The following is a 58,552-nucleotide window of genomic DNA, read 5'->3' as shown; positions in this document are numbered from 1 at the left end:
AAAGTGATGAAGCACTGGAACTGGGGCCTAGGCAGGCTGGGGCACCTCAGTCCTCAGAGACATCCAAAATGGCCAAGTCCCTGAATGACCCGACCTAGCTTTGAAGTTGGCCCTGCTTTGAGCAGGGAGTTGGGCTCTATGACCTCCAGAGGTCCCGCCCGACCTCAATTACTCTACAGTTCTAGGAAGCTGGATCCCAATTGCTGAACAAAGCCAGGGCCACTGCTTCATTTCAGAAAGGAACTGAGAGCGAAGATACAAAGAGCCTCCAGGGAGGATGACCAAATAAATCAAACTATACCTGGGTCTCACAGTGACAGCAAATACCCACTGAAAGCAATTTTCTCTGTGGTTCCCCACTGGCCTCCCCTTTAGAAAGGGCAGGGGAGAGACGAGTTGTGCGGCTCAGTGCTGCTGGTTTACTCTAAGGCTGATACTCCTAAGACATGTTTTTAAAAAATCACCTTTTGCAGGGCTCATTGTAAAACTTCAGAAACATTCACTGTCCCCGGGAACCCAGTTGTGTTAAAGGAGGACAAATGCACCACCCACAGATACGCTCTCCGAGAGGGCAGCAGAATGCGCAAATGCACAGCCAAACCCTTCCTTTGAAGCACACTGAAAATCACAGGCCATCGCTGTTTGCAGGTACTCTTGTCTGCTTCCAGCTCTACTGACACATTTATTTTTGCCATGTAACACTCCTGATTTCTGCTAAAAATAAGTTACTGGTCTGCGGAACAGCAGACTTACATTGCTGTCATTGCTTCTATAATGCTTTCAGGAAAGGAAAGAAGATTGTTTAGTCTTGTCCTATGCTTTCTGTTTATTCAGCACATGACATGTTTTTCTCCCCTATTTTCCTCTTTGTTAGGCTTTTCCTTCTGCTTTTTTTTCTTTTCTGCTCCAGGTTGGTATGGCAGCATGCCAGGTGGAAGTGTTTGATCTGCCCACACGATTTTGAGACAGGTTTTATGAGTGACTGCTCTTTTCAGCAGGCAGAGGACCAAAATGGCATTTCTGAAACGCTGTGTGCAAAGATATCGTAAAAACGTTAAGCAGTCAGGGGATATAAAATCAATTGAAGTATTACCCTGTGTTCTTGAACTGTTTTTCAGCAAAACTGAACCAATAAAATATTTACATGTTAAGCACAAGAACTTATTTAAACTAGAAGGTTATTACAAACACCTGATCTCAAATGAAAATGGATGTTGATGATGTGTAATGGAGTTTCTCTGGAAATGTGTGTAGAAAGCTTTAGGGTAACTGCTGCAGCACTTTAGCTGCAGCGCTAATGCATAGCTGCCTGTCGGTTCTGCAGTGCAGAATTACCCACTGTCGGCAACAGGCACAGGAGACAAGAACTGATGTCTTTTGTTACACTCAGGTGATAATCCTTCCATCTACACAAACACAGACTTCACCTATCTTGAGGTAATCGTTTTTCCATCAATCCTTAATGTAAAATGTTAAACATGAAACAACATGGTTTTACTCATTAAAATAATTTTTGTTCTTTAAAATCAGTAAAAATGGACTGTGCTCAAAGTGCACAAAAAAGATCTGGGCAGCAGCAAGACGTAGAAAAGGAAAAACTAACTTTCCAGCCAGATTGCAACATCCCACTTCTGGCACACCAGCAAACTCGCATCAGCTTGAGGACCAAAATGCCAGCCAAGCTTTAGTATTTTGTCTTTCGTTTGTGGGATTTATACAGGGCTGCTAAGGCCAAATTCTCTTCTCGCTCAGTACTTTAAAATTCCAATTCTGTCTTTTGTTCAATGAGATATGTGGTGAGACAGGGAGCCACAGATCCCAATACCAGCTCTAAAAGGATCTCCTCTCCTAGCCTTAAATCAGGAAGAAAAAGGGATGAATAAAACAAACAGGGAGCTGTAACACCAACCTTTCAATTTCACAGCCTGCTAGGGGGAATTGAACTAACGATCACAAGATGTTCTGAAGTCCAAAAGTGCTAAATGCTAATTATTTTGTGGATTTTTTTTTTCTCAGTAAGCAACTCTAGACAGCAACATTCTCTTCAGAAGTCAAACATGAATCCACTCTACAAACCCCGTACTTCCCATCACAGATAGGAGGTGATCAGTGATGACTTCAACCCAATCCATTTCCATTTATCTGCCTGTACAGCTATCACTCCAATACACCCAGGCACAGGTCTGTCTTCCCACAGCCCGCAGGGCTTCTCACAGGGCTAAGAGGATGCCTCAATTGTGCCAGCTTACATAGTCTTTAAAAACATTTCTAAACTTGGGTGTGCTTTACAGTCACTCTCGCTGCAAGTAGAAAATTATGTAAATGGTTGTTGTTGCAGCACACTCTGTCAATCTACTTCTAACCATGTACAGCCGTTGAAAAGGAATGTAAATTATTCATCTTCCATGCCATGTAATCAGGTCTTTAATGTACAATGGTGTCTGTCGGATGCATTTTTTCTTTTATTTTATTCTAAAATAAGCCTCGAAGAGAAGATGATGGTGTACTGTTCTGGATAAACAAACAAATGTCACAAAAGTCACCCAGAACACCAATAAATGAATATTTTAATACTTTGTGGCTTCAGCTACTACTGCGGAAGACCTGTATTTTTAAGGATGGCATCATTTTATCTTTCTAGCTGGTTTTCACATGGAAGGTCACAGGACAGTACTTTCCACGCTCTTATATCCCAAGTAGACCTCTTGAGACTTCTGGGCACCAAGTGCAGATTTTCCTGTTTTCTCTACTGATTTCAGTATACAGATGTAAACAGAAATAAAGACGATAAAGATGCAAGTATAGTCAAAATCTATGTGTTGTTACAGCTGCTAAAGGAATGCTAATTGCAATGCTCCACAGGCTAGCCGAACATCTGCTGCCAACAACACACAGCAAAGTGGGCATCCCGGCTGCCCTGAAAATAGAAAGGCATGAGAGCACGTGCATCTATACACAGAGAGATGATCAAGGAAATCAAAACGTTGTCAAATTTATATACTTTCTGTATTCAAAAATTTACATGAAGAATAAGGCTGGATCAAAGTATCTCAAAAGCGTATGCAAAATTGAACGTTGCCTTAGAGATGTGGAATGATGACAGGATGGTATTTAACAGGGCGGGGGGGGGGGAGAAAGGAAGGAGGGGAGGCTGCTGCTCCTGGCGCATGAGTGGGAATGACAGGTGTTGCTTTTCTGGGGAAGGACTATTCTTTCTTGGTAGCCACTGCCCTCAAAACATTCCTTGCTGGCCACGGCAGCAGAAAATGTGGCTTTCTCAGAAACACAGGGCAGAGAGGCCCCTGGTTGGTTGCACTCTGCAGCAGTCTGCTTTGCCTGGAGTGATACTGGTGAAGACAGAACACGAGGGAGCAAATTAAAAACAGAAAAAACAAATGTTGCAGTACAGGTTTCAGTGGTCTCTTGCAGAGTTTCAGCTAACGTGCTTTGTGACTGTTAGAGGCACTTCATGAACATTTCAAGGGAAAAAAAAAAAACCACCGCCTTTCTTACTCTTTAACATTAATTCAGAGTAAAAGTCAATACACCCTAGAGAAATCTTTAGACATTTTCTCATTGTCAGTCCCCTTAACAGGCAGAAGTTAAATGACACCGACTCCTGATCAAAGAAGCACGGGGGGCAGGTTGCTGCAGCGGTGGCTGGAGCACGGCCACACACGGAGGACACCGGGACGAGCCACCACCGCTTTCCCGTCAGTTCGACTTCATGCCCGGCGCTAGCAGGAGGCCAGGGACGGCGCTTGTCCGGTTTTTATCTGCACATCACCAGTCATCACCTGTTACACCTGAGTAAGCGCTCCACGAGGAGCTGCCAGCCGCAGGCAAGGCAGCCCTCACCTCTGCCTCAGTCCTCGGGGTGAGGAGGCGGAGGAGAAGAGGGCCGGGCGGGCGGCCCGGCGCGGAGTGCCAAGGCGCAGCCCGCTCCCGCCGCGCCTCGCCCACCCGCCCTACCTCCCTCAGGAGTGCGGCGGGGCTCGCCCTCCCACCGGCGGTTCCCTCACGGAGGGGCACCTTCAGGCCACTCCCGCCGCGATGCGGGGACTCAGGGGCCGGGAGGGGGCTGAGGGGTGGCGGAGTGCCCCCTCACGCACTGCGCAGCCGGTGGGGGGGGTGGGGGAGGGGGGAAGCGTCCCTGCGGCTGCCACCGCGTTCGCGCCTTCCCGCCCCTGCGCAATGCGCGCGCACCCAGCACCCACCTCCTTCCCCTGCCCCCCCAGCCGCCGCCGAGCCTCCGTGTCACGTGCCCTCCTTGCCCTCCTCGGCAGCCAATAGGCGGTGCGCCGCGGGCCGCTGGGCCTTTATAAGGCGCCGCACAGCGCGGCTGTTACGGGCGTGAGGCGGTTGCGGCGGCTGTCAGGGGGCCGGGAGCGGCGGGTGTGTGGGCGTCTCGGGCCGCTCGGTCCCTTGAGGCGCTTCACTGTTCCGCCCGGGGGGCCGGGCTGAGCCATCTGGGAAGGGGCCAGGTCTGTGCCCGCGCGGCCCGGGGCGGAGGGAGGGAGGAGGGCGTCGTGCTGGAGGCGGGCGGCTGGGGAGGGGCGGCCATGTCGGGGCCGCGCGGCGCCTGAGGGGGTCGCGGTCTCTGCCGCGGCGACGCCCAGAGCTAGAAGGCGAGCCCTGCCCGCGGCGAGTGGGAGTGGCGCCTCGCCTCCGCCGGAAGGGAGAGCGGGGCCGGCGGGGGGCTCGGTGCACGGCGGGGCGGCGGGTGTGGGCGCTGGCTGCTGAGCTCTCCGCGGGCTGCTCCGGGCGCGCCGCTGTGGGGCTGGCTCGTTCCCATCGTTGGGCGGGCGGCGGCTCCGGGCTCTCGCAAGACGTGCTGAGTGTGTGCGTGTCTCCTCTCTGTTGTCCCCTCTCCGTGTCGGAGCTCTCCGTCTTCTCTAACAAACTCTGCCTTGCTTCTCCCCCGCCCCCGGGCTTCTGCTTTGTGGATGTTGGCGGCTTCTTGTTGTGACAGGAGAATGTGTGTTTGTCCTGGGCCCAGGCGGATCGGTAGGTATCTCGCACTGATACTCGCTGGAGCGCCGGGCTCGGGGGTCGGATGGGACCCGGGGAAGGGACTGCCAGGCTGGGCAGTGTGTGAGGGCTGAGACCTGGCCGGAGGGAAGGATTAACGGTTCTACTTGCGTTGAATGTTTCTTGGTCTTCCTCCCCCCCTCCCCGTCCTCTCCAACAGGCTAATTCATTCAGGTCTGTCAAGTGTCTGCAAGGCACCTGGGGTGAGTGTTTTTATCTGAAACCGTGGGGGTGTCTGGCACAGTTAAGGCAGGTATTTTGGAGGAACCTGTCTGTGCAGCATCAGTTGGCCTTAGTAGTACAGTTACACCAAGCCTTTATTAAAGCAAGGGATAATACTTTTTTCACTTTATCAGTGTGGTACTACAAAACCCATAAATGGACAATCTGGCTCATTATTTGCAATGTTATCTTTGTAGCCTGAAAAGTAGCATTTGTACCTTGTTTTGGGCTTGGACAGTTACTGATTCTACTATCTTGACAAATTGAATTGTAAAATTTTTACTTAATGATTTTTTTCTCTGCCATCTCTTGATCAACTATAATGAACTTGGGATCTTAAAGTAATCATTTAAGGGCTAGAGTAAGTGTCTGGTTAAGCTGACATGAATCTACTGTAAATGATACAGGCTGTGGAAATTGAGGCTAACTTCTTACTGTTTCCTTTTAGCTTTTGTGTAATAACTAATAAACTAATGATTAAAAGTCAACAAAATAGCCTCTGGTGGCACTGTAGAGCCACTGTAACAGCAGTACATTTGTATTTTTGCTTCATCATGGATCAACAGCAAAACTGTCAGAACAGTTGTTGTGGCACCACATATGGGTCAGCACTGAACACAAATGCTTAACAGTTAGGAAAACTTGATTCACTTGGAGTCTATCAGGAGACCAGTGCTGAATCTGAGGTGCTGCTGTAGACCAGGCAGATCTGTAGAACCTTAAGGTTCCCATTCTATAAGCAAAATGTTTGCTTTTAAATGTCATTTGAAGAATATACATAACTGTTACCAAAATAGCTCCTTATAATTAAAAGGCAGTGAATAGATTTTTAAAATCTATATTTGGAGTTACAGTTTACTTCTGTCATGCTGTATGCATGTGAAGTCTGGGCTGGAGAAATAGACATTCTGTGAAGCAAATGGCTAACGTAAATTTAGTCTGCATCTGGAAGCTCAAGCCAATACGCTGCTGCTGAGTGTCTGTACAGCTGGCTGTGGTCCACAGAACTACAACCAGAGCTCTTCCTGGTAGCTGAACAACAGAAAACTGGCCAGTTCAGTCTTCGTAGCTGTCAGTGGGAGACCTGGGATAGGTCAGTGGGCAAGAATTTTTGTCAATGCAAATCAAGACTGACAGTCACTCATTAATACTAGGAAGCCAGTGGAGTGGTAGAAGCATGAGTTCTTTGCTTTCAGCACTTATGTATCTTGTAACAGAGAAACAGGTTCTATTCCTGGTTACTTAAGGAAGACAAGCAAGCTTGGAGGGAAGAATGGGACTTGCTTCCTTCTCTTGCAACACAGAGTATGGGGTGAAGCTTCATGTATTTCCAGACACTTCTCAGCTGATCTGAGTGATCAAAATCCTGTGGCAGAAGCTATGGAAACCTTACAGAATACAATTCCTCCTATGTTGCGTGATCCTTTAGATTGAGTATTGGGGCTTGCTGCATATTTTATGGGGGTTGTGTCTCATCCGAAATACTGGTATGCTTGCTTGGCTAAAAAAAAAAATCAATTTAGTGACTGAAGTACCTTGCACAACACAGTAGTATCTGTTTTTTCAGTAAAACAATTAAATCTGAGATACAGTGGTGCTGATAGATTAGTACTTATGACTGCACTAAGCCTTGTATAAGATAATTTGTCATTATCTTTTCTAAGAAGCTTTTATGATGAAACTTGATCATAAAAGTTGGAAAGAGAAAATTGAATTCCCCTTAGCTGTGTGTACTTCACACAAAGCATAGTTCAACCTTTTTCCACTATGTGATTGTTTTCTCAAGTATGACACTGTAAAAGACTTCCTGATGATGAGGCATAGTGAATAAAGGATTTAAGAGGCACTCGCAGTAATGTTGTGACTAGTTACGTAAATGGAGACAAGGAAGGGTATGTTAGAATAATCTTCAGAGGAATGCAAAACTAAGAGAAAGGTTTTTAGATGTGGTGAAAAGTAGTATAATACTTTTCTTGGATACTAAACTAAATAGTTATCTTAACACTGAATTAGCTTTAGACTATTGTGCAGGGCTCTATTCTAGTAATGGAAGCAAACACAGCTTGCATGTAGTCTTTCAATTGAGTAGCTTTTTAAAGCAATTTATAATCCTGAACTTTGTTGGGGTAGATGAGCTGCTGATAGGAGAGGTGCATCTGCTTTCTACCTCTTGTATTTTTATCTGATAAGCTAGACAATTGCTGCATAGACTGCTGTGGCTATTTTGTATGTGTACACCACTGGTGTCTCACAAGTTTGAAGCTTTGCACATGAAAGGGGGGAGAAGAAACAAAACCTGCTACTGGCTTGTGATTGCCTAAAGAATACCTGCTGTCTATCACCTACTGCTTGCTTTTATTGTCTAAACTATCTTCATCTTAAACACAGTTGTATGTTATCTGAAAGTTGTTTCTTGAATCTTATTGTTAGATGCTTTATCTCTTTACCAGCCTTATAGAAGGAGTTTTCTTCCTTGTGTGCCACATCTGGCTCTGTTGGCTGGGAAATCAGCAGGAAAACAAATCTCCATGAGTCTTGTAGAATGTGGCATTACTGTAGAGTGCTCTGTGCTAACTGTTGTCTTGCGTTCTGTTTGAAGCTGTGTTGGTTGTCTGGATGATGTTTTTACTTTCTGCCTGCTGAGCGGGTCTAAGAGCTAAAATGTCATAAGTATAGCTCAACATAGTGTCTATAAACAAGAACCTCTTAATGCCTTTTCTTTCTCAAGACCTGTGAAGCTGAGCTCCATATAATAAGTAACTTTGTTAGGGACTGTAAATGTCTTCATACAGAGTTCTGGGAAAAATCTGTTAGCTGTCCCCCTAAGTGTAGTTGTTCTCTTGTCTTTCAGCAATTCCAGTCCGAAGCTCCAGGCTGCCATTGTTGTCTGATGCCATGCCAGCACCAGCTCATCTGTTTCCATTGATTCGTAACTGTGAGATTAGCAGAATATGCAGTACAGTGTGTTACTGCCACCATAAACATCTGTGTTGTTTATCATCTCATTTTGCTCACAGTCACTTCAGATATGCACCTCAGAAGAAATTTGCGGCACTTTATAGGCCAAAGGAGAACTTTAATCACTTTATTCACGCGAGGGATTATGCTTCTACGCCACAGAGATTTTACCTCACTCCTCCACAAGTCAACAGCATTCTGAAGGCAAATGAATACAGTTTTAAAGTCCCAGAATTTGATGGTAAAAATATAAGTTCTGTCCTTGGCTTTGATAGCAACCAGTTGCCTGCTAATGCTCCAATAGAAGACCGGAGGAGTGCTGCCACTTGCTTACAGACAAGAGGGATGCTTCTGGGTGTGTTTGATGGCCATGCAGGTTGTGCTTGTGCTCAAGCTGTCAGTGAAAGACTGTTTTACTACATTGCTGTCTCTTTGTTACCTCATGAGACTTTACTTGAAATAGAAAATGCTGTGGAAAGTGGCAGAGCTCTCTTGCCCATTTTACAGTGGCACAAGCATCCCAATGATTATTTTAGCAAAGAAGCTTCCAAGCTTTACTTCAATAGTCTAAGAACTTATTGGCAGGAGCTCATTGATCTCAACAGTGGGGAGACTACTGATGTGAAAGAAGCTTTAATTAATGCTTTTAAGAGGCTTGATAATGATATTTCTTTAGAAGCTCAAGTAGGAGATCCCAATTCTTTTCTCAACTACTTAGTACTGCGAGTAGCATTTTCTGGTGCAACTGCCTGCGTGGCCCATGTGGATGGCATTGACTTGCACATTGCAAACACAGGTGACAGTAGGGCAATGCTTGGGGTTCAGGAAGAGGATGGATCTTGGTCTGCGGTTAATCTGTCCTATGACCACAATGCACAAAATGAACATGAAGTGGAACGAGTGAAAATGGAGCATCCAAAGTCTGAAGAGAAAAGTCTTGTGAAACAAGATCGTCTCTTAGGTCTCCTGATGCCTTTCAGAGCTTTTGGTGATGTGAAGTTTAAATGGAGTATTGAACTACAGAAAAGAGTAGTGGAGTCAGGCCCAGATCAGCTGAATGACAATGAATATACAAAGTTTATTCCTCCAAACTATCACACTCCCCCATACCTCACAGCTGAGCCAGAAGTCATACATCACAAATTACGGCCACAGGATAAGTTCCTGGTTTTGGCCACAGATGGGCTGTGGGAGACAATGCACAGGCAAGATGTGGCTAGAATTGTAGGGGAGTACCTCACTGGGGTTCACCATCAACAGCCCATAGCTGTTGGTGGCTATAAGGTAACTTTGGGACAGATGCATGGTCTCTTAACAGAAAGGAGAGCAAGAATCTCTTCAGTATTTGAAGATCAGAATGCAGCGACTCACCTGATACGTCATGCAGTGGGTAACAATGAGTTTGGCACTGTGGATCATGAGCGACTGTCCAAGATGCTTAGTCTTCCAGAAGAACTGGCTCGAATGTATAGAGATGACATTACGATTATTGTTGTGCAGTTCAACTCACATGTTATAGGTGCATGTCAAAATGAGGAACTGTGAATTTAATATGGTGAACTAGTTACCAAAGTTATAACAATGGCCAGTATGAGCATCAAATAAAAAACATCCACCCAACAATAAAACCCAAAAAACCCCTCAGCAAAGAAATTGCTTGAGTGCTAGATTCAGCATATCTATTGTTCCTGCCTTCCCCCAGAGCTCAAAATACATGGGAAGTGCTATTGACCCAGTACAAACTTGAGGAGGGTGTCACAGCTTGGGAAAAGAGGTTTTTGTAATAATTTTGCACTATTGATTTCATGGATGCTGCTAGAACAAAGTCTTGAATTTGGCAGGCTTGGATGAGGGAGGGAAGGAGTATAAAGAATCAACTATCAAAGATATGGCTGTTCAAGAAACAAAGCCTGTTTATAAATATCTGTAAATAGCTACATGTTATCTTAAAGAAAAGATGAGTAAAAAAGAGTATTGTTGAATTCTTACAGGGCTAATTCTTGCAAAGTAGGTATGGTTATTTGTGAATGTATTGTCTACTGTTTCTTCTAAGCAGGTCACTTTAACCAAGTAAGTCTTCAGTGTAACAAAACTGTCTCACTTTCATATAGACAATGTCATTCACATAAGGATATTTGTCTAAGTGTTGACTTTCAGTGCAGGTCTAAGCCATAATCAATACCTGAGATTCTGTTACAGCTGAACCATATCTTATGCATGGTAACTTTTAAACTTCTTGTGCATTAATAGTTTCTTGGCTGAGGGTTTCTGCACAACTTGTAGGGCAATAATACATTACTACATGTAGTAATATACCACATAACTTTGTGGAGGATTTCAGCTTGCAGTATGAAGAAACTTTCACACTTTTCAAAAAGTCAATGTTGTTGGTCAAGACTGTGTTGGCTTTCCTAAAGGTCATGTCCTTCATGGACTCCACCCCTGTTGGGTGTTACTTATCTGGTAAATAAATTTTCATCTGAAAAGATTAAATCATTGCTAACCTCTTTGTAGCTTTGTAACTTGCACTTATTTTCACTTTGGCTATTTCAGATGGTCATGTACTGGATGTCTTGCACTTGAACTCATATTTGTAAGCTGGGTTAAAAACTACAATTTGCAAAAAATTGAAATGTGGGTTGTAAATAGTGTTTTAGTTGGGAAACTAACTGGCATGCATGTATATGTTTAATGGCTTTTTCTAGCAACTTCATTAGCAGCTCTGTATTTCTGGACAGCTGGTGTATGCATGTTCTTACAGTCTGGAATGCTATCACAGAGCAGTATCTGAAATGGTCATTCTCTAGCTTGTAATCGTTGAATTTGAGCTTAAAAGATTGGCTATAACTTGTGTGCCTAAAATTGTTGGGCCCCTAACTGCAAAAAGTAGAGACTGACAACTAATTTTATTGGTCATCATTGCATCTGTTTTAGGTATGTTGCATTGTATACAGATGTATTTTAACCTGCCCTTAGGTTAAAAACTCAAATGCTGGCTGATACTAGTGCTTGATGACTGAGAAAACACTTGTAACTTGATTCCTGTGTTCTATAGAGCAGTGATAGGTCAGCATATTTCCCTTTAGCAAGGTGTTTCAGTTAAAATATCTCTTTAGCCTTCATTGTAGTGAATTAACACTTTAAACACCTAGCTTATTTTGTTGAGTAATTGAGTAGTGTGGCACTTTCTACTAAATAAAAATACTGCCAATTAATGCTACTGTTACATAGGGTACACTTTGAACAATAAACCTGTGCGATAGTAAGTATTGGCTCCTCAAACTCACAAATGCTATGTGTACTTGGTGGCCTGCAGCTTTAATATGTCTGTTTCTTTACCCAATTTTAAATACCAGGATCAATGTTGCTGTAAGGTTCATCATACCTAAGTTCACATTCAAGATGTGCACAACCCTTCTTTATTTGAAGGGAAAAGGGAAACTCTGAAATGCTTAGACAAGTACTGGCTGTTGACATTGCTTCTGTATGTTATGTTTTGGTGACTGTGTCATTAGCTAGGTCAATAGACTTTATGTTCTATCATTCAAATACAGTATGTATCTAAGCTGTTGCAGTATTTAACTTTCTTACTTTTTTACTGTTAAAGCTCTATTACATGTATTGATGTATTTAACCTATGATTATTGATATGGATTTAGTATAAGTCATAGCTAGAAGAAATGAACGTTGGTCCCATGGATACAGCTTTTATTGAGGAAAAGCTGTTTTTTTGTAGTAAAGATGCGTATGTATGGGGTCAGACAAAATAATATTTATGTATTGCTTGGAGACTTGCTCAGTATGTATGCAGTGAACAGAAGCAGCATAACTGCCTGCTGAACAGGTGATCTGAACAAACATCTTTTAACAGATTCCAATAAAATGATCAATTATGCAGAAATACATGTGTATTGGATTGATATAGAATGCAGTAGCTATTCTGCTAGGGCTGAAGCTTATGAATTGTTTTTCAAGAATGTGTTCTGTTGTGCAGGCCCTGTTATGAATAGACCAGATGGCCAGACAAAGCGAAGTATAAATGGAAACAGACTGAGAATTGGCTTTCAGAGCTCTTAAATGCCACTGTGAGGCTTGAACCCCTGCATCAGGCGTGCCGGTGCTGCCGCCCCCTGGCAGTAAAGCTCAGCTCTGGCTGTCGGTATCACTCGGTGTGTCTCTGTCCCCATCATCTCATGATTACTTTCAGGGGCAGTGCTGCAGATAAAGCAGCATAATTTGAGATCATTAAGCTGTGGACTGTACCCTGTATAGGGGAAATACAACATTTCATAAACAAATAATCTAAAATACTTATGTGCAGATTAAAATGGTGTAAGAATGAATTGATGGTAAACTAAATAGAAGCAGCTCTTCTGCCACAGGCAGAGGACATGTTCTGCTTGTGTTGTCTACCAAAGTTGCTTCATTGCAGAAAGTACTGCTACTTTATATGCAATGGGGATGCTGTGATTTACTTTTCCAAATAAAGATTTCACAGCTGCAAATACATGGGCTCAACCCAGAAGAATGGCTGAATCTTGACAGTCAACACACACCTTCAAGTTCACCTTTAAGTCTTTAAAACTATTGTAGATGAATGTATCAGCAGAACTGATTAATGGTAATACTAGGTGAGAAGACTGGGAAATCTTAGTTTATGCTTCCAACTTAAGGCTCTGTTAACTGTTCCACTCTGTTTAAAATGGCATGTGCATTATATTTGCTTTTGATAGTATTTTACAGCTACTGTTGTGATAAATTCCATATTCTCTATTTGCCTTCTATGTGCTTTACTCTAAGTACAGAACTTCTTAAAATGTTTTCTCTTGCAACTTACCTCCTCATTGCAGGGCAGAGTGTTGCATGTAGCAGACTCTTAAAATGTGACGTGCAGCAAGGAACATAGTCTCATCGTGAAAAGTTGTTTACAACTAGATTCTTAAACTTGGGTCCCTGTACTTAGAACAACTCTGGAGTGAGAGGATGCCTGGTAACTCTTTCTGATCAGTGCTCTGCAGAATGGCTAGGCTGCTCTGCTCTTCCTCAGTGGGGAGGCATATTTGTAATGAGATTACCTGGCATAGATGGATAATTCAGGTTTCTGGTTCTAACCATCTGCGGTGTCCTAAGCTCCCTGATGCAGACAGTCCATCTGGGTTTGTGACTGCTAATAAATACATGCCATCTGATTTGCATCAGTGACCATTGTGAGCGGAGACTGCTGAAGACCTGGCCAAAATGCCATGTCTTTAATTTCATGAAGCTTATAATGAAGCAAATCCTGTGGGTAGGAAGAGAAGTAGCTTTCTTCCAGCCTGCCAAATGTCATGCTGCAGCTTGATGTCATTATCTTGCTATATGTACAATGAAGAAACTAGGTTTAACTTACCCAAATGAGCAAGTCCAAAGTGTCTGTGTCCAGAGATAACATCTATCCTGCTGAGACGTGCTTCAGGTAGGAAAGCATTCCCCAAGCACTGTTCGGTAGATGCTCGTTTCTGTTATCTTCAGAGGCTGAAGTATAGAAGTTAAGGAGGTACTTCGTTGCCGTGTATGTGGTCTTATGTTAAAATGAATGTGCTTAACATGAAGTGAGCTTTAGAATGAATGCATTCATGGTTTCTCATGCTAGGTTAACTGTTTTCTTTTTCCCTGTTTTATTTGAAAGCCCTCTATTGCCAAGTGCCTTTAGTTTCAGGACTTGCCTGTTCTTGTTTTGCTTTTTGTTCAACAGTGAATGCAGGATGTATTATGGTCTTTCCTAGAACTTGGAAGTATTTGTGTTTTTGCAGGAGAAAAGGCTTGCTAATGTGTTCTGGGTTAAATTATTTATTCAGCAGCCACAGCATATTTAATTGCTGTGCAAACAAGTAGATATTGTCCCTTTGTCAGGAACATTGTCAAATACAGTCTATGCAAACTCATTGCTAGAATATTTTTCAGTTTAGTGTTAACCTGATTTATCAAATCTTGATTAGGGAGTAATTTTTTTTAGTTTACTCTCAAAATGTGGTGTTAATGACAGGCTGTAGTTTAAGGTTAAACACTATAAATGTACTGTCATCAAATGCCTGTGCAGTGGAGGAAACACATAGGTTTACTTTACTTTTCTCCTATCCCAACCAGCTAGGTATTAAACACTACTGATGATGGACTTTCAAGTGCTGTCTTAAGGCCAAAACTTGGAACAAGTTCCTGAGTGGCCCTTACCATTGGAAGGGAAAGGGGAAGGAAAAAATAGACCAAGTATTGTAAGTAATGCATCCTTTAAATGGACAAACCAATTCGCATTCTGGTCCTTTTATTTGGTAGCCCATCCATGTGAATGCTGAAGCACAACCCGTGACAATTGTACATGCTCTTTCAGTGAAAGAAACCTCATAAGTATGTGGTTCTCCCTGATCTCTTTCATCTCGTTCCGTGTTGAGGGGTAGGAAAAAAGGTGAGAAACCATCAAAGTGTGTATTTGTTCTTAGGGTTCCTAGTTGAAGTTAATCAAACTTAAAGATTGCAGGGGATGTTTTAAGCAGCAGGCTGTTTGTTATCGTGGCGGATCTTTCTTTGAACAGCAGAATCCTTGATTTATAGACTTTTCTATTATCCTAGCTAGGAAATCCTATTTAATACAATGTGACAATGCCTATTTTTATATGGCATCATGGACAAACTGTTACATTTTCATGTTCTTTATCTGTACTTGAGGGTAGCATTTGATGTATTTCTTCACATCTTAATTGGAAAATTAATCTAGTTAGGTCTAACTGTCACATGTCACATGATGCTGAAAGACAGGAAGAATGCCTAATGGAAAACAGGGAAATCATTGACGTTAACAGGAAAGTACCCCATGAGCTGACGCAGAACTGTGCATTAAGCCCAGTTTTATTCAAAAGCTGTGTATATTAATGAAATGAGTCAGCTTCCTATGACTTTGTCAGAATTGTTGCAAGCCTATAATCATTAATGCCCACCCTAGTATTTCCTTGCCCACTGTGGTGGCTTAACAACTGGGCTAATACAAGAATACTGTTTTCCAGGATTTTAAGGATTATATGCAAGTTGATTAAAATAGCTAATGGTGCTAATGTAGTCAGTCGGTGTTCCCAGTTTTAGGCAGCTGGGAGAGGAGTGAACGGTGCAGCCTCTTCTAGAGGGGGAACAGGTAAATCTTCATTCATCTCTTTACAAAAACTGGCTGCTGTACAGAAGAGCACAGCAGTGCTTGACAGGGATTTATTACTCCTGCTAAGAAGCAAGGTGTATTAACCTACAACATGCTATATTAGTACAGCTCTACCACTCTGCTACTCTGGAGGTAGTTCAAATGTCCCTGCAAAACAGTGTTCCCTTATGTATACATAGTCACTGTGTTGTGGGCAGATGCCTTACCAGCTTTATAAGACTCCTGAACTTGGATACTCGTGTGTGTGCCTGCATACTGACTGTTGAAGCTCCTGTTACAGGTGGTGGAGCTGTATTCAGTGCATGCTGTGGCATCTCAATAGCTATTCAAGCCCACTCCACACCTACATTGAGTGTAATAGAAGCTTAGTCATCTTGTTCACGTATAGGCAGCTCTATTTAGCTGTTTTCTGGAGGCAGATCTTACTCATCCTTTACAATGCCTTCAAGGACACAGCAGTTTTTGCATCTGCCACTTCTGCGTAATGACGATATCTGGGATTTTTAATTCAGTGCTGTACCTAATGTACCTGCAGATGGGCCTGTTCTTGCCGTTTGATCCTTTAGGTATATGGAACTGCATCTCAAAGCCCAGCATCCTCCTTTGTGTTGACCTACACAGGTAGTGTGTAGGTTATGGCTGTCACAGGTGACATGTTGCTATTATCCCAAGCACTCCCTTTACTTTGCCTGTTATGGAGCCCTGATGGTGTTTAACAGTTGTGAGCAATGTGTGGTTTCCTTTGCATAATCTCTGAATTCCACACTTAAAACAGTGTTCAGCATTCCTTCTAGCTTGAATGAATAGGAATCTATAAAGCTCACAACACAGCTAATCAGAGGAATCTATGTCCTTCTATTCGTTCTACAACAAAGCTCAATTGTAAGAACAGCTCTATAGAAAAGATGATCTAGGACTTTACATAATTCCCCTTTATCTGAAAAAGAAAGAAATTCCTAAATTGTGGAGAAAATGCCTTTTTATCAAAATAGTCCAGCTTGTAAAAAAACCCTAAACCATTAATAATTAAGGAAAAACCTCTAACTTGTAGTTGGTAGTACAGAAGGGAGAAGAGCCTTCTAGCAGGTGGCTTTACAGGATGTTAATGTGGCAATGAAGGCAGAAGTCTGCCAAACTGAGTTGGTGAATCTGATCTAGAAATGTACACTGAGGTGCCATTGACTGCTCAGCAAACACTGACATGAAAGAGTCTGAGATGTCTAGCTCAATGTCAGAAAGATAGATAAGCATAAAAAAATTGTAGGTGTTTGAGACTTTAGTCTTTTGGAACTTTTTATACATTTGGGCTGTGTTTATATAACTTTGTGCCAAATTGTCTTCCAGTAAGTGAAAAGAATCTATATTCTACAGAAACAATGTGTAAGATACACACTTCTTACAGCTGAGGAGTGCTACTGACTAGTCCTGGTACTTTGGCAAATGTATGTAAAGAACTATTGTGAAAATTCAACAGACCAAAAAGTACAAGGAGGAGAGAAAGTAATACAAGATTAGGCCCCCAAAATAACAAAAGCCCTCCAGGATGGTAGCTGGCAAGCATTCAAGCTGATACTACTGCCTTTTAAAACCACTGTAACAAACAATTTTGTGATTTAAAATTGCCTGAGCTACAACACAGGTTCAAACAGTTAAAATATATCATTATTAAATTTGGTAAAAGATGCAGCTCAGACAATTTTGATGCCTTCTGTATTTGCTAACCTCTTAAAATAGAAATACCAGAGTGCTACGTGCCCTATTTCCTGATGCAGCAGCTCACAGGAGCCTTTGAAGCACGTCACAGCAGTGCGATTAAAAGCTCTGTTCTGAAGTCAGGGAGTCATGAAAGTCCCTTTGATAGGAGATCAAGTGTTCCCAGGGTACCAGCAGGAAGGGTGCTTGGTGCAGCAACTTAAAAAAAAAAATCAGCATAACACAAGATCTGTCTAACTAATGGAGAGACAGAAAACACATCATGATCTGTGAGGCAATGACTGCCATGGCAGTGAGTAGTTAGGAGACTGGTTCAGAAAAGAAACAGAACATGTAGTTTTTCAATAGTACACAAATACAATGAATGTGAATCCTAAAAAAAAATTCAGGATAAAGTAGGAAAATGTAAGGGGGAAAAAATCATGTGATAATGTGTCTTTAAAGTTGGAATTGTATATGTGAAAGAAAACTTACATGTGTGTCATAAAACACATGCAGAAGGCAGCACAATAAACTATAATGATGTCAGAGAGCTATAAAGAAAGAGATCTTGTATCAGTTATGGCTGGTGACATGGACCTGCTCAGCAAAGAAACCCCAGCAGGCTCCATGCCCAAGCTGAAGACCAAAAAAGCTGCTGCTTAAAGAATAAGCAAGCTGAACAAAGTACAGGTATTACTGGTTTGATATTTTTTAAATGATGTTTATTTTACCATTTTTGTGCAAACATGAAAACAGACACAATTCATCAAGACAAATGTATGGGTGCAGGGAATTTTAAAAAACAGGGACTATGCACATTACAGAATAGTACCTTTCTGATTTTTACATTGCCATCGCACCTCAGTGCAGAAGACAAAGTGAGTGAGGAAGGAAGGAAAAAAGGATCAGAAAGACTTAAGTAGAGGAAAAAAATGGAAATCAGAGCTGAGGAGCACCCATTCAAAAGAAGGAAGAACAGAGGTGGCACACAAGAATTCATTTAGCTGCTTTAATGTGTTGTCATAGATAACATACAATCAATAATCCATCATGTCTTTTCATATTACAGCCTGGTGAGGGGTATTTTTCTCTATTCCTTTTGCTTATGTTTTTGTCACTTCATTTTCTTTTCCTGTCAAAGTCTTCTAATTTGGATGACAGCTGTATGTTTTTTCAGAGATTTTTGGGCCCTAAGGCTATACTTGTAGATCATGAAAAGTTATATTTGGCTTACAATGTAGTTAAAAGCAACTATAAGCTGACATTTTCAAGGTTGTTAAAATGCAAAAACTGAAGTTTTGCTCTCATACATTTCCCCCAGTTGCTGCCCAAATGAATACTAATCATTGTGGCATTCCCTTGTTCAACAAGTTTTTCTAGTTCCCCATACCTCAGGTGAATGCTGGTATCCTGAAGACAAAGTACAGAGAGTTCATTTTGTCTGTCTTAAATCACCTTGACCCCAGAGAAGAGCGTGCTGCAAGCATGCACATGGGTGTCCATGTGCATTCCTTAAACAAAATGTTCTCAGGGCACTTGGAGATCCTGCCAGTTCAGAGACAACTGGGTCATCTGCTACCAAGAGGGGAGTAAATAATCAGATGACAAGAGTTGTTTGCAAAACTGGGAGCATCACATGGTGCCTGGCAGCTACAGCTTCATAGGCAAAGAACTAAAATTTTTATCATAAGATGGCTTTCAGGAGTATTTCATTTCCAGAAACATCCTCTGAGATAAATTTAGTTCCCAAAATATTTCACCGGTGGGAGTTTGGTAGAATAGCAAATAAGTTTGTATTGATGATATGATTTGGCAGAACCTGCCAGGAACATAAGTCTAACATGCATTTGGACTTTGCAATAGTGAAATGTTCAATTATTGACTGCACTAACAAAAAAAAATTGCAGTCTAGTATATTAGATTAGCAGGAAGAGTAATACATCCAGACCTGACAGCAAAGCAGGACAGGAACCTAAAACCCAGAGATAATAAACTTGACTCAGATCTTATGCATAATAATGTAATGGACAATCCTATATATACTATGATAACAAAAACATTATTGATCTGGACACAAGTTTGTAAAATGTAAAGTAAAATATCAAGTTCCAGCTTAAAAAAACCCCCCAAAACCAACCCACAAAAAAAAATCCTTTCCATTTTAAGTTCAAAGTTTTCTTGTAAAAGAGGGGTAAAAAAAAAAACTCTGAGTGATTAATAAGGACAGAGAAAATGTTTGATCAAATAGATACTAGTATTGATCTACTCCTGATTTTAAAAACCAACAGACTTACCCAAAACACAGGTCTTTACAGATACATTTGTAGGAGAAAACTAAGCAACAGCATAAGTTACAATGGCTGCAAAAGGCATCTCAGATTCAAAATGTGTATTAATTTTTATATGCTTAATTCCATTTGCAAGCATTCACACAAATGAATATTCTGAATTACTCTTCAGAGAAGCAGTGAAGAACAATAGTACAAATTCTTTAGTTGCTAGTTTTCTTTTTTCTTAAAATTTCAGTCAAATTAAACCAGTATTTTGCCACTTAAGAATTTGAATAAAACATTCTATATCTGTAAACTCCTCCCAAACACTTTACATCAGCTCTTTGCTATTCATTCCTTCATGTTCTGTAATTAGACACTTGAGTCAAAAAAAGAGAAGGTCAGAATAAGGAGGAAATTGTGGTTTGAAATTTTCTTAAGAAGTTAAGCAATTTAAAAAGTGGGCTGTGCAGTTCTTAAAAGTGAGGCAAATTCTAGATGAATTTTATCAGACTATGTTTTTGCAGAATAGTTGAGGTTGCCAGGTACCTCTGGAGATCATCTAGTCCAACTCTCCTGCTCAACCCCCCTGGTCAGTTAGAGAAATTGCTGCTGCAGCTAAACCAAATGAAACAAAGCTTCAGGCAGGTCAAGAGAAGTTTGGACAGAGCAAGCCTGACAAGCCTCAGTCCTGAGGCCTTGCAAACTCAATACAAAGCTTATGGCCCATTAGTAGCAATGGCTATGCTGTAATACAGGGCTACATGCTTACAAAGTCCATGCTGGCTGCTCCAAGTCACCTTGTCCTTCAGATGCTTGGAACTGGTCTCCAGGAATACTTGCTCCATCACCCTCCAGGGGACAGAGATGAGGCTGACCAGCCTGTAGTTCCATGTCCTTCTACTTGCCTTTTTTGAAGATAGGTGTGACATTTGCTCTGTTCTGCTGTTCAGGAACCTCTCCTATTCACCATAACCCTTCAAAGATAATCGAGCGTGGCCTCACGATGACATCAACCAGCACTCTCAGGAGACATGGATGCATCCCATGAGGCCCCAGGGTCTGTAGTATGTTCCAGGTTTTTTTAAGCATTTCTTAACTTGATCTTCCTCCACTACTTTTGCTCCAGACTTTCTCACACGTTTCAGAAGCATGGGATTCCTGAAGGCTGGTCTTGCGAGTAAAAACCAAAGAAAAGGCACTGACTACCTCAGCTTTCTCCATATCATTTGTTACCAGGTCCCCCACACCATTCAGCAGCAGGTCCACATTTTCCCTGGTCTTCCTTTTGCAGCTGATACACTTGTAGAAGTCCTTCTTGCTGCCTTCCACATCCCTTACCAGATTCAACTCCAGATGTGTTCTGCCTTTCCTAGCCCTGTCCGTGCACACTAGAACAGTGTCTCTATATTCCTTACAGGTCACCTGTCCTTGCTTCTCTCATGTATGCTTCCTTCTTATATTTGAGCTTCATCAGGATGCCCTTGCTCATACTTGCAGCCACCTGCTGCCTTTGCTTGATTCCCTGCACATCAAGATGGATCATTCTGGAGCTAGAGGAGGTGATACCTGAAAACCAACTGTCTCTCCTGGTCCCGTCTTCTCTCTAGGGATGCATTGCACAGGATTTTTCCAAGTAGATACCTTAAGAGGCCACAGTCTGCTCTCCTGAAGTCCAGGGGCTGATCCTGCTATTTACCTTGTTCCCTCCTTGTGGGATCCTCTACCATTTCACGGTCACTGCAGCCAAGGCTGCCCCTGGCTTTCACATCCCCAGGGAGTTCTTCCTTGGTTGTAGGTGTGGGGTTGGCGGAGTGCTTGCTCATTGGCTCTGTGATCAGCTTTGTTAGCAAATTCTCATCAATGCACTCCAGTAACCCCAGATCACTTGTGCTCTTCTAGGTTGACGTACTAGCCAATATCAGAGGGGCAGAGTTTTGTTAGAATGTAAAAATTCAGCATTTAATCAACTTTATTAAAACAATCTTGGCTCTTGTCAAGGTACTTGTTTCTGAATAATGCAAAGAGGAAAAAAAAAAAAGACTGTAGCCATGAGATTTTTTTCTGAAGTCTTAATCAACAGCTCAGGTCACTTTATTTTGCAGAGTGGGCAGCAAATTAAGAAAACAGAAAAGTAATCAGGATAGCAACAGACAGATAAGAAGAGAGAAACCACTTACTTTGCTCTGAATTCTGGGTACATAAAATAAATGTACAAACAGGAAGGAAAAACCACACTGCTTCTAGAGAAAGTGAGCTGAGGATTGAGCTAACACCCACTAACATGAAAGAAATCTTGAATGAAATGTCAGCTCAAGTGAATTCAAGAGAAATCATTGCTAGTTCTCGTGAGGCATCCATCAGCATTTTACTCATCTTTAACAGATAAAGATTTTGTTCCTTATTCTGCCAGGCATGACTGAGTAACCATAGGCAAGTTACCCAAGATCAAGTTTTGAAACACAGCCACTTCATTTGCAAACCTCAGGTTTTGGATTACAAGTTCAGTGCCCATACAGGCTCAGAGTGCACATACACCCTTTTGGCTCTCTGAAGGCTCAGCACATCTGAAAGTCAAACAAGAGAAGCCACAACTGAACAAGCACTTTGCACACTTGCCCCTCTTTCTCAATGTGTCAGTTATCCTACTTTTCTACAGATTTTGATAGCCATAAAATAGTAATAACGCTACTTACAAAGACACTGCTAAGTTAAACGAAGCTCTGTGAGTTCTACTGAAATTAGCGCAGTAAATTCAAAATGCAAACTGCTGTTACACATTCATACAGTAACTTTATTTTACTGTGTAAAACTTTCTACTAACCTTTGCTGTTTTCTTTCAGCATCATCCAGTAGTCCCCAGGGAACCAATTACACCTAATCACACCTTCCTGCCTGGGCAAAATGTGTTTGGCATCATAACTAATTGAGTTTAAGAAAAAACCAAACCAGGCTACAATAACACAGCGATTGGCCTGTTTGATTAATTAGGTGCTTTTATTTGATTTTATAGGCTCTTGTTGCAGGCAGTTGGTCTTTGATGCTCCTTCTCTTTGGGTTCGTTTCCAGCCAGAGAACATCTGTTCTCCATGTAATTGGGAAAAGATGGGATAATGTAATTAGGCAAACATCCCCTAGCTGGTGAATCTTCTTCCTGATGGGAGTTTAGCTAAAAGAAGCACTGTTTCTTTTATCAAGCAGTGATTATTCACTAATCTGTTTAGCCTGGGTACAGGCTAACCTCGAGCTGCAGTGGTTTTTCGTAATGAATTATTTGTAAATTGGGCTCCTCCTTGTGGGTAATGTTTGTAGCACATCGCTGGCGAAATGCACACTGATCTGTTCAGGTTGCCTAGGTTTAGAAACAGCAAATCATTAACAATTGATCTGCAAAAAAGGATTTCAGTCGTGTGTCAACACCCACTTCACACCTGAGGTTCATGTGCAAGCCCATGAGGCCGTTGATGGTTGTGTGCTCTGCAGGTGTTTTTGTAAAGAGCCAGACCAAAGGGGGTTTTGAAGCGAGATGCTCTCCTGAGGAGACCAGCAAGCCTTTTATTCAGAGCTGTGGTGTTAGAAAATAAGCAGCAGCCTAAGTTTCAATGGCTGCCAGATGCAATGGCTAATACAAGCAAGTTTGCTCGCAACCCTTCAATACATTTGGAGTGAATTTTACGTTAGCTCCTAACAGCAGCAGGCACGGCAGCAGCAAGAACCCTGAGAGGAAACGCTTCTCTGTGTCCTGAATCAAAGTGAAATGGTGATGACCCGATCTGCCCATGGTTTTATTTCATGGTGATTTTTAAGTCAAATTTTTTTTTTAGTAAAGCTAAAATAATGTGCAATATCATATCTGAATGTTATGCTGAAATGAAGGATCCTGTTGAAGTGGAAACCATTCAAGTCTGAAAAATTCAGTTTTTTACCTTAATAGAATTTTATAGATCCTTCTTATGTGCAGTTTATCTTTGATATTTTATCTTCTTATATCTATTTCCAATCATAAAACATATGTTCTCCACACAATTATGAAAAGTCAAAACAAAATTAGATCCACCTGAAATAAAAATTTAGATTTTCTGATATGCACCTTTTGGCTTTTTTTTAAAAAATTTAAAATTCTAGTATTTGCGAAAGGCAAATGCTCTTGAAAACGAAACTGACACATTGTTTATAGAAATGATGAAAATAATCTCCTCCTCTTTCATATTAACCGGGTTTTTTACAATGCCTTTGGGAAGTATTGCTTCTCTCTGTACCTAACATGTAGGTTCATTCCCTGGGCAGGAAAAGCAGCGGAGGATGGTTCTGGTCCTGGTGAAGGCATTTGTGTGGCTCCTGGCTTTGGTAAATAGCCAGCGTAACTTTCACAGTCACTTGCCAAAGAGAGCAAAAAAGCAGTTATTCAACTTCATTTCACTTTAGTGCTGGTTTTTTTTCACTTTTAAGATACGAAGATGAGAAAGAGAAGCAAAAGCATGTCTCTGTCCATTGTCTTTATTCTCTAGCAAACGTAGTCCGGAGATTTGTCACAAAACCTCTATGAAAGGGATATGTAGGTGGCTAGACAAGATCCAACACAGGGAATAACTCATGCCATCCTCCTTTGCTTTGCTCTTATTCAGATTTTCACCCTAGACAGCCAGAAGCAATGATATTTCTGAGAGGCGTGTGTCTTTCTAAGTACAGCTGTGACCAAACATGCATCTGTACCTGTGAATGTGGGCAGCCACAAATGCAAGGTCTGGACCGAAGCTCCATGCACTGTGGATTTGTGTGTACATTTGTCAGCTGCTATGAGCTTGCTTAGCAGCAGGAACATGGTCCAGTGACTTCTCCTCTCCCTTTCCCCATCCCGTAGCTTCAGCCTACAAAGTGGTGAAGTGCTATCCAAGCCTCAGATGACCAGAGACACCAAGCCAGTGAGCTTCATCTCCCATGGGGATTTACCTGAGCATGTCCTTGGGACGTGATGATGATCACAGTGCTGTTGGGATTTTCCTAACCGCAAATAGCTAGGTTTGATTCTTCATTGAGATTAGAGTTATAACAACAAGAGAGATACGCCATGAAAATAATAATTAAAAAAAACTGGCTAAGTGATCTGACTGCTACTGAGTGCAGAAAAAAAACCTACGCAGATATGGGAAGCTTTTTCTGTACAAGTCTTTAAGTAAATGAGCCAATTTGTTTGTTCTTTTTAATGAGAGAACATTCAACAGCTATGAAAGGAAATAAAAGTAAGAATTTGAAAGGAAATAAAAGTAAGAATTTGAAAGGAAAGGATTTCTTATAATTGACCTGTCAATTGTCTTGTCAGGAAGGAATGAATCAGTTATTGTCTTTGTCTTTATGTCATTGTCACAGAGATAACGAGGGCATAAAGAGGTGAAGTACTTGTAGGATTTTATAAATGTATTTGGAAATTAGAATGACTTCCATACCTTTAAGATAACAGCTATTTTGAGCACACTATGGAGTAAGTTGTTATAGTGGCAAGTTATTTTTTGACTGCACACTATGGGTTTCTTGTACCTTTCTCTAAAGCTTCTGGTGTTGGCTGTGGAGATGGTATAGAATATAGGAAGAATGGTGTAGTAAATATATAAATATGATGTATGGATTTATTGGCAATTGTATTCCTGGGTCAGTCAATAATCCAAACAAACTTTTCCTGCAGAAGTTAATGTCACTGTATTGTAATTAATGCAAATTTCTCTTCCTGAAACACTGGCAGAAAGACACCTTATAAAATTCTATATGCATACTGTTCCTTGAAGATCCTGACATTCACGAGACATTATTTCCATAAATTGTCCTGAAAATAACAGAACTGACAGTGCTAAATTCAGTCAGAGCTGCTCAGGTGAATGGCACAGTCTGTAACCCAGATCTCAGCCTAAAAAGAAGTAGCGCTGCCCCACGAGAGAGGCTGACTTTGGAAAGGGAATTTATTGAGACAGCTACAACTGGTGAGAGGCACTTTTAGTCCCTCTGGTAAATCAGATACTGATGGTTATCCTAGTGCTTTGCACTAAATGGACTTCTGACCTGAGCTATCTAAAAATTATTATGTTGCTAAATATGGTCAGTAAAAGTCAGTCTTCCTCTGGGTACCTTATGGGAATCAGGTTCACCTGTAAGGAAGCCAGATAATTTGTTTAATTTACTGATAGTGTGCTCTAGTGCCTGCCAGAATACCAGCAGAGAATCGAGTTCCTGGGAGGGGTGGGTGCTCTTCAGGTTTTATTTGGCAGGTTCCACCTTGTTCATCCAACAGCGGAGCCTGACTCTGATAGATAAGGTGGTTGTAGCCTAGGAGATTCAATTATTTCAAGAGTGAAAAAAATCTCAAATCCTCTGAATTATACACGAGTTCACAAATTTGGAAATAAGCCAGCACATCTTGAATTTTTCTAAACCTTAATTTTGACAGTGTCTATATTTCTAAAAAAACGAGGCACATATCAACAATAAGCCTAGTTTTAGAAGAGGTACTATGGATTTTCCTTAGATGTACTCTAGGTGCGAAATGTAGAGCCAGAGAGATACTGCGTAAGAAGCACTTTGTTCCCTTTACTGGGATTATTGCTGCCCTATCTGTGTACCTTCTGAATAGAGGCACAGCCTAAATTCAGCCTCTCGCTGGTGATGAAATGCTCATCATCGTTCTCTGAAACAAAAAAATGCATTTGTTTGCATGATGCCTGATGTGCAGCCCTTTGGGTATTTGGCTCCTGGAAGGAAGAGGCTGACAGGGGAACCGTGTTTGGGGCATTTGAATTCTGCTTTGAATTTTTAACAAGTGTCTGCGATGTTTGAATTTACTCCATGTGACTGCTTGAAAGCAGCATCTGACCAGCATTTCTGCTTGTTATTTCTTACATCTGTCATAACATTTGGCCCAGCTACTAGCAGGGACTATCTGGAAAAGCTTACCCAGCTCACAAGCCTGAGTGTGGATGTGCTCTGGCTGGCACAAGCCAAATGACTCATGTGTCAAGAACGTCTCTCCAGATTCGGCTCAGCTTTGTAGCTTGAGATTGCTTGGCCTTTGCTTTTCTGCTGACAGCAGAGCATTATAATAGATGGGGTTTTGTCTCCAGGCATTTTCCTCAGTTTAAACTGGAGTTCTCAAATATTTCCAGTTCACAGAGCTGCAAATACAGTATTTTGTGTCATGTAAGTTTTTCCTTACATGACACATGCTAAGCAGCCATGTCCTTCTCAAGTCCCTCCTTCCATCAATTGGCCTTTGCTCTCTTTACTTAAACAGAAAGTGCTCTTAAGAAGATAGACTCTTCTTTATGTTTAAAAACATATTTCTGGAGAGAATTACTGGAAACCTCATTACTCAATATGGAATGTAAATATTTTCATTTTTACTAGGACCAAGACCTGTGTCTTTACAGGCAAGGCCCTCATTTTGTTCTCATATTCTACCTCCTAGCAGGCAGCAGGTCTCACAGGTGCTGACAGCTGTGATAGCTCCTGTTAGTTCTTCCATCCTTCTCAGCACGTGAAAAGTTCAAAGCAAATTCTAAATTATTTTTTTCACTTATAGTAGGGAAATCATAGAATCATAAAACGGTTTGGGTTGGAAGGGACCTTAAAGACCATCTAGTTCCAACCCCCCTGGCACTCAAAGCCCCATCCAACCTGGCCTTGAACGCTTCCAGGGATGGGGCATCCACAGCTTCTCTGGGCAACCTGTGCCAGTGCCTCGACACCCTCATAGTGAAGAGTTTCTTCCTTATATCTAATCTAAATCTCCCCTCCTTCAGCTTAAAGCCATTCCCCCTTGTCCTATCACTCCATGCCCTTGTAAACAGTCCCTCTCCAGCTTTCCTGTAGGCCCCTTCAGGTACTGGAAGGCTGCTGTAAGGTCTCCCCAGAGCCTTCTCTTCTCCAGGCTGAACAATCCCAACTCCCTCAGCCTGTCCTCACAGGAGAGGTGGTCCAGCCCTCCGATCAGCTTTGTGGCCCTCCTCTGGACTCTCTCCAACAGCTCCATGTCTCTCCTGTACTGGGGCCCCCACAGCTGGATGCAGTACTCCAGGTGGGGTCTCACAAGAGCAGAGTAGAGGGGCAGGATCACCTCCCTCGACCTGCTGGTCACACTTCTGATGCAGCCCAGAACACAGCTGGCTTTCCCGCAAGCGCACACTGCCAGCTCATGTTGAGCTTTTCGTCCACCAACGCCCCCAAGTCCTTCTCCTCAGGGGTGCTCTCAATCCATTCCCCGCCCAGCCTGTATTTGTGCTGTAGTTGTGCTTGGGATTGCCCTGACCCACATGCAGGACCTTGCACTTGGCCTCGTTGAACTTCATGCAGTTCACACAGGCCCACCTCTCCAGCCTGTCAAGGTCCCCCTGGATGGCATCCCTTCCCTCCAGTGCGTTGACTGCACCACACAGCTTAGTGTCGTTGGCAAATTTGCTGAGGGTGCACTCAAATAAGGTGCACCTGATAAGTCATAACATAGGTTATGACAAAAAGCAAAGGGTGGGAGAAGGATGAAATAATTTCTTCTGTATTGCAGTACACATCTAAGCTGCTGTCAGCCTTTCTTAGTGTGCCACAGCTTGGCTTAAGCCCTGAATAAGAGAAGTCAGTTCACCACTGTAGTCTGGGTGTTACTTTGACACTTGGACATTGTTAATTGTCACTGAAGTGGATGTTCTGCAGATGCTACTAGTGATGATACCTTCATTATTTAATAAGCAGGAACATTTTCTTATGATTTATTTGAGGAGCCATTTGTTTCCAGCAGTTTTAAGATAATACTGTTAAAATGTTAAAAAGCTAACACAAAGATTGGCCTATCCCAGCATATTGACCTGTTTCTGTGAGTATTTGGCACTTTCTGAAGCCTTATGTTGTACTGAATTTCATTAATTTACATTAATTCACATTTTAGTGAATTGGGTCCATCCTTCCTGCAGAATCTCTCACCACTTGTAAACAGTCAGACCTGATCCTCTCTCACATGTCCCTGTCAGTTCAGAGCTACTGCCCTGCAGGGTCCCAGCACGGCGCAGGAGTGCTGAGCAGACACTCCACGACCCTGGGGGTAGTCTGGGGTTTAGATCTGTTTCCCAGTGCTCTCCTCATATCCCCCGTCAGCATCTGAAAGCTGTGCTGGGGAGGGTGAAGGGACAGCCCTCATCTGCTGCACTCAGTAAAACCCTCACTACTGGCTTCTGCAGATTTCTTCTGGGACTTACCTGATCTCCTGAAGTCCTGGAGAACAATGTTCTTTGTCCCTGTGTGAAGAGCTATTTCATAGCAGGGTTCTAAGAAAATAGAGGACTGAACATTTTCTGGAACATGTTGGACTTACTATCCAAATCCCAATGGACACATGGGCATATGAATCACAGAATCATACAACAGGTTGGAACTGACCTCAGAAGATCATCTGGTCCAACCTTTTGTGGGAAAGGGAGCCTGTCCAATCACATCTTGAAAACCTCCAGCGATTAGGACTCTACCACATCCCTGGGGAGGCTGTTCCAGTAAATGACTGTTCTCACTGTAAAAAAATTCTTTCTTATATCAGGATGAAACCTAACGGGCATTTTCAAGTGTGCATGTGATAGTCACTGTGCCTGCCTGGGTCAAAATGTGTGAACAGTGAGGTACAGGGGGTGACTGATGTGTCCTATCAGTCATGGTGGGGTAAGGGTCCTGCCTGGTGATCAGAAAGTCTAGGAAAAAGCTGCCTATTAAAAAACAAATTGCCCAGTTGCCTACGCACCATTTTTGCAGAGATTTTACCTGGGTTCATTACCTAAACAGGATAAAACCATCAGCAGAGCCATTAATTTCAAGTCCTGCTGGCAATGTCTCATAGTTAAAGGCAGGTTGCAGGAGTGGTAGAGCTGCCCAGAAGTTGACCAGCATAATCATTTTGCGCTAGAAAGTGCTAATTTCTCAAACTGTGCATTGGAAAAGGACAATTTCACTAAATGTAAATCCTCTTTAAAAATGCCTTAAAGTTGTTGAGGTTTCCTATTTTGACTCTTCTGAGTGAGGTTTTTAAAAAGCCTCATTTTGAAATTTAAATTAACTTTAAGTTAAATTGTGGCCAAATTGAAACAAATATTTTGATCATAAAAAGAAAAAAATGATAGGTCTGATCTGAAGTTATTCTTCTGCAGGCTTTCAGTTTTTAAGCATACTTGAGATTCTGACTTTTGTTCCTGTTTTGGATGGATGAGATATTGTTTAGAAATTTCAACTTTTTTTACAGAAGAGGAAATAATTTTCAACTTGCCTCTAACTGACCTCTTCGTTGCATGAGTTTGGACAAATCATCCAGAATGCTCATCTTACAAAATGAGATAATTATATATTATAGGATATATAGGACAAGAGGAAATGGCCTCAAGTTGTGCCAGGGGAGGTTTAGGTTGGATATTAGGAAAAATTTCTTCACTGAAAGGGTTGTCAAGCACTGGAACAGGCTGCCCAGGGAAGTGGTGGAGTCACCATCCCTGGAGGTATTTAAAAGCCGTGTAGATGTGGTGCTTAGGGACATGGTTTAGGGGTGGACTTGGCAGTGCTGGGTTAATGGTTTGACGTGATAATCTTAAAGGTCTTTTCCAACCAAAACAATTCTATTACTCTATGATTCTGTATTTTCAGCTGGAAACAGCTGATCAAATCTTGACTCATTGGTGAAGATAATGACAAAATGCCTGGCATTTTGATGGTGTCAGGATTTTACCCCTGGTCTCTAAATAAAATGCTTTCCTACACTTTTTAAATGGTTAAGATGTCTTTATATGCCTATATAATTACACATAGAAGTCAGGTTCTTTCAGTTCCTTGTTTTGTTGCTTGTTTTGTCAGCACAATAGGAAAAATAAGTTTGAGAGCATTCTTGCCCTACAGTGACAAGGTGACAACAGCACTTCTGATCCATAAGATGATGCTTTGGTGCAGCCATTTGCCGGGGGAAGCTGGGACTTTCCAAGTACTTTCCCATTTTTAACCTTTTGGCTGCATGGTTAGATGGTCCTCACTTTCTCCTCCATTATCTTTCCCTCAGTTACCCTCCCCTGGTCCAGAAATGGATGGCAAATCTCCCCAATCCTTCAAACTGCTCATCCTTCTCTCAATTTCCCTTCTCCAATCCTCAACTTTTGTCTACACAGAAGCTGAAACTGCAGTCTCTGGCAGAGATACCTAGGTATGCAAATTCACGTGTAAGCATGAACAAACCTGGGAGGTAGCCATGGTGGCTGCAGGTATCAGCAGCTGTAGAGCTGGTTGTTGGCTTCCTCCTGTTCATTGCAGGAAGCATTCAAATTATGCTCCATGTTTATTCAGCATTAGCTAATATTGTTACTGCCCAGAGACTTTTATTGAAGAAACACCTCAGGGACAAAGTTTGGGCAATGCCTAATAAAATGGGCTTGGATCCATAAAGGAGCCACTGGTTGCCATTGCAGTGTAAATACTCAATGTGATCAGAGTCCTAGACTGCAGACAGTAATCCTTCCTCAGTTTTCAAAGTGAAAATATCCAAAATCAGTACAGGGTACTGCTAGAAGCCTTGAAGAAGTGTTTTAAAAAGATGAGGATTGTACAACCTGCTTGGAATAAGTATTTCATCAGCATGCTCAGAATAGCTTTGATTGATTGTCCCTAGAAATACTTTTAGCTAAACACCGGAGCAGATGTCATGTTGGGAAGTGTCTCCTCTGGAGTGCCCTGACACCTCTAGCAGAGTTCAGCGATACAGAATGGGTTTTTATAGGAAATTATTTTGTTTTAGGTAGAAAAGCTAAAACACATATACAAGCAATCCTGATTGTCTGAGGTCTGTCCACATCATTTAAGATTGACTTTGAATAGAGTTTTTTGAAAAGAGGCCTCACTACTTTTGGAAATTTAGCAGTCCCTGGAAGGAAATCAGTGGGATTTGCAGTGTTGATTTTTACAGCTGGAAGGAGCAAAGCAGCAAAGGAACTGCAGTGCAGCTCATCTACCTTGGGTACAATTTCTGCCACAAGCTGCAGGCTCCAGTAATGAGCATCGCAGGACATGACAGACTTTAAAGGTTGCCATTCAAAATAGCACATGCCAGAAATTGTTTAAGTATAAAGTTACTGTAGTGCAGCCCCAAATGATCTGGGATAATCTGAAGTTACCACTGTCTTGTGACATGGACTTAGGTCCTTCCTCTCCCTTTTAAATGATGCTGTGCAATTTGGACACCTGTTTACTCAAAGTGGTTATCTGGTGCCTATGAAAATTATTTTCCCAGGGAAATAACTATTGTTTTTTCCTGTCCTTCACCACTAGCTCGTTGTTGGAGGTCCTCCCTCCTGTGGCATAGCTGCCAGCTTGGGGTATGGTTGTGATCACAAAACCCCCTGTGATTTCCTTTGCATTTACCAGAGCTCAGCTGGGGCCAGGAATCGAGAAGCCAGACAGGGGGGGGCAGCATCTGCTCAGCCAGCAGCGAGCGGCCAGGCTCCGGCTGCGGTGGGGGAAGCCTGCAGAAACAAAAATTCAACTGTGGTTGCTTGGGCGCAGTCACTCGGGTAGTTTTGCAAGCACAGGAAAGAAGTTTTGATTCTTTTTGTTAAGCTGCAGTAGCTTCTGCGATGGCGGCAGATCAAAGTAACGGCAGCCGCAGTGGTGAAGTTATTATATAGATATCAAAGTGCTCTGTGGAAGGAAACCTACTGCTGCATAACTGGTTTAGCATTCATGGCTAGAAAACTTATTGCTAAAAAAAGAAGCGGGGACAATAAATGGAACATCTTACTCTGGACTTTGTAGTACTACGTATTATCGGGAGCAATGATTTCAGTCCGAGCAGATCAAAAAGTGACAACTAGTCCAGTTTACTGGTAATCCAACGGTTACTTCTTCTCATATATAAATAGGCCGTTGTTTCCTGGTGATAGACAGGGTTGTTTATGTAAGGACACAAAGAACTGCAGACTGCTGTGATGATTTGAATAACAGAATGCCTGTACAGTTATTTTCTTCCGCTGCTGACTCTGGAAGCCATAAACTAAGGTTTGAATTGTAAAAAGAATTTAGTCAATTCCTGAGCCTCCTATAATAGGTACTATACAAAAGGGGACATTCTTTTTAGGCCGTGAGTACCTAAAAATTAGCATCTAACAGTCAGTATCACCAATCCTGAGTACCTTTGTGGAGTTGAGCCTGTGCATAGCAATTAGTGGATGTCATATGTGGTTTGTTCTTTCTTTCATCTTATTCCTAAGAGAAGTGTGTGAGCAGTGAAAAGTTTGTGGGATGTTTGGTCCTTGAGAGTGTCGGGCTTTGATCACCTCCACCCACCAGCAATGGCAGTCTCCATCACAAGGCGGGCCTCTGCTCTAAGGCCCCAGCTCTCCTTACTGCTGAGTTACAGGTGCTGGACATGTCTACTGCAGGCTTTTTACTGGGGTCAAGTTAGATGCTAGCTCTCTAAAAGTCTGCATCTTCCTGGAAGAGGGACTGTGGCAGAGCAGAGCACTGGCTAGAGACCCAGAGTCTTGAGCCCACCCTCCCTCGCTGGCCCCCGGGGCTTTGGGCAACAGCTCTATCCGTCTGGCTGCCAGGTGTCGAGAAACCTGGCAGGTTGCTGCCTGCAGCATTAAAGCAATTGCCTGCTGAGGAAAGGTCTGCACTGTGCCAAAAGGAAGAGAGGTGTCAGCTGCACACTCCATCTTTGTGTGGTCTGTTGGGGTCTTGGTCTACGCTATGGTGACCTTCAGAAGGAGGGACAGGGGATTCCCGGGAAGCCAGGGCAGGGTGCTATGCTGGCGCTGATGGGCTTGCAGCAGGGACGGTGCAGTGCTCTCCAGCAGTTTTTTAAGAGGCGATGGCCTTGTGCCCACTCCTCCCCTGTGTTAGCACACTGGGATTCATAATGCAATACACCATTACAGCCCAGCTGTTTCCTCAGCCAGGGTTGGACAACTGATACCGTCCCTTCCACAGCCCACTGGAGCGCAGGGGAGGTTTGTCATTACTTGAAATTGGAACAAGATTTGTCCTTGAGGGCTATATTCAGAAATTAATTTAGACAGGCTGGAGGTATCTAGTCCAGAAGTAATTTAGTCCTTACTCTTCCTAGACATTTCCCTTGAGCTCTTATGCTGCCTGCTGAGATATTCTCAGCCCAGGACAGCAGGTACAGGGTTTCCCTCACAGCCAGGTCAGATTAGGGGAATTAGCTGGAGTGGTGCCGAGTTCACTGAGGCAACCAGTCCAGAAGACGTTGACTATACATGTTCATGGCAAAGGACACGACAGAACAAAGCGCAGTCAGGGCTGCCGCCTTCTCACTGCTGCAGGGCTGTTTCTGTCTCTTATCTGTGACTGCTTAACATAAACAGTCCTAATCTCACAAGATGGAGCCACAGTGTTCCCTCATCCTTGCCTAATGCCCTTACCAAAACCAGTACGTTTTCTCTACATCTTCTCAGTCCCTTTCTCTCTCAGGTCCCACATCTCTCCCATCCGACCCTGAAATAGGATGCAGTTTTGGCAGAAGGAGGGTTTGTGTCTCTGTCTCTCCTCCCCTCCCCTGCTTTAGCAGTAATTGCAGTTTCCTGGGAGCGGGCAGATGTTTTGAGCTCTGGTCTCTTGCTTCCCAAAGGGGTACTCATCACAACTCAAACAGGAAAAAAGTGAGTGCCACTTCAAAAGAAAACAGTGAATCTTGCTCCATTCTCTGAAATAAATGATGTAGGTACCTTTTCTCTGAAGGATTCCTGCCTTTGGGTCCTCCAGGGGTGCAAACACCTACCTGCAGCCCTGAATTAATCCCCTCAGATCCTCATAATTGCAGCCTCCTTCCTCCACCTTGGTTTTTATTAATGAAAAGTCAGATGTCCATACATTTTGTGGGAAGGGGTCAGACATCTCTGAAGAAATATCCAGAAACTCCCTACTCAGAGATGCCAGACTCCATCCCATGTGGTGTATGGACATCCAATTTATAACAGGGAATCTTGTGTTCTACTCAACAAGTTCAGTATTGCCTAATTTCCTTACTGGTTTCCTAGGGATTTGGATGTTTGTGTTAGTATTCGTACATGGGGTTTTTTTTCCATAGGTTATCTATTATAAACTGTTGGTTTTAGACCCAGTCTACAGCTGTTCTAAACATCTTACTGGGTTAAATACAAGTGAAGCCAATGGTTTCGTACCAGGGATGCAATGACTCAGATTCTCCAGCAATCCTCATGGCCCATCACCTATCTCTAGCTTTTTAATGGCCTCCAGTTAGTCCATCCTCATATTCAAATAGAAAGAAAAATGCATTACATTAAAAAGAAATAACTCTTTCTGCTTTTTTTCCTTGCATAAATTTGAAAATGTGCATGGTAGCACTGAGAGCAGGTGGAGCAGGACCCAAAGCAGCATTACGACTTACTCAGGGCTGATGGTTTTGTACATTAGATGCTTACCTGTTCCAGTAATGGGGGCACGGTGAAATTCTCAAATAGTTTTTTTTCCAATGAGTTGACAAGCTACTGTGAGTAATGATTTGTAAAATCGAGTGCTTGTATCATTCTCTACAAAGTTAATTCAATTCAAGCAGCTGACACTGCATGATTAGGATCTTAAACTTCAACTGCATATGCTTCATTTTTTCACATACAGGACAGATTGACAAAATTTGTAAATACCCAATATTATCCTAACAAATTGCAAGCATGTTTGGTTTCACATTAAATTTTAATTAGGACACGACCACTGTGAATCATTTGAAAGGTTCTTGGGACCCAATTTAATGACATCCTTTTGTCTGTTTTTCCATGCAAACTTTAGCTGGTGTACTCATGGAAAAGATAATTAACTATATACAAATACACTCCTCAGAAAGCAAAGTTGTCTTTGTTACGCAGTAAAACAAACAAACAAACAAACAAACAAACACATGGCTGTCATTCAGGCATGCAATTTTCTGGCTAGTAGGTATGCAAGTGAGCAACTGAAGTGAAATGTTTGGTATCACTTTCTCATTTCTTACTCAGGTGCAACACAGGGATTTAGACAAAACAAGACAGGGAGGACTCTTCCCCTGCCTTGGAAGTGTATGCTAGAAGAAGACTGCCACCTCCCACCCACAGCTGCTAAAAGGGAAGCAACAACCCCGAGTTACCTCTGGGGGTGTCTCCATCGGGCAGTGGGTACACGCTGTCTGCCCAGAGGAATGTCATCAGCCACTGCCCAACATGGGTTCTTAAATCAGAATTTCTTCTATCCACATTCCTAAAGTGGTCACACACATGACATACAACAATGCTTTGCATTTTTAGAAAGGTGAGTTGAAACTGTTTAGAAAGGTCAGACTGCCTTCACCATGGTCTCTGCCATGGTCATTGCCCAGTGCTGTGGAGTGAGCTGCTGGATCATCTTTTGCTCCAATACTTGTGTTGCCAGCCTAAGGAAGCAATGTATGGCTTTTCTTGATCTTAAGAGAATTTACAGAATTTATGCATTTTTCTAAGTATGTACTGGAAGATGTTGCAATTCCAGAGAACGGAGCACAGTCCTATGTCCTTCTACTCAAGCTCTTGCTCTTTATTAATCGGTACAAGAGTCCTCTGCTCTAGAAGAATTCCTTGCTACCATGATTGTTGTATCTTTTCCCAGTTCATTTACAAATTGGACTATTACCATGGTAAGAGTTAAACACTTCACTATAAACTGCTTCACCAGCATATCAGTTTTATTTTTCTCAATTAATTTTGTGTGCAGGGCTATCCGGATGGCTGTTCTTCCTTGGTTGCTGCTGATACACTGTACTGTTTTGCAAGCTAACTCCTCTCATTAATTCTGCCTGGTTGTTTTTGCCAGCATGACTTGCTAGAGTGCAGACAGCGCCAAAGTTTGCAAAAATTTCCATGCAGCTGAGGGGTATTCTGCAGGGAGGAGGAGAAGGAGGAGGAGACGTGAGAGAAGTCACCTTTTATTAGTGCGAGTGTCTTGGATACAACATACAGAGAAAAGTGCAGTAAGTGGCAACTTCTTTAGTTTCTGATTTTTCTGCAAGGGTGAGCCCGTTGTCAAGGAGTCAAAGTGAGTTTCATGCACATTTATAGAAGCTCTTTAACTCTTGGAGTGCTAGAAATATCCTGTGAGATGTATAAAAAACCCTTCTCTTCTGAGATTTTATATTTCAGTAAGTGGCCTTCTGTATTTACACATGCCACACATCTAATACTTCAGTCCTTGTCTGCAGGCCTTGAAAGGCGCTTCTGATGGAACTTCCTCCGTGGTGCAAGTTGACCATCTGTGCAGGGTGGATCCTTTAAACTTCTTGTCAGTTGTATAGGAGCCGTGGTGGGATGGGTGGGAGGCCTCCTCCTAATCCCACTGAGGTCAGAGGAAGGACTCCCATTAACTTCAACAGGCCTTGGATCAGTGCCTGTGGGAAGCTATTTTATAAATCCCAGCTTGCCTTGAGCAGCCTAATAATGCCTACAGTTCTTATAACTTACTAAGACATGTCTTGATACAAAGCCATTCTTTACTTTAGTTTTTCTAGGATTACTTGGAAGAATAAGGTCACCCTGTTGAGCTAAAATTTGGGGTCTTGAAGGTTAGGAGAAGAAACTGGTGGTAGGTCCAGTATTTTCTTTGATGAAGCCCTGTTTATTTGTGAAGGATGTAAATAGCTCTTTTTTCCCAGACCACAGCTGGGATCAAGAAGGTTACAACTCTCTTGCTTCTAGCACCAAAATCTGCTTGCAAAATCATCTCTCTGTCTTTTAACAAATGCACTCTTATGCCTGTCCACAATGCTGCCGTTGTCTGACCATGTAGGACTCTCTTGTGCAGTCTGCTTGCTTTCTCTTCCAGCATAAACTAGATCCTCACTCACAGCACCTCCCCGAGTGACTATTTCCCTACTTATCACCTCCTGCTCAGAGTCCATTTGTGCTGAATATATATATTTACAGTGCAAGCTTCTGGGGGAAGTGACCGTTTTGTGTTCTGCGTTTATACATCAGTGGTCTCTTGGTCCACCGTAATGACAACAACGATAATAATAAAAATTAAAGCATGGTGCTCCCATGCAGTTTCCTGCTACTCTGCCCACCACCCCCTCCTCCCAGTACTGCTCTGGTAACAGGTAGTTTTCCAGCTGCAAAAGAGCTAACGGGGTGGCTGTTCCCAGCACCCTATGTCCCAAAGAAGGAGTTAACTGGAAGGTGTCAAAAGGGTAAGAAAAGTTGATGGCAGACGGGGAAGGGCCTGACATGGTGTATATCTGGCCATTTTTTTTTCCCAACTGAAGCCCACAAAAGGCTGAGCCACCTGATTTAGGTCTAGAGGCAGGAATTCAGGATTCCTGAGAGGAAGGAGGGAAAGGCCCTGGCCAGGATCAGCAGAGCTGTCCCTGTGCATGTGGGCAGCTTGTTTGGAACAGCCAAGTAGTTTCTGAGAAGGATCGAGTTATTAATGTGAGTATATAAGAAAGAAATGCTTGTCAAACCCGCTGCGGACAGGATTTCCCGACTTACAGCTTTGTAAGTAAGGGGGGAAGACTTTCTGGAAACTAATTCTTTTCCTTGAAGAACGACTTGGCACCAAGGAAAGAATTCACTGTGTTTGCACCGACTTGTCAGAAGGTGAATTTGAACTCATTGCTCTTGCTTATCCTGCTGGAGCGTGGGGTTGATTTGCGAATGTGCAGTGTTTACAGAGGCGAACGTGAGGCGGGCACATCCAAAGAGGAGAATTACAGTTTGTCAGCATAGTATCTCTAAAAGGAACATTATATGCAAGAATTTGTAATGTAGCTTTGGTGTCAGCCTAATTCTGGGGGCCTGTGGTGTTCTTTATAATGGTACATTGCATTCCTTAGTGCTGGGAGATCGTTTTATCACAGCATTTGAAGTATAAACTGAAGTCAAAGTAGAAAACGGCTTTTTTATTGCTGGTGGGAAGGTCATAATGTACCCTGCCGAACAAGAGTTGAGGGCACAGCAGAGGGCATCATTAAACAGAGGTACTGATCCGGCCCTCTGACATGCCTGCGCAGGCAGCAAAATTTAACTTCAGCTGGGCAATTGCACCGATGCTTTTCATACAATCCCTGTGCTGCCCAGGGCTCCTGCTCCCCTCGGCTCTTCTGACGGTGGGATCGTGTGATAGAGGGCAGTGCCGTGCTGAGACACCAGCTCTGAATGAGCTGCTTTGGCTACCAGGAGCGGTTATAATCACATTGATGTAACACTTGACCTGTGATAATTGGCCTTTCCGAGAAACTACGTGCAGTTGTCCAACAGGCTCTGTGTTGACATGCCTATTTTGTTTGTACCCCTCGCTCTACCTTGAGTATCTTCTGCTGAGCCATGGAAACATATTCCTGTACAAGCCGTACCCAAGCCATCCCCTATGGCCCTGGGTACTGTGAGAGAGGGTCAGTGGCACTGTCCTGCAGATATGAATTAAAAATCATTCACTTTGTTTATTTCAGAGCACTTTTGGCCTGCTGATGTTTTGGCCCATGTTCTTCTAGCATATTTGAAACTCTGAACAGTGAGTGCGGGAAAGAATAAGGGTATGCTGAAAATACAGGCCACTGGAGAACAGCTGTGTTGTGCCTATCTATCATTGAATAAAGAATAGAGCTCTAAAAGTGTTTACAGATTGTAAAACAAAAGCAGATTGAATATGTTTTAAATTCTAGGAACTAACCTAAAATTTGCTATAAAACAAATATATGGCTTACAGCTGGAAACCTGTCAAAACACCCAAATGATTGCTCTGCACTGTCTGGAAAGAGTTTCTGTGCCCAAAGACTTTAGAATAGCAACAGATGTACTATTGCATAAGAGAAACATCCCTGCTTTGAATTTCAGTTTATAGCACAGGGAGCCATACAAGAGAAGTAAAGTTCTTTTCACCTTACCTAGGTCCCTCTGCTTCCTCCTTAACATCTTGCTCCATGTACTTCTCCTGTGTTAAAGTGAGTAGCAGAGATATAGAAAGATGAGACCATACATCATTGTAAGAAGAGAAAAAGCCATCTGGCTCAGTGTTTGTGGCTGGCTCTTAATTCAACCATGTTGGGTTTTTTCCATGCCCCTCAAGCCCCTCCTTTTCCAGAAAAAAATCTATGTGATCCCACATCTCTTCTTCAGTAACATGTTCCAGATGGTCAGCTTTGTGCAGAACGGATTGGCCTTAGTTTCTCAGTTTTTCCCTGGTTTCTTTGTTTTCAGATTGCTTCCCCTTTCTTTGAAACCCCTTTACCTAATCATCTAGCTCTCTCTGGGTCTTTTGCCTAGTTTTTATAGTATAATCAAAAGATATTTGTGTCACACAGACATTTTTATCAAAAACCCAGTCCCTACCACACAAGGGTAATGAGGGTTTTTTGTCTTTAAGTGAAGATGTGGAAGACAGCTTGTGGGAAGCTGTGCAAATAGGCAGTTTTATAGAGAGCATTCAATTAATCAGTATGAATTCATCATTTTCATCGAATATCCTACTCAATGGATTAAATAACATTACTAATACCAGTCAGCAGCATCACCACTTGCACTTTAGGATGGCATCTACACTTCCAACAGGGTGCACCTGGGTCCGGAGGTCTCTCCTCCCTCCTGAGACCCCTCCCAGTAGCCAGGAAGGATGATGCTTCCCCAGTCTGGCTGCATCCCCTTGCACAGCCCTCTGGCAGTGTCCTGGCAGCCTTTGCACGCTCAAGCAGCCTCGCTTGCTCTCCTGCGCAGCCCAGGACATGCAACATCTACCCTTCATTACGCACCGTAAAAACACTCAACATACTGCCGGGCTGCAGCACAGCCCTCAGAGGTTTTTTTGGGCATTTTAAACTGAAATAACAAAGCCCGTAAAAGATAATTTTGTCACTGGGCACCACACTGGCCTCAATGGGCTGTGTCTGCGCTGATAAACAAAAATCTCCAGGCGTTGCCCTTCCAGCCCGAGGGCAGGCTGCACATCATGGCAGGCATGGCCAAAGCCCTCGCAGCTCAGCTGTCCCCCTTGAGCGGAGCAGTGTTATCCATGCATGTTATCCCGGGAATAGTCCCCCAAAGGTACCCAGGCATTGCCCGTGAGGGGATCTGATGGCCAGGGCCGAAATCGCGCCAGGCAGCCGAGCTGGGCAGGGGGAACAGATGTGCGCCAGTTGTGTCAGTGTTCAAGCCCTGTTTAGTCTATTCATATCGGTGGGGCTGAGGAGTCTGTATTTACAAGAAATGTTAGAAACTGGAAATAATTATGAAAACATCCCAAGGCCTCATGGGAGTTCAATAATTCTGAAGATGGAAAAAGATGGTCTTTTATAACTGGAGTGTTGTACCCTCAGTTCTCCCTGAGAGGAAATAGCCAGCTTTCCTGGACAAGAAGTAAGACAGGGCTCATTAGGTTAGGAAGATTTCCCACATTTTCCATCTGTTGGTGCAAATTTTTGAGGCAACGAATATGTGACATTTCACAAAGTCAAGAGACTCCCTCAATCTATAGCTGGGGGCTATTCCTGCTCAATGAAAGCTCAGGCTTTAATGTACAGATTTCTGGGGAGAAGCGGTCTGTGGTGACAGGACAGAACAGCTGGAGACACCCGTGCATAGCCTGTCTCCAACCCTGCCACGGCTCGGAGGTCCGCATGGGAAGCGAGCTGGTCACCTACCCAACACCCTTCAGCACAAATCCCCCTCTGAACTGCTGGTCCTCCCTGCCTATAGCCGCAGGAGTGAATAAATTAGAGGCATAGTAAAATGCAAAATAAGAGAATGCCTTCTATAAATACACCTTAAAACAAATAGGCTTTTTTTAACATGGAAAAAATATTAGCCAAACCAGTAGATATCTCACAGCTCTTATTGTTTAGAAACAGGGATTTTATTTTTCCAGTCTGCTCTTAATTTTTCCATTCTCTCTCAATTTGGAGTACAGTGCAAATACAGTACAGCAACATTTCTGCTTTCCATCCCACACCTTGCAGATCACATTGACAACAATTTAAGCAAAAGGATTGCTTGGAGTTACAAGGATCATCTGATTTACAGAAACTCCTAGGCTGGAGACATACCATGCTCTCCTGTAGGAGACCAGAAAAGAAAGAATGCTGTGTGGATTATGTTGCATATTTTTATTAATATCTTTGTTGTCTCTCTGACTTCATACCAGTTATAAAAAAGAAAAACTTTCAGTGTGAAATCTTGCTTATCAAAGTTGTTAAGTAAGCTCAGTTCCACCTCTTGAAGTGCAATGACAAGAACAATCAATCAAACCTGGTGGGAAAGTCTTCTGAAAGCCAGTTCTTCATATTTGTGTTCAATACAGGCATTAATAAGACTAAGAGAGCTGTAAATATGAAGATTACTCATAGTAATTTCATACTGCAGAGTATTCCATGGGCAACTACATAAAGATAAATGCATTATATACACAGGTACTTTTTGAAGGATTATCTCTGCTTTTTTCTAGATTAGTAATTGAGCAACTAGATTAGTAATTTGCAACACTGCAAACATGTTCACCTGATGTGAAACAGGACATTGATTGAACCACATTTTCAATTGTTAAATTTAATTTACAAAAGCTTTTGAGCACCTGAGCTTACCTAGCCTGATGTCCTGGTTTTGGCTGAGGTAGAGTTAATTTTCTTTCTAGTAGCTAGTATAGTGCTGTGTTTTGGATTTAGTGTGAGAGTAGTGTTGATAACACGCTGATGTTTTTAGTTGTTGCTAGGTAGTTGTAGTATCTACACTAAGTTAAGGACTTTTCATTTTCCCACACTCTGCCAGGTGCCGAAGAAGCTGGGAGAGCACAGCCAGGACGGCTGACCCAGACTGGCCAAAGGGATATTCCCTGCCATTGAGTGTCACGCTCCCTACAGAACTGGGGAAGCGAGGCAGGAGGCAGATTCACTGCTCAGAAATAGACTGGGCATTGGATTGTGGGGTTTTTTCTGCATATGGTGAACAATTGCATTTGTGCATCACTTGTTTTATTATTACTGTTATTACTATTATTATTCTCTTCCTTTGTCATCCTATTAAACTGCCTTCATCTCAGCCTATGAGTTTGTTTTTTTCCCATTCTCCTCCTCTTGGGGGTGAGGAAGAGGGAGCGAGCAGCTGCCTGGTGCTCCATCACCGGCTGGGGTTAAACCACGACAGTCCTTTTTGGTGCCCAATGTGAGGCACGAAGGGTTGAGATAATGACAGATGTGACCAGAGCGTGTTAAAACAAAGTTGTTATAAGCATTTGTTACATTACTTTAATTGTCACTGGTCTGCTGGTCACAATGTTTTATTTGTTCTCAGAGTTGTGCTACATAACACCTTACTTGCGGTATATACAGGCTGTCAGTGCTGATGTGTGGTTTGTCACCTCTGGGTGTTGGATTAAGGTTATAGCTCTGCTGTTCAGTGTACTACTGGCTTATGGTATAATAAAATCATTGATAGATCAGTTTTGTATTTGTATTCGGTGGCGGATGAATCTCTAGTCAGCAGCCGCGGAGCAACAGCGATGGCTTCATCTCTGTACTTGGGGAGCCATCTGTCAGAAGTGTTAATGTTAACCTCACCTGTTAAAAATCCAACTTCAAATGTACTTTTGAATTATGATAATGAGCTTTTTCACCATATTGTTGCTGATGAAGGTGTCTCCAGCCTCTGACAGAGACCATGTAACTTTGCCCTCTGCTTCTCTCTCTCTACTTACCTCTGAGAGCGCAACTGAATTGTGGAAATCCACAGCTTGGGGACACCCGGGTTACACTTACACCACTGCAGGATCAGGGCTGCAGTTTTGTATGCTGTAGTGTCCAAGCACCACTGTCATGGAGTGATTGCTTTCCACAGCCTAAGCCATAGCTGTGTTCTTCTTGTGGTTAAATACCATGATCCACTATATCATCACTTCCAGATTCAGATTGTCCAGATTATGCCTTTTGCAAAATTTTGCTGCCTACACAATGAAGCATGATGCGCTTTGCAGCCTGTAAGATGCCCAGAGTTAAACTGTGGTCTGCTTGTTTTTTAATCTGCAATCAGGATCATGCCTTTGCTCTGAGGTGTTTGCCTTGTGACATATACAAGTGATTTTACAATCTAAACACCATGGTTTTAAGGGTTACTTTCTCTACGTTTTCTTACAAATAAAGATTTGTTCTTTAATCTGGCGGTTATGCCAAAGCCTTAGGGATAACTCTTATCTGTTAGGAACACGCCCTCTCCAGTCCAGAGGACTGGGAGGTTGTGGCAGGTAGACAGGGCAGCTGCTATGCTCCAGGGAGTAGGGAATGATGTGTAGGCATTTCATCTTGTCCCTAGATCTGTATGTGTCTTGTGCTAGCTTAAGGGTTTATAACCCTTGTAGCGTTCCTTAATGTCCCTTATGGAGGTGTTTAGGGAGCTGCTTTGGGTGGACTGACTCTCGGTGGGTCGGTGCAGGACTGACTGCAGCCTAGGTCCGAGCTCTGGGGACCTGGACAGCAGTGGCAGGTGGTGACAGCAAGGTCTCGCAATAGACAGGGAAGGTGATGGCAGTGGTGGGGAGCCACAGAAAGCGCAGGAGAAGACACTGTGCTGCAGCCCCTGTGCACTCACAGCATGGGTCTCCTCTGGTGGGAGCCATCACGGCAGCCCGGTGGCTGCTCCCAGCCCACAGCTTTGCCAGATCCATGTGACATTAAGTCTTTTGGCAGGAAAAACTTTGTGGAAAAAGCAAAAGTTGCACTGGATCTTGTTTTGATTATTTGTTTCTAACCTCACTACAAATGGAAAAAATTTCTCTGGCGAGCGTCTGCTTGTTATTTTCCTATTGTTTTATCATCCTCCCAGCTCTCAGTAGGGATGAATAATCCTCAAATGCCACTCTGAAGGCTGATGCTTAGGTCAGGTTATAGAGCTGCAGCATTGGGGATGGATCTTTTCCCTCTGTTTATTTCCCTTCACTTTATTCTGCTTCTGCTCCATTCTCTCCTCCTCTTTTCTTTCTACCTTTCCAACAACTAAGTGCAACCAGCAATCCCTTTGGCAGACAACCCCTTCCTCTTCCTCCCAGTTCTGTTTGGAGGTGAGAGATATGGTTTGCTTGTGATAAACTGAAACATTTCCATAATCAGGACAGGTAAGCAGATCATCCATATATAGGCAAGCAGTATAAAGTAGGACATTTGGTGAGTATTTTTCACCAAAAAACAAACAAAAAAAGTTTTTAGGAGTATCAATATAATTTGTAGTAAATTTGCAGCTCCTGAATCAAACTGAGCCAAAGATTATGTTTGAATTGGCCTTTCTCAAACACATATAGCCTTTTGAATTTCAGAGACTAAGCAGAAGCCTCAGGTAACTATGAACTCTACACAAGGAGAAAATTTGCTGTCAAAGAACCGAAATATGGATTCACTGCTTGAAGGTCAAAATCTAACATAGCAGAAGATGGGTAATGAGGATACAAAGGGAAAAGGAACAGGAACGAGTAAGCTTTTCTGCAACATCAGTGACCTTAGTGTAATTGGATATGTCATGTCACTGGGCAGATATAGAGCACGTGTGCGGGTTTTTAAAGGCAAAGATGATGTTTTAAATCCATAGGATTTTCCACTGAGTAGTAATAAAAGCCATTCAAACTATAACCTAAAAGAAATATACTTGACATTATCCTGAGAAGTAAATTTATTTCGGGATTGCTTTAGGTTCATAGGATTTATGTTACAGGTGGGGAAGAGATACGTGACAGTGCCTCAGCCATGTAGAGGAGGATCATGCAATACTTAGCTATATCTAGATCTATACTCAGGCCTTTTCTCCCTCCTAGTTTAAAGTCTTCATTTCAATAAAAATGTTCGTTACTCTACTTGAAAATATAGAAACATTCAAACCACACTTTTGTTCTTTCTTTTTAGGATTAAAGCACGGTTCCTCTTGTTAAAGATCAGTTTGAAAAATTCATTTATAACATAAACATGAAAAATATTGTAATGCCATGCCTAATCCCAGCTGCCTCCATCTGTTCTCTACCTGTCTGAAATAGAAAATAAGCATCCAACAATGTAAGAAAATAGCACTTATACCTGATTATTGCTAGCTTTCAAGCATCTTACAACATGTGTAACCATTGTTGCAAATAGCAACACAAGGTCGTGATATCCCAAGTCTCCCAGCTTTCCTGTCTGCTGGACCACACTCTTAGCTCTGTTTCGATGCAGACTGTTAGAGAAGTTGAAAGTTAGTTATGGTGCTTTTCCAGATGTGCTCCCCCATCCTGCCCCTAAATCCCGAACGCTGCACGGTCTCTTCAGCCGCCTGCTATTCCAGCAAAGCAATTCTGTTTCCAGGTTGTATCATCAGCCAACTCTGTTAAAGAGAAGATCTTCAGAGTGTTTCAAAAACTTTATTAGTCAGTCAAAATCTTTTCAGACAGATCATAAATTCTGAATTGCCTCTGCTTAATGCCCACCAAACAGAGCAGGATCCTTGCTTCTCCATCCCATTCCTCCCGTGGCAGAGTGTCGAGCCACATCCCATCTCGCGCAGTGCGGTACCTCTCCCTTCGCTGAGCTCTCCGGTGCATTCAGGGTGATGTCCTGTAATGAAGAAGTCCAGACCACAGAGGAGCCTGGATGGAAAACAGCTGAATTTCAGCTCCTGCAACTAATGGAAAATTGTAACAATATTTCAAAATAGAAAATATTTATGGTCAAAATGTGTTTTTTGTTGTTTATTTAATGGCATGAACATTTTCCACAGTGGCCACCTATTTTTTTTGTGAAGAAATTTGTTTACTCAAACCCCTAATATTCTCAGTAATTTTTGGAGGTGGGAGACCAATTCCAAACCACACTGTATTTTTTTACTATGGGCTGCATTAGTTCTCTTTGTTAAATTTAAGGATGAGATGTTTGGCTGTCAAATTTTGAATTTAATTCCTTGGTTGGGTGAGGGCTGCCATATTCCCACCAGGTTTCTCCAGCTACTTCCACTCAGCACGAATGTTGTGACAGAGTAGACCACGCACTGCTGGTTAGACAGTCACCCTCTGGCTCTACCATGGAGCTACCAGCCATTCAGCCCTACTGTGCATCCATGGGCCAGGATCAAATGTCCTCACTATAAAAAGACATTTTTAGATGAAAAGTTTGAGTTTGGACCTTCCTGTATTTGCTAAGCACCACACAAAACTGAAACACATTTTAGATAAGAGATCTTAACCTCACAGAAGAATGCAAATGTCTGAATGATGCTAAAAATCTTTTCTCCTCTGGGAACAAAATACCCCTCTTCCAGTATGTCTCCAGACCTCCTGTTTTGCTAGTCTGATTGCAGGAACTTTAATAGAATAGCAATTTTTTTTTTAAGCAATTCCTTTCTTTAAAAAGCAAACCTCTCTTTTTTTAACTTTTGCTGAGCACTAATCTTGGTAAAATCTAGCGCTCATAAAACTACAGCACTGCCCTAGGAATTTTTTGCAAGACTGAGTTATTTCTTCCTGCTGAACTTTCATATTACAAGAAAAATATACTACCCTTTTCTAAAAATATATTCTCCCAGTTACACTCAGAAATAAATCTGTCAGCAGGTATCCTGACAGATTCAGGCTTTACTATTACTAGTTAATAAACAATTACTTTGTCTTTCCAAATCATCTTATAATAACTTATAAATGGTCTATTTATTTTATCCTTACCTGAGGTTCATTGTTCCAATGTTAGATAAGGAATTATAACTTCCATTTATTTTCCCTTGTAGCATATTGATTTTGGATACCTTACTGAGGGCACCCTATCATATGCTTTTAGAAAAAAAAATAGTTGAAGCAGTATAATATATATATAAAATACATATTGCTTGGTCAATTTATTTTTAGAAATTGCAGTTATAGAATTTCCACTTAAAATATTTTGACCTTCCCTTCCCTTCCCTTCCCTTCCCTTCCCTTCCCTTCCCTTCCCTTCCCTTTCCTTCCCTCATGACTGTCAACACTGCCTGGCTTTATTCCACTTGGGAATTACCAGCAGGGAAATCTGCTGTCCATTTAAGGTAATTTATCTTCTTTTTACAGTAACTACTTTGTGGTTTTTCTCATGATAAGAGGGGCAGAGTGAGGCTAAGAGACACATCTTGTGTGAGGTGTACATAAAATGGCACATTTTCATTTCCACATATTTTTCATCTGGAAAAAACACTGGGGGGTTGGGGTTGGTTTGTTGTTTGGTTGGTTGGTTTTTGTTTTTTGTTTTTTTTTTTTCTGGGGAGAGGTGGGGGGTAGATTTCTTTCTTTTTTCTGTATGTGATGGTAATTAACCCACACAACTTCATCAATTTGCTTTGCCTACTTTTTCTCCCAAAGGTTTCTCCGGAGTTCACAAACTGCACAACATTTCACAATGACGCAGGAGGTAGCTTGAAACAAGAGTGGGCAGTAAAACTGGGCAAGCATGAACACATGGAAGAAGGCTTAGCAACTGGGGAGGAGACGCCTCCTTGGATCTAGTGAGTCTCCAGAAATGCAAAGAGCCACAAAGCAACCTCCTGAGATCCAACCCACCCTTCTTCCAGCTGATTTAATGATCTGCCCTTTGCTTAGAGATATCAAGTAATAAATAATCTCAATTTCAGTTTAAGACCTCCCTTTCGGTCCTTTATACCTTTGATTAAGATAATTGAATATGCCTAAGAGACAAATTGCCTTTTTGTTTAAATAGCTAAGGGATTTTTTTTTTCTTTACAACTGGTTTTTAGGAGAACTTTTTGGAGAAGGTTTCATTAAAAGTGATTTTCTCATGAGGTATATGGCAGCAAAAATAAATACCCTGTTTGTGATACATTTGCTGCTTCAGTCTGTCAATATGGCTCAAATCCGTAACTTCTAGGGTTAGATATTAAAAGGAAGAGCATCAGAAATAGCTGTAGACACACACAATTTTTATACAGACCAAATAAGAGAGAGATTCTGGTTTTTAAGAGTGAAAGCTGGCACTGAAAAACCTTATCCTTTCTCAGTTTTGCCTTCATTCTCTTGCAGAGCCACTGTCAAGATCAAGATTCATGGTTCCCCCCATGGCTGCACAGGAAAACATTATATTTTTCATCATCTGATAAAGCTCATTAAAATGTTGTCTACAGCACTTTTCCTAGGTTATTTGTTCTCAGTGGCATGTCACGCCATTTCAGATTACTCCCAAGGGAAATAAGGGCCCCGTTTTTCAGCTGTGGGGATGAGAGCGACAATCTATTGCATTCCAAATGAAGGGAGATGTATTAATAAGAAAGCAATGAAAGAGTGGATTTTCACTGATCCCCCTTCCCTTGTTCTTCTTGGGAATATTATTTGATTAAGGACTACAAGATTCAGTCCAGTGAACTTCTGTTTTATGAATGGTCTCGCAGAAAGTGAAATCTACTCAAATCTGTGTTTCCGACTGTAGCAAATCATGGATGTAACCAGTCATGGGAGGAATAGCCCATAGGCGTTACGTGGCTGCTCCGATAGGGACCCAGACAGCCCGTATGTTCTAGCCCCAGAAGGGCATTAAGTCGGTACACTACAGCAGGAAGCGCTGCTGCAGCAGAGTCCCACACAGCCATCAATATATTAGTAGCAAAGGAAAAATCACAGAAGCATTTTTGAGTTATCAGTCACAAAAGCATTTCAGAACAATGCAGTGACCAGGTCCCATTAGTTTCTAAAGGAGAATATGTGTTTCTGGATGCAAGAGAAAGAACCATAAGAAATAAACGATCTTTTATCCAGGATAATTGGGGTCTGTGACTGCTTATCATTGTTGATCATTTGTCAAAAAAAAACCCCAACCCTGAAAACTACAAAAGAATAAGAAATGTCTTATTCTTGGTCTTTCAGCCATTTTTACCTGCTCGACACCAAGAGGGTCACTACCTGCAGATTCTGGGGACCCTGACAACTTGGACAGAAGCAGACTCCAAATGGGATGGCGGGGGGGGGGGGTGGGGGGAGGTGGTTTTCCTCATGCAATCCCATTTTTTTTGTTATTGGTTTTTTTCCCCTTAGGTAATTAAGTCAGAATGTCCTGAAGTGGTGTGTGTCTAAAGTGGTGCCTTCATTAATGTAAGTCCTTGCAGAAATAAACCATGAGCGAGAAAGCTTGCATCTCAGGTGGCTTCCTAAAAACATGCAAGAACTAGGGGTGAGACGTCATTAGGTCTGCAGGCATGGCCTTTAAACTCTAGGGCCTCATCACTATGAGGACTGACAAGTGTAAAGTTGTACCTGGACCCCCCATCAAGGAGTTGGATAAACTAGGGATGGATGGAGCCGGCACTCAGCCTAGCTTCAGCAAGCCAAAGGCACGTGAAATTTCACATGTGGGTCTTATTGCAACTACCCTTGAGAGCCTGAGGAGAAGGAAAGGGGGGTCTCGACCAGATCTCTGACAAGAGGTTTGTTCATTCGAGTTAGATTTAATACTGATGTCTACCAATGTTGTGGTTTTCATCTGCAAGTGTGTCTCAACCCTGGAATACATTTGGTATTGTCAAGTTTTAATGTCAAATTAACTTGCCCAAAGTTGAAGCCAGGCTCTTGTGGTATCTAGGCAACTGTTCCAAAACAGTGTTTAACAGGGGGCTGGGATGAGCGGAGCTGGAGGCAGCGAGCGCCGGCGGCCGCACATCCACTGTCTCTCGCTGTTTTGAGCAAGGTCGTTTGTACACGTGCACCTGAGGGACTGTGTGACCATCTTTGGACTGGAGTCAGCGCTCCGCTCACTGCGGGGCTTTTTTCCTCCCAGCTTCCCGTAACAGCGTTTTCATGACAAAGCAGATTTGAAAAATGGTGCTTTCGCATACACCAAGCTGCTGATCCAGGATCAGAAGCTATAAACCAGGAGTGGGGCAAGTTTTTTCACCCACACTCTACTCAATTCCTTTGCCCTTTTGCCTGGAGCCTCTCCTGATCCTGCTTTCCCTTCAGTTGAATCAGAGGAGCCAGAAAATACCTATAAACTGTCTCTGACCTTGAAAAGTCACCTTTTACCCCAGTGACCTGGCAGCAGGCACAGCATGGTAATGTATGTTTCTGCTGTTCTGCTGATCCTGCTGTTCTCTTCAGGGGCGATCAAACTGCCAGCGTTTCAATTCCTAACTAAGGCTCCGGAGAGAAGAGCTGTTTTTCTTAAGCGGAACTGAAACTCTTTGTGTTTAATTGACAGAGAAATACGGCACTTGCAGAGGGTAATTTGGGATGCCTAAGGCAGGTTCTGGTGCTAAATTCCCTTCTGAAGGTGACCGTCTCTACATATTACCTGTGTAGGTAACCTGTTGTGCAAGATCCCTGGTCAGTTGGGTTTCCCAGAGTTGGAAATCCCCTTGACTTGGTGCTCGCTCCCAGTCTTACCTTGCTGACTTGTCCTGCAAATGTTCTTACTCCCTAAAACGGGTGCACGGATTTATTGTTTCATTTAATCTAGACAATAATTTAGAGATGGGGTTTTGGTCTGTGTGCAAGGAGAGAGAAAGCACTAGCTAGACTTCAGCTTGCAGCCACGATGGCACATGTTGTTTAGTTCAAGTAGTCCATCTTCACAAATCATGCGCAATTGCGAAATGTCATGATATTGCCTAATGCATACCATGACACCTCATCTGGGTTCATAAGCAATTCAGAGCTCAGCCTAAATGGAGGGAGTAGCTTACATCAATAAAATCTTTCAGGATCATTTAGGAACAGAACAGTACTGAAAGCTGTAGGCTATTTTGCTTTCTGCGTAGCCTGCAATAACTCTCAAATAAGAATATTGAGCTGAACTAGATTGACTTGTATCCTGTACTCTGCTCAATACGCTGCTTTCCTGCCTGGTATTTAAATTGAAATATCGCTATTCTACAGCACGGCGTGAAGGCTGAACCTGACGATGTGCTTATACTGACTGCTTATATTCAAGTCACCCACCTGGATGATGTGTTGGTGAGTATGAAACTGCAGACACCCCCAGCAGCAGTTCCCAAGGATGTGGCTCACTGGTGATCATCAAGGCCACAGTAAATGGTCCATGAATCATAAGGGCGTTGTGTTCGGGGAGGGCAGTGCCTGCAGAGCCACGTGGCTGCCTCTCCGCTGCCGCAGGAACCCAGGTGGCCGGCCAGGGTCAGCAACCCTGCAGAATGGGTTCTGAAAAACAAAAAAACTGAGAATAATGTGTTTCTCTAGCATATGCAGACCTGGCGCAGAGACTGATTGCAAAAGAAGGTAGTTGAGGCATACTGACATCCCAGACTGAAGCATTACTGTCCCTAGGTATATGACTAAGTACTGCTCTTCCAGACACGAGAGCTCAGATTTGTTTTGGATCTGATTCATCCAAAATAGCTGACAAGAGCAGTAAATCCTGGATTTGTTTTTTTCTGATGTATTCCCAATGCTGCTGAGTAATTCCCTTTTATAGAGCTGTCTTGTTGAGATACATGTCTCGCTCTTAATTTCCACTTCTTCTGACTTCTCCATCTAACTATTTTATTGCAGAAGATACAGGTGAAGAAGGGAAGAAGCGAGGTGGCTGGGGACATGACACAGAGGCACAGATTCACTGCAAAACCCTCCCCTACTTGTTCTGCCTGAAGATAACTGAAAGAAAAGACACGAAGCTGGATTTTACACAGTATTTCTCAAACATCGTTAAACTCCCACTTGTTACAGTTTATGGCTGCATTCTTTCTCTTGCTCTGAGTTTACACAATTTTCAGTGGGAGTCCTTTACTGTGGATACTTCAGAGCTGTTGGCACTGATTTTGCTGTCTCTTATATTTCACTTTCATGGGAAAAAAACACGTCCTCAAAAAATGTCTATGCTGATCTAGAAATCTCTAATTTTGACATAAATTAGTATCATATTTGTACCTCCTTCTTTTCTGTATTCTTTTCAGTATTTTATTTCTGAGATCTGGGTCTTGCCAGCCCCTAATCTGTGCATGCCTGAAGTTAGGGATATGAGTAACTGCACGGAAATTCTCTTGCTCACAGACCTCGGCCTTTGCTTTTTAAATTGAAACTTGGAGCATCAGCCTTAAGTGATCTTTCTGTGTGTGAGTCTTGTAAGTCATTCTCTTTGGTGATCTTAGTTATTACATCCGGGGCTGTAACATTATTGAAACTTGTTATAGCTGTAATTGGCATGACACAAGCCAGCCTAACATTTACCAGCGGGACAGGGATTGCATCTCAGCCATCAGAAAGCAAAGTTCAGCTGCTTGAGGCCGTCCTTAATACAGTAATTGCATTACCACATGTTGATGACTCAAAACCACAAGAAGAACGATGGGGCAATTCAAACCCCTGCATCTGGGAGGGTGTCTGTGTCCAGCCCCCTCCAAACACCCCAGTTCATTGGCAATATTTTTTTTTTCTCAGTGAAAATGCCCTGAGGCCATTTTACAAGTGAATTGATAGCTCTGAGTAGAATAGTAATACTTTGGGTGCTGAACCCCATGGAGACAACTCAAGCAAGTAATTTTAATCCACGAGTTACTACTTTGTCTTGAGTACCAGCATCATCCCCAATTTTTTCTTTTTAGCTTGTCCATCTGGTGTCTCTTTAGCTTTGCCTTGTGTTTTGAACACCAATAATCAGATATTAGTGGTCTATATCCCTGAATGCAGGCTTCAGATCATTTCTCACTCATCCCTCAGAGGACAAAGAGTTGTGCTAAGCACAATAAATGATGTCAGTAACCAAAACTTCTTCGAAAATGTGGGACATGAGAGAAAAAAGTACAAAACCTACGGCAGACTGAGACTGAGCCCATCCTTGCTGAGGACGGGTGCCTCCCAGAAATGTAAATCCACACCCCTCCCCACCCAGACTTTTTAGATGATGTTAGAAAAAGTCTAATAAAACTTTCTTGGTTTAGTTAATCATTTCTTCAAGCTCTCCCAGTCAAGCTGAGTTGCACTGCATGAGGTCAGCATGCTCCTTGTACTCACAGCCAATATTCCCTTTTTTTATTAGTATATCGACAGCACAGTTTACTCCAGTACTGCAACGGTGTCAGGGCCTCCTTTTCCACGGCATGAAACTATTCCCACTTCACCTGCTAGCCAACGGAGCTCTGCTTTTTTTCTGAGTTGACAGACTGTTCCTACCTCGTATGCCTTGACTTTTTGTCTTGAAAGCTTCTTCAGACCATGTACAGGCCAATTTGTGAGTTATTACCCAGCCTCCCAAAGCAGCTTAATGTTTTTCCCACGGTGAAGAAGGTAATTTAGAAAAAATGTTCGCAAAGCCATCTCAGTGGTGACTGAGTTATTATCTACAATCCTTATTACTAGCTTGTCATATGTGGGCACTGTAAAGCTAACAGCAGACTGGGAGGCATGAGTTTAAAATATGTATTGTCAATGTCTAATGAGTTTTAAAATATCAGGATGATTGTGAAAGTTTTGTGACCCCCTCGGGCTGGCAGAAATGTGCTAATTAAGAAATCAAATAGAATTGCAGATTCAGAGAAGCCCCCAAGGTGAGGGGAGCAATCCCCCTCTTCCCAGCTGTCAGCGACGGGAAGAAACTCTAAAAATGGGAAGGGATTTTAAGAGTGAAACAAAGAAATGAGGCAGAGCAGTTCAACCTTTAACAGAGAAAGGCAAAGGACAGAAAAACACCAGGGCTCTAAGTAACCCTGGAAATTGTAAAGGAAAGGAGAGGTTTGAGTCTTGCCTCTGCAAGCCAAATAAAGCACCAGAGCAACTAAGGAGGAGCCTTGCTGCTAAACAGGATCTGTAAACGCATTTTCTTACTTGATGCTTTTCTTTTGCAACAGTGCTTGCAATTGCAATGACTAAAACATCATTCTTAGCTGAATGTGCTAATTTCTTCTGAAATTCATCCATCATTAAAAGCAACTCCAGAAAAATCTGGCACACACTAAGATTCCTGGAGATGATGCACCCAAAACACCATTTTTAGTGGCACTCACAAAGCAAGATGCATTTGAGGCTCCCCAACCTGCAACATTCTTTCCCCTAAAATTGTGTTTGTGAACTGAAGTCATCAGATGTTGTAGTGAAGGGGAGAACAGAAACCTCCCTCACTGGTTGTCACTCCTTCCTTCTCCAGCTAGGGAAAGGCAGAGGCACAGCAACCAAAAACTTTACAAATAAACTCCTACTGTCACACAATTTTACAAAGGAACAAAAAGGCTGATTTTTTTTTTTTTAATTTTTTTTTTTTTCCTCTCGTGGTCTTTGGGTGTTGGTTGCACACACAGCTGCTACAGTTCTCATTTTGTGGCATCCCGCATCCCCCCTGCACCGGGCTTTATTTTGGAAGACAACAAAGCAGAGAGAGCTGTGCTGGCACTGCCACCAGCAGCCGATGGCACAAAGTAGGGTCAGAAGTAAGAGCACCTGCAAATGGTAAATGTAGAAAAAAATGCAGAGAAAAATGCAGAGACTGAACTGAGATGGAGATGATTTTAAAAGTCAGGAGGTTCAAATGGTCCAGAGAGTTTACAAAGCTGATAAAAGCAATGGCCAAAAAAGGTGATCAAAGTAATGAAACTCAGCAAGTAGGATCTGGGGGGAAATCTGAAATTAAAGAGATTGTTAGGGTTTTTTAATCACAGTTCCTAATCAGGCAGGAAACTTCCTGACAGAGACCTCAGAGACCTCTTCAGCCAAACACCCTCAAAGGAGAAAGATTTTGTGTTTCTACTGGGCAAAGGCAGAGATTTAAGAGCATGGAAAATATGCAGATGTTGAAAAAAGGCATGGAAATGTTACCTTGGAGCAGCCTTGCTTTTATGTCTTCCTTCAAATTTAGTAATGGAATTCAAAGAGCCAATAAATATTGGGGGAGAAAGGAAAGTATTCTTACATTTCCAGAAAACATGGAACTCACAAGAACTCCACAGCAACTTTTTCCTAAACTAAGCAAGCAGTGTTGAGCATTTTTCATATGTTAGATAATGAATCTTGAAATAAAGGATAATTCACAGAGTAGGTTTCTGAGCAACCAGTGGGAGGATGGTTGGCTGTTTATGTTGTTTATGTTAAAATTCTTTGTATGGGTTAAATACACCTCCCTCAGTCCAGTTTCTGCCTGGAGAGAAGCTGAGAGCAGAACATTCTACTGTAAATTCTTCTGGGACTGTATTTTCAGCATTGGCAATGCTCTGTTTAGGGAAAGAAGTTGCAAAAGCATGGCAAAATTTAGCAAGATATTAAATATGCAGTTACATAAACTTTTTCAACTCTCTTTTTAACCGAACATGCAAGACAACACATCAGGAATTCTTCCAGCTTGGAAAAGATAAGCTTAGGTTGAAGCTTATCTTTTTATGCTGAGAAAGTCCCACTGGTAAACATGGAAGTCCTCTGGGTCTTCCCAAGGCGAGTGAAGTGCAGTCAACTTCACATTTCCCTGGATGCTTGAACAGGACAAAAAGGTGAATAGTTTAGAGGGAGGATAGCAGCCAGGCATGGGGGTGGTTGTGGAAGGAGCTGACCCTGTTCTAGTGTGGTTGGTACTGAGCTGGGGCTGAAGAACACCAGGGATCTGGGCTCTGCCTTGCTGGGTGATTGCAGCTATTTGCACCCAGAAGACATATTCTTCAGACTGCTTTCCCGTGCTGGTGCCTGCTGGCCCAGAGTGGTTGGCGTCTGCTCTACCAACCCCTTTTCTCTCCAGCATCCAGGTTGCCTGACCTTGGGAACGGCCCCTAACCACACTATCTCCCAACTTGCCTGGTGTTCCCGGTGGGGATTATTCATCCAAGCCCCAGGGTTCAGGGTATCCACCCAGCTGTACAACAGCTTGGCATAGCCTGGTCCTGTTCAATCTACACGTATAGCCAGAGCCAACATGTCTCACCCAACAATACATGGAAAATAGTGTGAGCTGGACAGAGAGCTGTGCGTTAAAGTGGTGTTAAATAAATGTCCAAAGTGGTGCTTGCATGACTGCCCCCTTCAAGCTCATTTCGAATTGGTTGTGTGTTGACAGTGACAGGTCACTAGTTTCCATTGAGATTTCATTGTTGATCAGCGAATGTACAGACTAGCCACAGGGTAATTTCTTCTCCTTATTTAATCAAATGGAAACTTTCAATCCATTTTTGCATTCACAGAACAGCCATTGCAGTTTATTTAAGTAGGTTAAATATAAATCATCACCGAAAAACACCCCAGCAGCGTAGTGATGCCCTCCCTTTCCTTTGCAATATCATCTTTATTTTCCTTGGTCTTGTGACTTCTCAGAAGCATTTCCTTCAGTGACCGCTGGCATTTGTTTGCTGGTGCACAGAGGCCTCTGATTTAAAGGCTTTGACTTAGTGCTGGGGCTTCAAGGGCAGCAGTGCAGCAGTCGCAGCTCCAGCACAGGGAGAAAGAAGTGACACTGTCCTTTCCATGTTAAAATCAGCAGCAAAGCTCTCCATGGACTTTAAATGGAGCACGACGAGGACAGTTTTATTTTTTCACTAAATATAGGCAGCACATTCTGGCCTCCAGGTGACTAGAAACAGGCAGAAGGAAGACGTAGGTTTTATACAGTTGGACTCACTTGAGCATGGTGTGATGGAAGGAGGGTATGGGTGGCTTTTCCAAAGGCACTGGGGGGCTCCCCATGTGGGTCACAGCCATGGTGTGTACCTCATAGGAGCACAGGCCAGGGACACTGTAACCACCAGTAAAATTGACCAACTGGGTCTGTGGATGGTACAGGGATGCAGGTCCACCACGGCCAGGCAGATCTGCACTAGGTGTAGCTGGTGGTTTGGAAAAATTCCTCTTCAACCAACGAGGCTGGTGTTGGGGATATGGTGTCATTTCTCATTTTCATATTCCCTGTTACAGCTCTACACAATGTAGAAAAACTGAGAGGTGGAAGTGAGGGAGCTGGAGGGATGTCATTTCGTGAGGAGGTCTGGAGAAGGTTTCTGTCACCACTTGACACGACTTGGCTCCTCGGGTTCTGTAAAACAGAAGAGAAGGGAGTAAACTCTTCGCAGTTAGTGAACACTGAGCCATTGCAGAATTAAAAGAAAGTCAAACAGCTCTCAGGAAGATGTGATTGTTTGATAAACAAGAACATTTTATGGTAATCTCTGTATTTACAAACACGAGGATGGGTCAAATGTCTGCTCCTTGGAAATTTCTTTTTTTTTCCTAACAGAAATTTCCTTTAAAGCCTAGCAGTTAGAAAATGCTTCTGCTAAAAATAACTTATAAAAGGGCTATATCTATGCATGCTCTTTCTCTCATAGAATTAAGTAGTTTGCAAATATTGCTGGTTTTTAGACCACTCAATATTTTTGCAAGGTAATGTAGACTCCTTTATCTTTAGATCATAGAAACTGTAAGTCTCAGACAACACTTAACTTTAGGCACATCCAGGAAAGAATGCTAATGTAACGTCTGATGCTGTAAACGCAAAGGTATCAAAACAGGAGAGGATGTCAAAGACATCTACCTGCATGACTTTGGTGACAATATGCCCGAGTACTCATGCATAGCTGAATATATGCTGAGTATTCACAATGTTTTCCTTGCATACACAATTTTAGCTAATATTTTGTCACTTGTGAATGTAGGAAAAATTTATAAAGCCATTGAACGTATTGTTGAAATGTATTGACAGAATTCAATGTTACATCTGTAATCTGCGATTATTTAGTTGTACTTTGCAGATCAAACTATAACAATGAAGGTAGAATTTTAAAATCAATCCTGTTTGCTAGGAAAAAGATACTTACATTTCAGACATCCTGCCTATGAAATATTACATGCTCTTTGGTTTTCATCACTTTAGAAAAACACAGATAGATGAAAGACATGATCAAAAGGCCAAGAGGTATTCCTGTAATTACCATCATCCACATCCCATAGTTTCATTTCACTCAAAATTCTCATTGTCTTCAGTTCTGCAGTGGAAATTTCATGGAATTACAGGGAATCCTGCCTCTTAGGACTGTGCAAAAGCCAAGCCACATCTGTAATGCTTGCCTGGTTTGTTTGAATGATATATTTTGGAAAGTTAATGTTATTTATCTAAAAGATGTTTACAAAAGTTACCACTCTAACAAGACGCTTTTGAGTCCAGCTCTGAATCTGCAGTGCATAATAGCCTGTGACAATTAGATTCTAATATCCTCAAAGACTTGACAATTTGTGTAGCACATTGGAAAAAGTCCATTAATACAGAAAAGCACTGAACAAGATTAGACATAATGATCTCCTC

At 42.5% G+C, this 58,552-nt stretch overlaps 1 protein-coding gene across 5 annotated transcripts; it reads left to right on the top strand.

Annotated features, from left to right (window-relative positions):
• The first annotated feature begins 4,344 nt into the window (after window positions 1-4,344).
• Window positions 4,345-12,112, top strand: PDP1 (pyruvate dehydrogenase phosphatase catalytic subunit 1). Of its 5 annotated transcripts, XM_054817145.1 has the most exons (3): window positions 4,353-4,484; window positions 4,973-5,007; window positions 8,105-12,112. In XM_054817145.1, exons 2-3 carry the CDS (start codon window positions 4,977-4,979, stop codon window positions 9,754-9,756), a joined length of 1,683 nt encoding a protein of 560 aa, XP_054673120.1. In that variant the 5' UTR covers window positions 4,353-4,484; window positions 4,973-4,976; the 3' UTR covers window positions 9,757-12,112. The 5 variants fall into 5 exon arrangements, with proteins under 5 accessions (XP_054673121.1, XP_054673120.1, XP_054673119.1 ...); XM_054817146.1 differs by lacking the exon at window positions 4,973-5,007 and having other exon boundaries at window positions 4,345-4,484; XM_054817144.1 differs by lacking the exon at window positions 4,353-4,484 and having other exon boundaries at window positions 4,548-5,007.
• Window positions 12,113-58,552: the final 46,440 nt, after the last annotated feature.

Source organism: Grus americana, chromosome 2 (assembly GCF_028858705.1).
Source record: "Grus americana isolate bGruAme1 chromosome 2, bGruAme1.mat, whole genome shotgun sequence".
In the NCBI taxonomy this organism is placed as follows: domain Eukaryota; kingdom Metazoa; phylum Chordata; class Aves; order Gruiformes; family Gruidae; genus Grus; species Grus americana.
Note: the sequence above shows the minus strand (reverse complement) of the source record. Positions and strands in the feature narration are given on the sequence as shown.

Excerpts from the sequence above, each read along its gene's own strand:
- PDP1 (XM_054817144.1), top strand. The coding sequence starts at position 4,947 with ATGTTGGCGGCTTCTTGTTGTGACAGGAGAATGTGTGTTTGTCCTGGG. Across the intron at positions 5,008-8,104 it reads TCCTGGGCCCAGGCGGATCG|CAATTCCAGTCCGAAGCTCC; the intron begins GTAGGTATCTCG and ends CTTGTCTTTCAG.